At 39.7% G+C, this 72,089-nt stretch overlaps 1 long non-coding RNA gene across 3 annotated transcripts; it reads right to left on the reverse strand.

Moving 5' to 3' along the window:
• Positions 1–15,388: 15,388 nt before the first annotated feature.
• Positions 15,389–52,817, reverse strand: LOC120757157 (uncharacterized). Of its 3 annotated transcripts, XR_005702396.2 has the most exons (6): positions 52,684–52,810; positions 36,141–36,256; positions 29,627–29,753; positions 29,294–29,496; positions 28,198–28,390; positions 15,389–16,911 (listed from the first exon to the last, which is right to left on the reverse strand). It is a non-coding gene; the product is annotated as an uncharacterized LOC120757157 (long non-coding RNA). The 3 variants fall into 3 exon arrangements; XR_005702397.2 differs by lacking the exon at positions 29,294–29,496; XR_005702395.2 differs by lacking the exons at positions 15,389–16,911; positions 28,198–28,390; positions 29,294–29,496; positions 29,627–29,753 and adding an exon at positions 31,858–33,983 and having other exon boundaries at positions 52,684–52,817.
• Positions 52,818–72,089: the final 19,272 nt, after the last annotated feature.

The raw sequence follows: 72,089 nt of genomic DNA on the forward strand, positions 1-72,089 counted from the left end.
CTGATCTTTCATTCATCTGCATAAAATTAAGTTCGGGTGAGAGGCTGGGTTTATTTGTTTTCTTTTCTCCTAGGAAAGCTGACCTGGTTATTGAACATATCTCTGTGGTAAAAAACTAAACAAAAACATCCTTGATGCTGCTATTTTCCCACAGATTTCACAGTTCTGCCTTCCCCTACAAACCTTAAGTAGGAATGTAAAATTAAAGAAAAACCTTTGTCTCATTCCCTTATTATGAAGACTAATTTAATTATTGTTTAATAATTTAATAATTTAAATATTGTTTAATAACAAATAAGCAAATATTCATTGACTATCTAGTCATTAAATTGCCAAATAATTACGTATTGGGCTTAATTAATTTAGTTGTCTTCAATCTACCTGTCTTTATTTCTCTGCAAGAATATGTCATAGTCTTCATCCTTGATCTACTAAATATTAGACATTTTGATGCTTGTCACCCTATGTTCAGTGTGGAGTTTTCTTACAGAAGGGTAAAATGGGGCTGGCAAATATAAAATCTCCCATGTTGCCCTCAGGTGAGAAGAATACTTAAATACAAGAGTTGTTATAACGAATCTGATAATTATACCATACACAAAAGGCAACATGGAGGATGGTGCAGGAGTGCCATAAATCCAGAGCTGGATTTAGCTGCATTTTAACAGTGAGAGGTTAACTCTTGTCTTGCTGAATTCAGAGGCAGATTTGCCACAGTGAGCCGATGAACAGGCAGCTCCTCTCCTGACGTACTCACTCTTCTATAAACACCAACACTTGGACTAACTTCAAAGTTGGCTCTTTTAAGCCTTAAATATATGTTTATGCAAGCAGCCACCATCTCCTGCACTAGGTGGGAAATGCTGCAAATGTTAGTTGAAAAAACAGCAAAAGCTCTTGCAGTTGTGCCAGCATCAGACACTTTTCAGCAGGCATTTGATGGAGCTTTCAAGTCTCTTTGATGCTGTATTTCCAGGTTTTGAGGTTCCAGCAAAGTGATCAAAACATGTATATTACCTTACTTAAAAACAAAACAAAACAAAGAAAAAAAAGATTAAAAAGGAAACACTAAACACATTGAATAGTTTGCAGTTGCAGCAAATTACGATTCATGATATTCCTCCCTTTGTTCTGTTCATTTTCTGGCTTCTGTGAAGTAAGCATGCTGCTGCCTCGGTAATATTTACAGCACATGGTAAAACTGATTTCTCTGTGATCAAAATCCCTCATTTTTTACTTCCCTGCTTATTCTTAAACACAATATTGCTCTCAGTTAGGCTGCATAATAAAAGCATGTCTAATAACAGCAGCTTCTTGTTTGTGTTCCTCACATCACTGACATTTAGAGAATTATTTTACAATGACATAATGGGGTTCACAGAACAATTCCAATAACAGTAGATGGTCACAGTTTCACTCCTACCTAGTATTTCTACTGCATTATACATTAATTATACCTTAATTTGAAAATTATATCAACTGGAGTAACAGACTGTGTGCTGCCTTTGCCTGGGACAGAGCTAATTTTCCTCGTAGAGCTAACACGGGGCTCTGCGTTTTGGATTCCTGCTGGAAAGTGTTGATAGCACAGGGATGTTTTAGTTATGGTTGAGCAGCACTTACACTGTCAGGGCCTTTTCTGCTGCTCACCCTCTCCAGCAGCAAGGGGGCACAAGGATTTGGGAGAGAACACAGCTGGGACAGATGACCCCAGCTGACCTAAAGGTGTCCCATACCCGATGGTGACATGCTCAGCTGGGGGAGAAGCAGCAAGGGGCACATTCAGAGTGATGGTTTGTCTCCCCAAGCCACCCTCAGGGGTGATGGAGCCTGGCTTTCCTGGGCATGGCTGAACACCTGCCTGGACATGGGAAGTGGGGAATGAACTCCATGTTTTGCTTTGCACTGTGTGCTATTATTTTCCCTACTGAACTGTCTTTATCTCAACCCATGTTTTCTCCCTGTTAGTTTTCTGATTCTCTCCTCAGCCCGCTGGGGAGCAGTGAGCAGCAAGATCTCTGAAACTGAGCTGCTGGCTGGGCTTGAACCATGACACCATGAAAAAGTGATCCTTTCTGGAAACCCAGCATGAGTATTTCCATCTGTAAAAGGGGCAAGATCAATATTTAATTACCTCATGAGGAGCTGGGAGAGCTGCCTAAGGACACCGTGCAAAGGGCCACTGACCAGTTAAGGAGAGAGCAAACTCTGCTCTTATTTAAGATGTGTCAGTGCCTCAGGATGAGGGTGAGACTTGTGCAGCCAAGCCTGTGAGACACCTCCCCTGAGAGGAGAGACTAAGCAGTGACATTTTGGTGTGGCCTTGCACAGCTTGAGGAGAGGTTTTGTTGGAGTCCAGGGCATTCCTTTGTCTGCCCTGGAGGGTCAGAGACCTGGACAGGGGGGTCTGGGACCCCAGCCAAGAGCTCAGAGAGACACTGGCTTTGATCTCAGTCCATGGGAAACGCTTCCTACACTGTGAGAGGGTTTCCAGGCCACAAGAGTGTGAAAGATTGTAGTTTAGCTTATCACAGGGTGAAAAAACAGTAAATTTAGATTTATAGCATTGAAGTGAATGGGGGCAAGATGGAGGATTTGGGGCGTTGTCTCCTGCTTCTTCTTTCTTCTTCCCTCACTCCATTTCAGCAGTGACGGTGGCACAAAGTAGTTTAATGGGGATTGGGTCAAGGTAGAGATGACCTGTTTAGTATTAGTGATAGGCATTGGCAATTAATGGTAAATAAAGAATACGTAGCAATTAATATAAAAGATAACGACAGCCCTGGGCGGGGAGGAGTCGGGAGTCAGAGTCGGAGCCCGAGCAGCTGCAAACGTCTTTTGTGGGGCACTGTGAAAATTGTAAGATAAGAAACAATAAACAAAGCATGCAACCTTGAAAATTCAGAACCTGAAGACTCCTTCTCTTTCTTCCAGTTGGCACAGAGCTTTGCAGAGGGCAAAAAGACTCTAAAACCACCTGAATGTCAGGGAAAGCCCACGACAAGGTGTGAGCGAACATGAGGCACAGGCGTGGTGTTAAACCACACTCCTCCTGCACGGCAGCAGATAGAGGTGCCACGAGTTACCCGAGGCTTCTCTTGTAACTTCATTCTGCTGGCAGGACTTACCTTGAAATGAATTTCTGGAATAATTCCAGATATGTCACAGGGAAGTGCACAGGAGAACTGGAAACAAAGCATTTATTGAGCTGCATGGTTTATACGCTGCTTCTTGTCCATAAACTAAGTGAATTATTTCTTATGTGCTAAAAACATTCAGTGTGTCTTAGATGCCATATGCACAGCAGAGTAAGACATTATTTGAAACAAAATAAAAAATATTTATACATATCACATTTATATACATTTTGAATTTCTTCTCTTCCCTCTCTGAAATTGTGGTTTATACTTGCAGTTGAAACTTTATGCTAAATTCTCCTTGGCACACAAACTTGTATCCTTTTACAAGTCAGTCGACTGCCTTCTAGCGCATCACTATATTGGAAAATCACAGCTGGTGAGAACTGGCACTTCACAGAAAAATACAGAGCATTTTACAGATATTTTAAATTCTGATGTGGGCAGTTGGGGAAAGACAGTGGAGAACCCTTGTCATGCAAAAACTGCATACCCAAAAACTCCTCTGTGCCAAGGAACTCTAGTAACTCAAGAATGCTGCCTGCAGACAGCGTACTTTAAACCCCCACGGATAAATCAGTGTGAAATCCAGTCAGATCTGAAGGAAAGCCTCACCTTGGCATGCAGTGATCATCCTCCTGCCCCACATTCATATACTGTGAAAACTTCAAGGCACTTCATGTGTGGCACACTCCAGGAACACTTCTTGTCTCAGTGCACCTCATAACAGATGGAATTCGCAGCATTTAACATCTAACAGGAGACACGATGGAGTTATCTATGCATGAAAAACCTGAAATGAGTGACAAAGCAAAATATCAGCCAAAGTCTGGTCAGAAGCATAAAAACTGAAACAAAGAAGGAAAGCATCTGGTCTGCATTGTAAGAAATCAATATTCTCTAGTGCTGTTTCTTAGTGACAATTAGCAGTTGAGCTATGCTTGGAAGAGAGGTCAGAAAATCAAAGGCCTGGCAGGAAAAGGGAGAAGAGCTGGCTGTCAAGACTTCTATTCCTGTCCTTCCTCCAGCCAGCTGTGGCACTACCAACACCAGAAGGTAAAAGTCTTGACTCTGGTGATGCAGTCTAGACAGACTGGGCTGGTTGCATCTATATAAAAACTATTACAAGGCCAAAGGCTCAATAAATTGATCATTTCAGGAGAAGCCATCATTCACACGACACCCGATGGTCACTCTGCAGATCCACGCCTGGAATTCAGCCTCCTCCCCCAGCAAAATTTAGCTGTGAAACCACCAAGTTTTATCACGATGCCTCAATGAATTTTTGGCAGAGTTTATTTTTAAAAAGAGGTCCCTGACATTGCTAAACAGAAAAGCAAAACTTCATGAATGTTAAAGGTAAACTGCTGTGTGTCCAGGTGGCCAAGAACATCCCAGGTCATAAGTCAACCACCTTTGGGCCAAGTAATGACCTCCAAAGAAACAAAATCATTAACTGCCTTTGACAGAGCTCATGGCAGCTTTTCACAGCCACCAGGATGAGGACACCGGCGTCTGTAAGCTGTTTAGGTACAGTCATGTTCTGTCCTGTTGGACAGAGCATTTTAATATGGAAAGCCTTTCCTTTAATAGAAAAGGTCCTGAAAATAGAAACATGCACGTGGACCATTCATTTTTAGAAGAGTTAATCATAACTGATCCTTACACAATGAATAGTAAATAAGAGTTATTATTAATAATGAATAATAAGACTGAATTATAATGGTGTGTTTATTAGGCTATCAATAATTAACAGGGATTTGCTATTTATTGTAAATACTGTTGCTCTTTCTGTTGTAGCTTTGGATAGCACAATTTATATGGTAATTTTATATGAAACAGCACCAATTACAGCAGGCTATTACAACAGAGTAGAAACAAATGATTACTTTATCAGTTTTGTTAACTTTTTCATTTCATTCACTTTCAGCACAGCCTGCAATGTAAATATGATCTAGAGAAGGGAATAAAGAAGTTTTGTGCAAGTGTAATAACTATGGTTGGTAATTTAACTTCCCCCAGGCAATCACATGGCAGAAATAAATAGAATGGGACACAAATGAAGGTAGGCATGGCATGGGAAAAAGGGTATTAGGGTTTGTTAACTAAAAATGCAGCCAGTTAAAGTAAAAGTTTGGTTTTTTAATCATTGTATTGAAAAGAATTGCCACTAAGCTGTCCACAGCATTTAATAGAGTCTTGAAAATATCAGGAAACACTGCCCACCTTTAAAGATATTTAAAAACAATTCTACAATCCTGTCAGAATCTGCAGCTTTGATATTAATAATCAGTGTTTTCAGAGCTGCCTTAGATGAACCTGGGTGGCACACAGATGGCGAGTCATTTACATGGTAAAAAGGAGAACTGGCCCATCTCTGGATCCCCAGGGGGTGCCGTGACCCATTAGCAGAGGAAAGACGACCTTTACTGAATAATAATTGAGAACTATTACTAAGATAATTACAAAACCAATTGACTGCCAGAAGGCCTAGACCTTGGCTCTCCAATTTATATAGCAACTGCTGGTTATCTGTACAGAAAAAAAAGACAGGCTTAGGGTTCACAAACACCATAACCTCAACATCTGCCTGCCATCTAAAGATAATGATTGGGTATTAATTAATTTGAACAGTGCAGTCATTGCAGAGGTAAACTGCATCACAAATCAGACACTTAACATAACCTGAAGTTATCATGTTTCCATCCAGCCTGTATTGACAGGAAGAATGCTCTCAGGTAAATTAAACTGTTGCAGGTCACAACATGAAAATGAATTAAGTTAATTCTCTGTAACAGGGAACATGATTGTGACTCTGTGTTGGATGCTGTACCAGTTAACATGATAAAAGCTTTTTAAAAAATGTTTAGCAAAATGCTCCTCTCATATCGTTTGGTAGTGCACACGCCTGCTACAGCTTTTTCAGTTTCCCTCCTCTGCAGGAAGGAGGAGACAGAAGTTATTGGCCTTTGTTAATTTTCAAAAGAGGGATATCAGGAAACAAAACTATCAGAGGGTGTCTGTGGTGAGACACCACCAATTCTCTGTGGGGGAAATCCTGGGCAGCACTAAAAATCCATGTAAGATTCTCCTGGGCTTCTCCCATGTCTTCTACAGGCATAGGAGATATAAAAAATACAGTCAACACACCATATGTGTTGTTGCTTGGATTTCCAAAATTATCCTTCCTTACCTGTGAAGGGTATTTTGAAGAAGCTTTCAAAAGCAGAGGGATTTAACAACTTAGTGCTGAGTTTCACCCCTGGGAACTGATATTTAGGAATGTAGAACATCAGAAATACCTGGAACACACACAAAAAAATCATAGCTAGCCTACTTCCTTATGATGGAAACAGCTGAAATTACTGTGACAAATGCTTTGGTCAAAATGTTCTTTCACCTAAAACCTGCTTCTTGATTTTTAACTCCGCTACTGAGTCCCATAATTGGGATTCTTTGAGGACTCTCCACTAAAAGGAGTGTTACAGGTAGTCATTCTTCAAGGGAGATAATTTAAATCACAGCATGAAATTTATATAAAATTCAATTCACATTTGAGACCTGTAGTAAAAAAGAGCTGCCAACACTGACAGAATGCTTGTTCTGCATGCTAATGGAGACGATTTCATACCCAAGAAGTACCTATATAATAGCATGTGGTGGAGAAAGGAGATAATGCACTCAATTTACAACAAGATGCATGAGTTAGGATTCAAATTAATGAAGAGTTTAAAAAAAATTAGCTGCACTCTCAGGTGAACCATCTATCACCAAATTCAAACATGTAAGATAGCTGGGGCCCGAGGACACTGGCTCTGAACTTCAGGAGTCCCACCAGCTGGCACGTCACACCCACAGGATGGACTGGTTTGGGATTGAAGGTTTAGATTAGTAAGGATTGATTGATTGACTATTTTATTACTTTTTTTTTTTTTTTTTTTTTTAATATCTCTACTTTCCAAGGGGAAGAGTTTTGGAGGAAGTAAAGCACCGCTGGCATTTATGTGGGAGTTCCCTCTTCTTCACTCTGTTAGGAGCAACATGGAGTGCATGAAGTTAGGGCTGACAGCAACACTGACCATGAAAACTTCCCAAAACACAGTCATGATTTGGGAAAAGCCAACTGGCAATGATCTATCCACGTTCAAGTTTGGAGTAACCAAATCACGGCATCCTCAGGACCTGACATCAGAACTTAGACAGGAAAGCCTTATTCTGTTATAATGTCTTTGTTTACAAAGGCCCTGGCTTAGAATACAGCATAATTTTATTAAAAGTCTTTGACAATTTATTCCGTTGAGCACTCCACAGTCACAGTAATTTATTATTTCTCTACCAACCTGATATAAATAAAATCTGAAAAAAATAGTGAATATATGAATAGATTAATATATCCTCTACAAGCAAAGACATCAGTGGCAATCAGAAATAGGAAGAAGATAAGTGATAAATGAAGATAATAGAAGATAAATGTCCTGATGAGATAAAGTGAATCAACCCCAAAAGTGTCTGAAAGAGTGAAATCACATTCTGGTAGGAAGAGCAGATGAAGGAAAATGCAGCCGGAAGAATGGGGATTAGGGCAGAGTACGTGCACACATTTTTGTATTAAATCAGCACTGCAACAGAAGCTGGCACTCCTCAGAAAATAATCCTCTGGGTTCCTCGATAGGGCATTTTGGCCACAGACAGTGTACGGCTTTAACCACACCCCACCAATTTGTCTGAACACTCTCACTGTCACACATCCAGCCCCGTGCAATCTCTGCCTTGCCCAGGGAGAACAGGGAAAATTTAAATCAATATATGCACTGTGTCCTTGGAATCAAGAAAGCATCTTGTTCTGGGACTGGAACTATTGCAAATGTCTGGTGGCACTTTCTACCCAGCCACTTGTGGGGAATCTGTCCACAGAGACTGGCACTGAAGTCAGTCCATTCTCTGACTGTGGGATGCATATTTGTGCTGTAACTCATCCTAGAAAGGTTTGGGTTTTTTAAAATTTCCTGTCAATCACCCTATCCCCGTCAATAACCTCTCTGATATAACATGTTTTTGAGCAGTTTTTCCTCAAAAGACTTAGCTGTAGGATGGCCCTTGTGCAGGTTTTGACTGTTGTAATTGTAGTGGAGATCAACAGAATTGGATGCTGTTCTGTCATCCTTGACTGGGCTCCTGGTGCTAATCAGGAGTTGGAAATTGCACATTCAGATGGATTTACAGACATATAGTATGTGACAATTCAGCAAGCAGTAAAGAGCATTGTTTTGAATTCTTAAAGGTTAGTGATGCAAGCTGCAGCGACTAAAGATTTTTGAGCCTTGAAAGAAAACCAATTAGGTGTAGGAAACAAACACATTGCAGTAATGTAATCTATATTTTCATATATTTAAGGCCAGGAGAGGAGATTAGTTCATCTACACTGAGTTTTTGTTTCAGTTACTTATATTCCACCCAATTACCTCTGATATTGAGACCCCATTACTTGTGCAGGGAAAAAAATGACTTTCAGAAAGTATACAGACTGTATTTGAAAGTCTCCAGAGATGGGGTCTACCATTTTCCACTGCAACTTAGCCTGCCCCAAAGTTTAATTACCACCTCTGTGAAACAGAGAGAAAAAAGCAGCAGCAAGTGCTTTATTTCTAATTTGAAATTGCCTTGCTTTAGCTCCCAGCTACTGGTTCTTGCTATATGTTCCTTCGGTAGATTAAAGAATCCTCTAGTATTTCATGTTTTCTTCACAGAAAGGTGTTTATACAGGCTTAACTTTCTTTTTTTATAAGCTCAACAGAAATCTCCCACTGGAATGCATTTTCTCTGCCCTCCAAAACCTTCTTGTACCTCTACTTTGTACATACCTTTTTTTTTTTTTTCCTTCAGCACAGATAGCAGGAACATTCCCCATATTCTGCTGTTCATCTGTAACGGTTAGAGACTTTAATATCACCATACTACTTTAAATTCTGTTTTTATCCATAACCTTAAAGGAATTTTTACCATAATGAAAACTGAGCAAATTTTGCCATTGAAATCATGAGGGAAAAGAGATGAGGCATTAAATGCAAGCCAATGTACTGAAGGAAGCAAAAATAATAAGTCAGATTTAGAGCCCAATGGGCCAACCTGCAGAGCGAGCTGCATAAGCATCCCACACATTACAATTTTTTTTTTTTTTTTTTCCATAGTACTGGAAAAAAGCATTGCCTCCTTTCAAGAAAAGCATGCATACATTTTCAGCAAATCCTATCTTGGAAAAATCTAGAAAGGGAGGAGGAGAAAGATAACTCAGTTTAACATATTATGGCTATGATAAAGCCTTGTTTTCGCATTTGATATTATGGTAATAATGGTATCTTTCTAATAACCCAAGAGCTGAAGGGATGACCAAATAAATCCCCTGTTCCCCAACAGCCTAATGCACACTTTGAAGGTGGTCACAGTACTGACAATCAATTATCATTTCCTAAGACTCTTTAGAAACTTGAACACTTTGGCTTTTCCTGCCGTAAATGGTTAAAATACAAAATCACTGGGAGGGAAGGTGGGGAACTCATAGAAGCAGAACAAATTCTGAAGCTTATGAAATCACAGTTTAATTTTAATGGAATACAGTCAATTAAATAAACATCATGGAAACATAACAAACAATGCAGGTTACAAATCTTGTTAGCTATGACTATGTTACACATTTGTTAAAATGACCTTGGTTTGTGTGACACAAACTGGGCACCAGATGGACAGCTGCCTGAGGGAATTATTTTTTCTGCCAAAGTACCAATATTCAAGTCATTTTTTATACTTTCTTTTGTTCTCTTTCTTATGGATTTGGACTAGCATAAGTTCTTTGTTATTTTTCATCATCACTTTTCTCCTTGGGCATCCACATGCTTATTGGCTTGTTATATCGGTCTCTATCTGTGCAATGATCTGTGTTTCTATGATTTCCATGGATTTATTATTCTTACAAGAATCAGCTTTAGTTCTGCAACTGTTATGCTTCATTTCTGTTAGAAATCCTAAATATCTATATATATTTCTTACATATGAGTCACACTCCACAGTTATAATTCTGATCTTATAAAAAAAATGAAGCGATGTGTGACATACAAACACGACACATAAAACATTTTTAAAAGATCCTTAGTCTACCTTTATACCCTAAAACTGCACTTCTAGCTAAGCACAGCTGCCAGTCAAAAGACATAAATGCTTGGTTTTATCCCTTGCATGGCCAACAACACAATTAAGCGGAGGCAAATGGGTATCTCCCCAAATCTGATTCAGATTAAACAAAAAAACCAAAAAAAAACAAAACAAAACAAAATTAGGGATCACTCCAGGTATATTCAGAACACAATCAAAGTTCAAACAAAGACAGTCTGCTGTGAGGTGCTTCATTTGGGAAAAATAATTTTCTGCACATCCAAGTGCATGGGGTCTACATGAGTGCAGCCCAATTATCTTTTATAAACTGTGTAAAGCTGAGGGTAAGGAAATTAAAGTTTTAGGAATAGTTCAGATATGGTACAAAATATGCTTTCCATTTAGGGTAATAAAATCATGTTCACAGAAATCCACTGAAAAAGATGGCTGAAAGGCAACAGAAGGTGTGGCCATGCCAAGAAACGTGCAAATTTAGTTTGTTCATTTGTTCAGGTGTGCAGTAAGAGGAAAGCTCATCACTATGCCAACCCTGGGGCACCGCCTTATTCTTCTCATGGTAATTTGGAATCCTGTTTCTATGAAGAAACTGTGACTCACTGTTTCATTGGAATTTGTATGCTTTTGCTGTATAAAAATACTGATTTCAGTGATTGTTCATAGAACAGTCTGAGCTTTTTGAAATCAATCTTTTCTTATAATATCCAATAACAGCTTTTCCCAGCAGGCATATTTAATTTTACCAAATCCCACATCAGCTGAAGCTCATTTCTTTCCACATACAAAGCCCAACAAAGACAAATTTCTTACTTTTTGTTCTGATTTGTGTATTGAGACCATAACTAATTTTTGACCAAAGAAGCAAAGCCAGCAGTCCCTTTTATTTTTTCATTAAATTGACCCCAAAACTTCCGAAGCTGTAACAGCCAGTCAATAAAACCTGAACTAAATTGTTAATTTGTATTAAGATCTGAGAAAAAAAGTATGTATATCACCAATATAAAGCATGTGCAAGCTCCTATGATTTTGCTGCTTGCACATTTGCAGAGCATCTGGGTGCTGAGATGAAATTCTGCACCTGTTCAGGGACAACTCTCCCACATGCACTCGTTTTTCTGGGGAGCAAAATACAAATTCACATAGTGCTGGACCTAACGAGGCCGAGTAACCTGCACACAGCAGCTGGAGAGCCTTGAGTGAACCATAAAACTGCATAAGTCACTGAAAATTAATGTTTGTCTCGAGGCAATAGCTGAGGCAAATATAACCCCGTGTCATTGTGCATCCCAGGTACTGCAGGAACAAAAGGAATCACCCAGCACCATCTCACAGCGCAATGGTTTCCCATCTCCTTCTGCTCTCCCTGCCCTCTGCCCCACTGCACAGCCCCAGGGGAAGGCTGATCAAGCAGGAGCTGGCTTTTCCTCAGGAGAATCCCAGTCTAAAACCTGTGCAGATAGTCTTTGCTCAGTTCATGGCAAAAAACCACAAGTCTACAGGGTGCAACACATTCGACAACTATAAGAGACAAAAATTAGATTTTTTTTTTTTTCCTTCCAAATTGTCTGTGTTGGATCAGACTGCAGTGTTGGTTACCATTTGGTTTTGGTAGGAAAGCAGCTGGAAGGTAGTTAATATTGACTGATTTTTTTTTTGCAGTAACTTCTCATTTCACAGTTTCTGAGCACAAAATCAAGCCATTCCACAAAATAAAAGATCTGATGATAAAACCCATTTAAAACAACCTTCTGTCTGTTGAAGCAATTGTTGAAGTGAATTAAAATAAAGCACCCAACCTTTGACAGAACAAGCTGGTGGCCTCTCAGATTTTGGTTCTAGCATGCACAAGGAGCAGATCCCAGAGCCTGACTCTGCTGCATGGAAGCAGCAGTCTCTCACACCAACATGAGGGATAAAGCACCAGGCTCGATGCTCTTATAATTGGATTTAACGTGAAAGAAAAGCTCTCAGGTACCTCCGGTTGCTATGAAACCATTGACATTTTCTGTTGGAAAGTAATTTGTCCTTTAGTATAGTGCTAAATTAGAAAGCAAGTAAATGGTATGTGCGCAATATTGAGGACTCTAACTGCTTTTGAATGGAAAGTAACACCACCTGAGCAGACCAAAAAGCTTAATGTTGCATCTCCCAACAGCAGCAGTGACTCTGAGACGGCCGCTCTGGGCCAGGAGATCCCTGTGCAGTAGAGCTGCCTACCTGACATCCACATTCTTTTCCATCAGAGAATCTGGTCCGAAATTATTAAGCGCATTCATGCGAATTATGCAAAGATTTCAATAAATTCCCAAGCACCCAGCTAGGTGAGATAGCGAGGCTGCTCAGAAATATGATTAAGGAAGGCTGGAAAAAGAAAGGCTAAGTCTGGAAAAGGCCTTTAAGAGCACTGAGTCCAATCAGTCCCAGCTCTGCTGGGCTCACCACTAAAGCAAGTCCCAGCAGGAAAGGAGCAGGCTGAGAGGTGAATAAGAGCAAGAAGCTGAGCAGGCTCCTTGGCTCAGGCAGGCCTGCTTCTAAGGAAACCTCATTCCAAGATCACCCCAAAGTTAACACCATCAGCAATAAAACGGCCTTCAAAAAGAATCTGGAGAGTCCAGCACGAGGGCAATCACTCTCCTAACGAAAACATTTCATTTTCACATTCCTCTGTAACAGGCTAATAGCTTCCATCACAGTCAGCAGCTCAGGCCACAGATCTGAGTGTAAGAATGATCCTTTCCCCAAATTAGTTATTGGCTGCCTGGGTGTCAGAGCATGATCAGGTAGCAAAGGTAATCAGGATAAACAAATAGATACCAAGATTTCCTCTGAGCAACAGGGCAGAAAGATGTGTTTGGACATTAAGAACTACACAGCTGAAGAATATTATTGGGTCATAAATATAACAGGACAGCATTATTTTGAAAGTTTTCTTGGGTTTATATGAATAATAATATAGAATGTTCTTTTGTATTTCTTTCCTTTGTGCATTGAATTTGGTGTGTATTACCTCCACATGAATAATGCAATCTAGCAAAATTGATGGCACAGTTCTTTTGTTAAAGCAGTTATGAAATGAGAAAACAAAATCTACAAGGAAAAGTTATGAAAAAAACAACATTTCTCCAAGAATAAAAAGATGAAGTTGCCTGACCGTTTACATTTGTCTCCTGTGTCATGAATATTAGATCGGATTCCTTTTATTAATCCATTGATAGTTCTGTGAGGCAGCTCATTTTTGATAAACTCTGGTAGGGCTGCTGTAAATACAAAAAAGATTTATGAATTAATTTTCATACGTAAATGACAAAATCTTTTGATACACTTGAAATATGTGCCTCGCAGTTAAAATAGATATATGTGCATGCATACATATGTATTAATTTAACATTCAGATCAGCTTGTCCTTTTAGAACACAGCTTAATGTCAACTCTTGCTTTTCTGGGGGAGAAAACAGTAAGCTAAAAAGGTAATTGACATTGAGGGCATACTAAAAATGAAAGATATGGACAATCTGTGACCTGGGAATTGTGCTGGACTAAAGGTGTAGTGGGTTTTGTTCCAAAAGCATTTTAGTTTTCAAGTACCAATGGGCTGTGCAGCCAGTATGCTGTAAAAACACAGAAGTGTACAGCTCATTACTATTATTACTTGAATTGTCTTTATAGACACAAGGCCCAATCATGAACCTATTAGGCTAAAAATAACACAAAAAGCATAAGCTGTAAATCAATCTGCAACTGCAGTGTACATGTAATTCACCACTGCCCTGAATATCTGCATAAAGACAGAAGTACCTCTGAGCTCCACATTTCCGCCAGCAGTAAATCAGAGTGGCTCAGCCCCTCCATTTCCTTCCTTTTCCAGTGAGACAGGGATTGTGATGGCCCTGCCAGGACTGTCACTGCCAGCATATGCTGAAAAGCACAGAGCTGAAATCAAATATTTCTTCATTTCCCGTGTACCAGAGCAGTGACTTGTGTACCAGGATGTCCATGCTGACACTCCAGAAGTGTGGCATCCTCCTCCTCCTCTGCATCTTTCAGGCATTTTACAAAGGAAACTCAGAATCATTCTTTTGATTCTACAGACGGGAAGACCAAGGTACAAAAGCATGGAGTGACTTGCTCCAGAAGGATGGATGTCTTGTCTTTTTCATGGATCATTAGTTAATATAATATGACACAAGCTTGCATAGCCCTTGACGTGAACATTTTAAGGTTCAACAAGTGAAAGACAGAATTAACCAGATCATTGTTAGACAGAAAATAAGGTAGGGATGATACCTGTGAGGCTCAGTTCTGGATCACCTTTTTGTAATCACTGTACCTGTCTGGCACTTTGTTGTGTGCTGTTTATGGTGTGCTATTTGTGTAAACTCTCTGGAGAAGAGGCTTTTAATTGCAGTACCCCCCACAGGAACTACTGATTAATTCATAAGGATCACAGAGTAAAAAAAATATGCAATATCCTGTGGGAAGAAATAAAACAGATTGAACTTCTTAATCTGCTGTGTGCTTCACCCTCATTGTCTGGGACCAGAATAACTTCCAAAATCTCAGAGAGTGATATATTCACCCTTCCTGATCTGTAGTGTGTCCTCACATTCTCTACACCAGGATACACTGTGCTGTGAATTATTCTGCTCTGAAATTGTTTTTACTTAGTTTTAACATACCTGTAACCTGTGGTTTGGTGTAGGGGGGTCAGGCCAGAGGTCAGCAGCATAATGGGATTTGTAATTCTAAAGGCTCTTGTTCCATCATAGGAAATTGCTTCACAATGCTCCTGCTTAGCAGCCTGCAGCCATGTACTAGAAAGCCAAGTGATGCCTGAGAGTGATGTAAACCAGCTTGGTCCGCACTAAATCTGGGGCTGCACTTGATGTAGTAACTCTGCATTGTTTTAAAAAACAGCATAACACCCCTGTTACACCCCACAGAAGATCAGAAAAACTCCTGTACATGAAGAGAAAGTAATAAACACATTTAATGGAAACACTTAAATAGGAAAATCAACACAAAAACTAGCAGAGGAGGTAAACATTTTTGCATTCAAGAAGTTTAGATACACTAATTAAAACATTCTTTTCTACACATATGGTATATTTTACATCAGCTGTGTCCTGAAGCCAGACTACAAGTCCATCAATAAAGGCATTTGTCATGTGTTTGCAAAATACACCCCCCAAGCTTATTTGGATTACATGAATCCTTTTAAGGTTATACAGAAATGTGGCGTGTGTAAGCAGACATATTGACAATCCATGTCCAGGAGCATTAAAAATAAATAAGCAAGGGAAAAGATAAGTACAGAGAAGGATTTTGTACGTCCAAGTTAATGCAGCATGTCAGGGAGCTGATCTGCCCTCCACTCTCCCACAGATTGAACCATATATTATTTCTTAGTACTAACCCAGACAAGTATTTCATTATGACTCTTCATTATAGTCTCAGAGAGACTTTGCCAACTGTGCATCACATTCTTCTGCTCTGAAATATATTGGCTTAAATTCCTTTAGTTGTAAAGCATGCTTATTGACACTATATTTCTTCTGTTTATTTACCTCATTACTCACTTACGTTGCTCCTCTCATGTTAGTCTGACTTATATTGATAATTTTACTGTAAAATTGTACAAGCCATTCATGTCAAGACCCATTCTTGTAGGTGGTTGCAAAAACTGAGTAAGAAACTCTTAATTCAAATCAAAATACATAAAAAGCTCACAAAGTATCTGTTAGCTTAATTGCTAGCCAAGATGGTGGGGCTTGCAAAGTCCTAACCTCTTTAAACAGACATTAATAAGGAAAAGAAATAAATACATACAATAAGTAATGAAATACACATTGATAAATGTTATTTTATGTCATCAGAAGAAACTTTCCAGTTTTATGAGGGGGGAAAAAAGGGAATAAATATGAAAGCTACAAGAAATTAAAAATTATTTGAATAAATCTTACTTCCTTATTTTCATAAAAGTCAAATATTTCCGTTGGCAGCTGAGCAAGAAACCAGGCACATATTTTTTTGATGTCAATAAAACTACTTGGGCTAAATTCTGCTTTAGTCCACGTCAGAATGTGGCCCACCATCAACTTCAGCAGGGCTCCAACAATCTATTTCCCAGGTGACTAAATTCAACATGTGCAATAATACCCTTAGGGCATTGTTATTACTTGCAAGCAGCGTCTGAGACATGGAAGGGGTAAAAGCAAAGCTCTAATGAGGTTTGAGCAGGGTGGGCTTTCACTTCAGGGTGTAGTTTAATTCTGTGTTTCACCACAGCGTTAAGGAACACACAAAAACCACATTGGTGAATTACAAAATGCATCTCTCCCCAGAATGTTCACAATGTTATTTTGCTGCTCCAGGAGCTCTAAAAGGAGCACAGAGACAGAAGGGGGTGGGAGAGCTGGAACACTTCTATTAACCTATTAACTCACAGCCCCCAGGGCTTGTTCATCATGGTGCCTATCAAAGTGTCAGTCTTTTCTATTACCTTCTCCTTCAGAAGATGTCTGTCTATCATTGTCATGCTCTTCCAGCAGGATTATCCATCATTTTGGGTGAAGCCAGATCATTCATTTTCATGGCTGTCGCTGTTAGCGAGCTGGGATGGGAAAAAAAAAAAAAAGAAAAAAGGAAAAAAAAAAGTTTTATTCAACAAAAGATAAATGATGGAATTTCGCTCTTAATCATTTTCTTTTATTACTTAATCCAAAAGGCTGGGAGGAGGCTCTGCAGTTTATTATACCAACAGTCACAAACACCATTATATTTCAGGGGGTAGCAATACATCCTGCTTTCCAGCAGCTTATAAAACCAGCCATAAACATTAACTCCAGGCAAGAGTTTGTCACACTGCTCTTGATTCAGAGCAGTGGTTGACTCCTGTGGTTAGCACTGGGATATCCCTTCCACGTTTTTTTTTGAGTTAGGCTGAGATAACTGGAAACCACCTTGGGTTGGTGTGATGAGCTGCAGCCTTGTGCTGCTGGACCAAGAGTGCCCTGGAAGGGATTTCAGCAGCACCAGTTCTGCCTAAATGTCAGGCTCAGAGCACCTTGATCGAGGTTATTATGATTTCAGTTATAATTGAAATAGGGCACACCCTTCTTATCAACAAAATTTTCAAAGTTTAAGGCTTAAAGCATAATAATCATGCTGTTTAGCCCCATCAGCCTCAGCCATTAGACAAGATGGATAAAATAATACAAGGTGAACCTTCTAGAAGTTTGGACATAATTGTTTTTCACTGTTCACTGCCCTAACACACTTTTCCTTATCCACATAGGTACTAAAGTTATCAGAAGAATTTATACTGAAATATGTAGGTACTTCAGAAAATGTATTAAATAAGGCAAACAGCCCAAGTTGCACCCTCTTCCATATTAATGTCCTGCAAAAGTCATTCTCAAATCTTGATAATGTAAAAATTAAGGTATTTGTGTAAAGCAAAATTATGAGTCTCTGCTTTTGGCTTCTTCCATGTTGAATAAACCCTCATCCGTTCTCCATTTTTTTATGTGAATCTTTACATTGACTCTCCAACCACAGGAAAATAAGATCCCATTGCCTCTATTCCTTCACAAATAACCACTAAGTTTAGACATTCTGTTCCCTACCTCTGCCTTGGCTGCCTATTATTATTATTAAGTTTTAGAAACACAGTGGCTCTGAGACAACTTCTGCCATTTTAGATTTGGTAAAAAACTGGCTGCACACTCAGAATTTATTAGCCATTGGTATGCAAGCAGCTTCAAACAGATTAGAACCAGTCATGAGCAAATACTTGAAGTAGAGTGCTAATCATAGTTGCTGTAATTATGGGGAAAATAAAGTATTATATCAAGGAAGAAAATATCAGAGAGCTGTGACACAGTAAGGACAAGCAGCCTAAGCTCAGCCATGTGAATGCCTGGCAGCAGGATACCCTAGTCCTGGTGAATTCTTTCTCCTAACATGCTCTAATTTAAAGACTAATGAAGTAAAGGGGAATCACCTATTCACTCCACTAGGATTTGGATTAGGCTATGGGGAAGAGATACTGGATAAATCCACATGGTGTCTACTGTAAACACCTCATGTTCCCAGCCAGCTGGGCACAAGACAGCTCCAGAGCTGAGCAGGGCTCTGTGCTCCTGTCAGCAGGGCACAGAGCCTGAGCTCACAAAGCCTCAGGAAAGCCAGAGTGAATTATCTTGAACTCAAAACAGCTCCTCTGCAGGCACAAGGCTCCTGGCCAGCTTGGCACTTCACCCAAACAAACAAACATCTGCCTGGTGAAGTGCTGCAACATCTGCCTGAAAACTCCCATGTCAATAAACCCATCCCTGTGCAGTTACAGCCATGGAACATCCCTCACAATCTCAAATGTGACTGCACTGCAAAAGCCCCTAAATATTTGTACAGAGCTACAGCTCAAGAAATAATTACTTGGCTAAATCTTGATAGCGTGGAGATGATGTCTCATTACTCTGCAAAGTCAATTGCTCAAGTGCTACTAAAGACAACACTTGAGAAACATTGAGTGTCTTCTCATAATCACACTCCCAAGAGCTGCATTTGTCAGTGCTGTCCATAAGTGGTTCCAGGATAATTGTGCTAACCTAATAAAACCATGTGTCAAATCCCACAGAACACTTGAAAATCAACTGGCGCTCTTAAAATGCAAATTTTGGATTTTTTTAAAATTAAGACTTGTACTTTTTACCGTCTCAGACTCCCTTCTCTCCCCAGGAATGTGTATATTCAATATGGTAGATGTTCATTCTATAGCACCATCAAAGGATCTGTAAAGGTTCTTATTTTGAAGGTGCTGATTATACAGCCGGTTATCTCAGCATCCTTTCACCTTCCTCTCAGTGGAGGGCAAGGAGGTTTTTTTCCCCTACAGATATCAACAGGTACCTGGAGGGATTCATCTTATGCTTTTGACCCCCATGACCACCATAAATCTCCTGCAGAGCCATGTATTTTCTGGGAGGAAGACAACTGCATCCTCCCTTTCCTAATTACATTTTTAAAATAGATTCTGAGAACATTTGGAATGCTTCCTTTGATTCTTTCAAAATTCCTTATGCTTTCCTTACTTTTATTTCAGCAGTACACTTTTATTTCAGCAGTACTTTTATTTCACTCAGTACAGAGATCCCAGTAATATCTACATAGTAAAAAAAGTGCAGCAAAATTACTATCCAGTTTTAATACTATCAAGGACAATAAATCAAAACTCTGCAGGAGTTAGGGTGGATACACCTCCATCAACTCATCAGGTGAACCATACCCCTGACAAGCAGCACAAAGTGAAGATTCACCTAAATTCTCCCAAGTCATTGCCTAAAAAGGCGTAATTCCCATCTCCAGCTTCGGGTTGACAATCCCAGACACAGAATTCTACCACAAGGCACTAGGGTCTGGTCTGCTCTTGGTTAATATAGTAACAACATTCATAAGGGTAGTAATTTGCACCCGCTGAGATGCAAGAGGAGTGGAAACAGTGTGGGATAAGTGCTGGGTGGAGTGTTGGTATCCATACCCACGCTGGCCCATGTGCAGTCAGTCCCAGAGCCTGTGCATGGGATTTTCCCACAGTTCTGGTTCCAGCACACCCCGAGGCAGCTCAGATCCACCCACCCTGCACACATACCACGTGCAGAAAAAGCCTTTTCACTCTCGGCCTTTAGCCTCACATAAAAAAAAGAGGCACAGCAGGTTTTCTAGGAATCTAATTTTTCTTGCCAGTGAAGTAACAGATATTGGACTGTAACTGGGATAAATGCCAGGAAATTTCCACCAAAACTTTTCATAAGATCTGTTCAGTTTAAAATGTAGGGGGGGAAAAAATCTCAAGGAAAGCTGCCTTGAGTCAGGTGAATGTATTTGGAGAACACCAAGGACTCACATTTGGAGGACACCAAGTCCACCTTGCAGTGCTGTGATCCTACAGCACCTTGAGAAAATCAACTGCTCATCAAAAAGGAATTCCCATCTGCAGCCACAGCAAAACTGGGAAGTGTTGCACTCCCATTCACCAGACACGTCCCACATATATGAAGATCACAGATGGTAAAGTTTCAATCAAATATAGGTGTTCTGGGTATTTGCTGCTACAGAGTAAATAAAAAAAATCATATTAAAGCAGGCAAAAGAAGCTGACAAGGAAAGTATTAAACTTAAGCAAACCTAGCAAGGATGATAGAAACGGATGTAGATTCTGAATTTCTGGAATAATTCAGTGGTTCCTATAACCCAGAGAGAAAAAAAGGCAGCTCATGAATAGCTTCAAAAGACCATTTCCATAAAGAAAACTCATGGATTTTTAACTGCAGTTCATAAAAACAAGGACTATAGTCATTCACTCGTCTTTTGAAACTGCTGGTTAGAATGAGAGCAGGGATGGATATGGCCAGAAGGGTCTAATTTAAATAATATTTAAAAGAAATCAAGATTTATTTCCCGTAAGTAGAAGAAATGCCTTTTCCTTGTGATGTCTCTAATTCTAAATGCCGATTCAGTCAAGTTCATGAAAAACAGCCAGCTGAACTAGCAAACTTTTTCTTTAATTATGAGCACAAAGTCAGTTGTTCACTGTCAGAAATTTAATTATAATTAGAGACACTGAACATCAGTGGAACATAATTTCTGTTTGCTCTTCTAAACAGATACAATAAAGGAAGCAGAATCTTCCTTTTTCAAATATGCCTGAAACCGAGTTTGTCCCTGATCAAAAAACAGGGAGACTTGATCCCCTCTCTTACCACCTCCCTCAAGAGGGTTAGAGTAAAAAAAATGAAAATCAGATGAAACACTGCTCTGTGCTGTAAGCCTCATTCCCATAACCTGTACGGTGACACAGGGCCACACATACGCCCCTTTTTTGGGCCTGATAAAACACACCAGCCTCTGTAGGAACTGATGTCCCCAAGGATGGGCCTCTGAGAGGGAGAAGGGAATCTTTTCTCCTGCTTTTTCATTTTTCAGCCGAGAAGCAGCAATCAGGACACAGCACCAGCACAAACTTCTGGGGCTTGTGTAAAAGAGAGCAGCGGCTCTTGAAGAGGCTGCCAGGGGTTTCCAGGAGCACAATGAGAACAATCAGGTGCCTGAGGCGGCACGCAGGATGGGTTATCTGTGCACACACACGCACACACTGAGCAGCCGCGCTCCCTCTCTGGCAAATCCCCCACCACCGAGCAGGGCCAGCGCCCGACCCACTCGAGCTGATAACGGGGGCTGGGGAAATGTGCCCCAGGGAGTCACCTTGGGAGCGGGCTGTGAAAAATCTCTACAAAAATTAAGGGAATGGGAGGGATCTCTGCATGAATTTTGCTCCTTCAGCTTCTCCAATGCAAATTAGAGCTCTTGGTCCCTGCCTTCAAGGGAGTTTTGCTCTTCTGTTCCAAAGTTCCTTTGAGTTAGTCTCAATAGTGGAGTTCTTTGACGAAGGCTCTAAAACACTGACCTTTATAACTGAAAATATAAAGCTGTATATTAAATTATTTTCAACAAAAAAACTCAGCTTAGCATGGTCCTTTCCTTCTCACCACAGTATTCTACTTTCTCGTCAGGAGTATCTGGTTTCATTTCTTTTATTCTGCTCTAAACTTTTTTATTTCTGTGGTGTTTCTGGGTAGTAGCCCTAGTTATATTTTACTGTCATACATTTTTTACTGCATTGCATAACACTCTACAACATCATTTTATGCAACACTTGGGTGTATCTACATGCAATACTTAGATTAGGTTTTCTCTCTCATTGTGTATTCTGCCTCCAGCACTGTGCAATGCACAGGAATTGTCAAGATTTCCACCGACTTAACTGAGAGCTGGAGAATGCCTGTAACTGCTGAATTTGAACTTTGTTTCGGTATTTTGCCCAAGCCAAAGAATTTAATTTAAGAAATCTCAAAAAAACCCTACCCAAAAAAACATGAAAAAACCCCAAAACAAAAAAAACCTCAAAACAAACTAACCAAAAAAAAAAAAAAAAAAAAAACCACAAAAACCACCAAACCAGACAAAACAAACAAACAAACAAACAACCAAACCAAACAAACAAAAAAACCAAACCAAACCAGCAAAAAATTCCCTCTACTCTTCAGGTAAGATGCATTGTTGTTTTTTTTTTTTTTAATAGAGATTTAATTTCTCCATTATTAATGTACTGATGGCAATGGAGGATTAAAAAATAACCTCCTTTCCTCCCACCACCATCCCACTCATTTCATAAACAGTAAATTTTTGTCATTTTTTGAATAACAAAGGATAACATCCTAGAGAATAAAATTCTGGGAACCATTTAGTTTGTTCCAGCTGTGACAGCTCTTGTTTTTAATTTTGGGGTTGAATAAACCTTGACAAACAAGACCTGGTCTTTTTGATCTCTCGAAGATGCATAGCTATAGATAGATCTGTGTGTAAGTACCTGCACTGATGCACTTATATGCACATCCATTTATATATTTTTATCCTGACCTCACACAAATTTAAACTGTTTCCATTGTGATATGATTTTTTTTCTTTTTTTTTTTTTTTTTTTAAAGCAGTAAAAAAATAGTTGCTAAAACAGTTTACAATAAGAGAGAGAAAAGCAAAAACTACAGCAATCACCTAAGTTGGGACCAGCTTTTCAACAAATAAAAAAGTGGACTTTTTTGGACTTCTCCACTACTGTAACTATGACTTACAGCTAAGAATATTTTCTAGCTGTCAGATTCCAACCTGTTATTTGTTGCTGTGGAGAATTTTTCTGTCAGCCTCCCTGTCTGCTTTTCAGGGGGTTACTAAAGAAAGGTGGAATCGGAGCTAAGACAGATCCTTACTTTCGTAAAGTAAGTTATTTTTCATAATTCTAAAAATAAAAATTCACCCTAGGACAGACACTTAATTTCTCCATCTCAGCTGCAGTTGAAAGCTATGCAGTTCTGCACCAACACTGTAAATTCACCATAAAAACCAAATTCATGGGCTTGAGATGCACAGCCCCACACAGATCCTAATGTGTGCACTTTTTTTGGTAGCGACAAGGCAGCTGTGAATGCAGTGACAAAAGCAGATGTAGAAGGTGGGGGATAAGGGCAGATCCGATTCCTGTGTGCAGAAGGGTCAGGTCACTATCAGAGACACAAGGCAGGAGAAGGAACCAGCTGCAATCCAAGATCAGAGCATCATGTCATACAGTACAGAGTATTTGTACAGAAGAATTGTGTGTGAGCCAGGGGTGGTCTGGGAAGAAACACACAAACACCAGACTTGACAACCTGCAAGGGCATGGCAGGAGGGAGAGGATCAGTGACAGATGGTGGGAGCAGCATCCTCCACATGTGGAGGTGTGTTAGAGCCGAAATGGAGCTACTGTGCACTGGTAGACAGGAGGGAAAATGTGTGTCTAATGGCCTTTGCCTTTTCTGTATCTTCCAGTCAGCCCCTGCACTGCACTCAGGCTGTTCACAGCAGCACATCCTTCTGATGGAGCTCAACAACCCAACACTAACAGAAATAACCCTGGTATGACAAGACCCCTGTGCCACAAACACAGCGATGCACAGCCAGGGCACAGGACCCACTTACCCTGGGAGGGACAAGAGGCATCTCCACTAAGAGAGCAGGGCCCTGGGCGTGCTCAGCTTCTAGAAACAGGGACCTCTAAAGCCACAGAAGACATCATTCATGCCTTGCAACCGTGCAGAGCCAGATGAGGATAACTCACTCATAACTTCAAGGACTACTGGAGAAACCAAGGACACCATGCTGAAGGCAAGATGCTGGAGTGGGTCCAGTGAATCCACTGTGATTTACCCTATGAACCAAATAAAAACACTGCTAAGGGGGGAAAAATAAAGAATTAAAAATTAAAACCTTAGGCCTTGAGTAAACCTTACAGATAGAAAGCAGAAAACTTGATTCTGGATGATAACACATCCTCCATCCCCTCCCTCCTTCATTAACCTTTACTCTTTTTTCATTAGCAGTCCTGGCACCGTGGTTCTGAACTGAGCCCAGCAGGCTGCCCAGGCAATGACATTTCAGAGACTGGCAGAGCAGCACAGCCCATATGAATTTAAAATTATCTTGAGTTGTTTAACTGCACAGCAGGAGGAAAACTGGCCTGTTCCTTCGGTACCTTCGAGAGAGAGATGAACAAAATGGTAGTGGGGGGTGGGAGCATGACAGGGAGACAGGAAACTTAATTAGAAAGAGAAAACACACTAGAAAAATATACCACTGACATTTTGATAATCCGGAAAGCAGACATCACATCTCAGGCAAAACATTAGATTATACATTCTTTTCTCTCTAAACTCTGTCCCAGTGAAGACTACAGGAAACTAAGCTGCAGGTTTCTGGCTGCTACATCTTCCTCTTTCATTGAACATTAGCAAAGTCTGCGATAGGTTACTTTAGACACAGATAAGCATAGGACAGGGAAGGACCAAAAGAAATCTTTGAATTCATCTCTTCACCCCAAGACGAAAATGATCATTAGTCTAGTCTGTCAATATATTGGTTGGTTCATACTGATGAACCAACCATGAAAAATACTCAACTTCCCTTAAAATGCATCTGTCAAACAACCAGACTCTCTGTATTCAGCTGAAGACAAAAGCTTTGTCAAAAGACTGTATGGAAATTAAGAATTTAAGATCTTATTTGGGGTTTTGAGTGCTCTGATAAAAATAATGAGCAGCAACTATTACAATTGTGGAATATTTATATCACCGAAAGACTTATCTCAGGTGTGCAAACTTAACAAATGCCCATGAACAAGCAAGAAATCTGTGGCAAAGTTCAATTTCGATCTCACCAAATTTCAGGAGAGATTTTTTTCCTCAATACTAATGTATAAACGAATAATAACAAATCCTGAGTAGGGATGTTTCATTTAAAGACTAAATCAGAGCTATTATGGCTGGAAATACAATTATCAGGACAAGCTGTAGGACCTGTTGTCTGAAACATGAAAAAAACTAACTATGTTTTAAGATATTAAGTTAATTTGAGTTTTCCTTATGTCTTATAAAGTCACAACAGTAAAAGAAAAAAAAAAAAGAGAGGAGAGGAAGAAAAAAAGGACAATATTTATCCAGCCAAATGCAGTGATAACTGTAGAAGACCTATTCTCCCTCAAGCTTCTGTTTAAAGTTCACCAGATTCTTCTTATGGAGCATGAAGAGCATATGATGGTGAAACAAAGATGGAAAACCCTACCAACAGCAATAACAAAATGGAAAAGGGTGGTGAAAATGTGATACCAATGTTCTATAAGCATTTAAATAAAAAAATATTTTAATACCAACAGACATGACCTTGAAAGGTTGAATCTTAAAAGCCATTCACATAATACAGTGTTCAAAGACTGAGTATTAGGCATGTCATTTTCCTAACACATTTGCACTACAAATGAAAAATTCTTGCTTTTAAAAGAGTTAATTGCATTGTATGTTTTCATTTTAATTGATAGTCCAGTAGTATGTCTGGTTTTCTCTTTTCCTCCAAAACAGAATTGCTTAAGCAGACACAAGTTAAACTCAGCTCTTTTGATTAGCAAGAGCTGTTGCCTCCAGTGCTCACTAATTGCTTTCTTGTAATGCAGAGAAGGAAGCATATTTTTTGCATGTGAGTTCTGGCTCAATTAATTCTTTTAAGCGAATTTTCAGTATATTTTTCAGAAAATACTACGGAAATAAGGAATAATTCTGTCTACAGAATTAACACATATTTGATATATTATAAATGGTTTAAGCCTAAGTAGGGTTTCTGAAGCACTGTTGACCCAGAACTGAGGGAGATCTTGAAAAGATCTTCCGTATGATGTCACACTCCAGAAAGTCTCTCCAAGAAATGAGGCAAAATAAAACCCCAAATTCTGAAAGCAGAGTCTTAGTAAATATTTACATTTATGTGCCTGAATTTCCAGGTAGTCCATAGGTAGTATTTTTTAGCTGTTGAGTGCTAACTGTGACAGGCCCATCAGTGAGGCAGATCCATCCTTGACTGCCAGTGCCATTACCTGCCTCGGGAAAGGGAAAATGAGCTGCTGCTTTGATAACACTAAGCCTGGGTTGATGCAGCAGGGGGAGACTGAATTATCCTAATTTCTTGTTTATTTCCCAGGACATTTCAACAGGAATATTCTGCTGCATGAGAAGGAATACCCTCTAAGGTTAGGGGCAAGCTGCTGGCCCTGGGAGCAAGCGCCTCTGTCTGAAGAGTCAGCATGCACCACAGCTGCCACGATCAGTGCAAGATCCCGCACTGCATAAACCCCTACTGGGCCTTGTTTCTGGGGGACAGGCTCTGGAGGTGAACCAGAAAGGTGTTGAAAGGAGCAGGTCTCAATTCTAAACAATCCCAGAACAAGGACTGTAAATTGTGCTCCACCCATTTGACAGAGGCAACACGACAGAATGTCTGGATTTACCCTGACCAGTGGGTATGGAATAAGCTATTGAGTCCTCTGAATCCCAGCTGGGATTTATTAAGTCAGAGGGCAGACCTGGCCATAAGAATTTTTCACTGTTTGTTTTTTGTTTCCCTGCAGAGGAAAGAAAAAATGAATACAACACCTCATTGGTTAAACAGCTCATTTGCTAGTAGAAGACTGAAATGTTCCTTCAGTGATTTTAATCTGCTTGAAAAGTATATGTTCATACCAGAACCCTTGAGCTCTCTATTTCCTCTTACCCTTCACTGGTTATTTCTTGTTAAGGTTTATTTGCTGTTCACCAATAATTTTTCCTTGCATCAGAAAGAATGGCTGCACTTTACCAAACGGGAAACATTCTTCTCAGAGGGATAACAGCTTTCATCCCCATCTCCTCTTTCAAAATCCAGATATGGAAATGCAGAATTGCTTTTCCTGGGGGTTGTCTAACAGTGCAGCAAGGATGTTTCTTAATTGTCCTGAACACCCTGAACACGCCAGCTGCAGCTTCACTTTCTACTCTGATATCCAAATTACAGCCTTGTAGAAGCCATGTTGTTTTAACACCTCCTCCTCTCCTGTGGGCTCAGCAACACACACCATATTCCAGCAAACTGCTGGACCAGGGCTCCAGAGATAAACAAAAAGGCCAACAAAGGACACTCCATCCTATCAGGCTATGCTGATACTGCCAGCTATCAAGTTTGCCATAATTACTGCACTGCTTCTTTATACAACCCTAATTTGTCTTTTTTATTGTATTTTCCCTGCTTGTACCAGATCACAGCTCCTCCAGGATGAATGCCACCTGCTCCCTCCTGTCTCAGCAGGACAGAAAGCTGGTCCCCAGTGAGGACTTGGACTATGAAGCTTAAAGAAGCAGAATATTTTTAGAGAAAAGTGCTTTAGAAAAGACAATGGTCTCAGTATAAATTAGGAACTAACAGCTTTTACAGGGAAAAAGACTGTAAAAAACAGAAAACACTTGAGGGGAACTCAGCTGAAGAACCAGAATCAGCACACAGACCCCGACCCAAACTCTTGTGGCATTGTACTGATAGCTGCTGTCATCACCAGGTTATGAACAATGAGTGCACAAGGCACAGCTGGATTCAGTGAGGCTCTAAAGCCTCTCTGAAACACTTCTTATGGCACGAAAGAAACAGAAAAATCAACATCATTAACAACTGATTATAGGTTGTAGTTTTATACAGAAAGCCTGCATACATGAACACATCTCTCATTTCATGTCTTTGATGCTTTGACACTTAACATTGGCTTTCATCCATTAATACATCAATAAATCCCCCCTGTATACACACAAAAATCACTGAAATCATTACGAGAATCTTCAAATACACTGAAACCTCTGCTGGGCTATTAAGGTGGAAATAACAATGCGAGCTCTTACTTCTGCAAGACAAAGCAAACCACCTGATTGTAAAAAAAAAAAAAAAAAGGCATCTTCACCTCATATGAAGAGAGGACAATGAGAGAAAGGAGCAAATGCAACTCGTGTGAGAGCCCAGGACACGTGCACAGAAAGTGGTGAGCTCCATGTGAAGAGAGGACAGTGCCCAACCCTGCACTGCTTGGGGGCTTCTCTCAGTTTAAATTTACAGCACAAACAGGCTGAATTGTCCACGGGGACAACACACTTGATCTGCAATATAGAAAAAAGAAACATTAAACAAACATCCCAGTTTCCAACTGTAGAAGCAAAAGGCGGTTTAAAGAGATCCATTTTTCTTAATTACTCTTGAAGTGCTGTAGGGCAGAGATGCCTAACCTGTTCCTTACTGCATCCATTCCCTCAAACTTCTTATCCTTGGGGAAAGGAAAGGTTTTATACTCAAATGCCAAACCCAGGATGTCAGTTGCACTCCCTTCTCTTGGTTTCTAGACATGCCTGCTTCTGTAAATATTTCATGCTTATGTTTGAACAAGCCTGTCCTAGCTGTAGACCAGTTCATGAGCCGGAGTTCTGTAAATCTTCCCCAACACATTTTCTTTCTTGAGGAAAATAGCAATGCCAAAGGCTTTCATGACACCATTTCTATGAGAAAGGTGGAGCAAGGCACCAAACGTGTTCACCTAACTGAAAGGTAAAGATCATTGTTTTCAAATAACATCTATTTGTTCTTCCCTGCTGCTGCTGGAGCTTTGTCCAGGCACACAGCCCCAGCTCCTGCAGCCAACTTCTGTCACTGCCCCTGCTTTTCATTGAGCTATTGAGCCACATAAGTGTTGTTTTGCCATTTGTAAAACCTCTTGAAAGAGTTCAGTCTGCTGGAGGAGCAAGGTGTTTACCTGCCTTGATCTTGTGTGGGAGAGCCTCCAAGCTGACAGACAGTGCTGTCTCATCCATCTGCTCTCCTGACACTTTCTGGGAGGGCAGAGCGTGGATGGAGCAAAGAGCTGCACCAATTTATTTACTGCTTTAAGCATATAAACCCCACAGAGAGACACTCAGGGTTTCTCTAAATGCTCCCCCATGAGAATAAAGGAAGAGTACAGTCAATGGGAGCCCTTGGGCGTGCTCTTCACATGCTGCTGTGTGATTCACCTGTTTATCCACAAACAGTCTGTGTGTTTCTGCAGCAAGCACAACATCAATCTCTTCGTGGGGTGTAAAAGCAGAGAGTCCTCTGGAGCATCTAGAGACTTGGCTACAGTCCACCTCTCTCTTTTTCCAGAGATGCATGAGGAGTAAATGATGGATTCAGCACAAGGAGTAGCAGTTGACAAAGAACTCTCTCTCCAGAACTCCTGCAGACAAAACCTTGCTTATGAAAACCCAGTACAAAAAACACACTCTGGAAACTTTTGTAGTGCACGCTCAAGGATGCAGAGTACGTCACCATGTGGAAACAATCCCTTAGTTTGTGTATATATTTACCTGTATCAGGGTGTGATACCCCAAAGCCCTTGAGTCTGGAATTCCTGTTCTACTAAACAGAACAAATCCAGTGTTCCTTTGTGAATCTGTGGCCTCCAACTCCCTTATACAGATGGCCTTGAAAATTCTAGTGTAAAAACATGACATAATACAGCTGTAAGAAATTTCAAGGTTTTCAAAAGCCAATACTTTCCACAATTAATACACAAATAATAATAATACAAATATTAATTAATACAAGACCAAAATTAATAGTTACGGAAATCCAGCCGCAAGCGCTCTGTTGAAGAAGAAAAGAAATATACTGCTTTGGATTCTGAAAGAACAATAGTTATTTATGTAAATTTGCCCTGCAGTAATTATTTTTAAATATTATCATACACTTGTTTCATATTTTCTGCTACATACTCCCTTTAGAGATTCCAGTAATTGAGTTGTTATTATCGTAAAATAGACCTCTAACTTTTTTGGCTAATTCTAAAATAAGTGTCTGAATGGCAGAAGAATATGATTATGTTGGTAGAATACGGTTTGTTCTGCTTCCCAAAAGCAAAGATTTTTACTGCTAGCAGAGAGTGAATAAATGAAATTGAAGGATGGAGAGTGATTATACCTGTTGTAACTAATTTACAAGTAAGTTTCCTGTCAGAATCTGGGTTTCCAGGGAAATGAGCAACCTACCACACAACACCAGGCGATTTTTCTTGTTTCAGACGGAATGTTTGCAACACAGTTATAAATACAAATTAAGTTACAAAATAAATATAAATACATCTGGGCAGGTTATTTTAGGAGCCAGTGAAATTCAATAGCTCAGATTCTATTCAACACAGAAAATATTTCAGTGAAGGAAGTAAAACCTAAAGCTTCCTGTGCACAAAATTGCTCCCATCTAAAACCAGCCCATTCTATATAGAGAATATAGAATAAGTTACATCTCGAGAGATACCGCTGAGTATGTGGCAAATGCTCCTGCAAAAAGCCTTATTTTAAAACAGAAGCAGCAATAATCCTGTGAATATCTTACAGGTATGCACAGACTTGCAGGTGCCTTCCAGACCCAGTTCCCTTACTGTCACCAAGGTCCATCTGTCTACAGATTCCCCTAAATAGGAGTGGAAACACTGGCTCAGCCCATCATTTACTAAACCATTCCAGAAGAACAAGAGAGCAGCAACTCATAGGAGGAGGCAAATGCAGCTGTTCAGGAAAGGAAATAAACACAGAGATTGTACCTCTGGTAAGAAAATCCCTTGCAGGAGCCTACAAAATAGTAAATAATACAACAAACACAATGTGTGAACGGGATGGGGAGGCCCTATTTGCAATTTCTGAGAAGTATTTAGATTGCCTGAACAAAGTTAGTTGTTCAAGATCTCTGCACTGCCTTTCGCAAGAAGCGAAAACTTCCAGGAGTGGAGAGGTAAGCTTGGGGGGGAAAAGCCAAGTCTTTAAAGCCAAATGAGGCTTATCTTCTCCTAGGAGACATCAGACATAATGGCCAGAAAGTCAAAACTACGGGGTGAGGTCCTGTGACCTCCACAGGCAGGAGATGGGAGTAACCTCTCCTATCAGCCTCCCCTGGCCCCAACAGCTGCCTGTGCCTGAATTTACCGAGTCAGCAGCAACAGCAACTCTCCTTTGAAAAGTCTCTGTGGAACATTTTAATTAGTTTGGTCTTTTGGCTCGTCTAAAACACTTCTGATAGCACAGTGTACACTAAAGCGGCGTTATGAATGTCTAAAAATATAAAATCTAATTATGGCAGCTCTGCAACCAGAGTAATGAGAAGCCAGTGTGACTGATAAGAAGTGAGACATGCTAACGAGCTGAACCACTGTAGTTCAAAGGAAAACAGAGGTCTAAAGGAAGCACCTGCGGTATTGCTTGGGGGGAGATATGTGGACTAGGAAATAGGAACATACTGCATTTAAAAAGATATGGTACTAAATGGATACATGACATTGTTAATTATTAGAGCAGATACTTAGCATATGGGCAAAATAAATTGTTAACAAGGATGTGTAAGACTGAAGATGATTGCTAAGAAAAATACAGTTGGTGTAGTGAATAAGAAATTGCCTGCTGTAAGTAAGAGAAAGCTGTGACTCCAAGTGCTTGGATGCATTCTGCTGGACAGGCAGAGCTCACTGAAGGCTGCATGGCCACCATACACTGAGTTATTTCTGAGCAGTTATTCTCACACGGAGCAGCCAGCAAGGCAGAGCTGCCAGGATCAGAGACAGGGAAGGAGAAGTCAAAGCAGACATGAATGAGAAACAGGAACAGTGGGACACAACTGATGATTTTGCCTTTCTTTATGTAAAGAACATACTCTATCACATCGTGCATCCATAGCTGCAACACATTTCCTGCTGGACTGTCAGCATCTGACCTGACCCTTTGCAGAAATGCTTGCCACCAAACAAGAGAGTTGCCCAGTGAAATACCAATGAATTTTCTGTATTCATCTAGACTTCCCCAAGCTCATCAATTACTGATCAGTTTATACTCTGTGAGAAACACTGAAAGCAAAGCATTTAGTAACAACTTGATTGTTCTACTGCTAGCACCAACTTCATTGTTCTGCTGCACACCAAAATTGCTGTGAAAGAAAGCAGCAGTCTGCTATACAGAAGATGGCAAAGGCACAGGTATGTTCCTGCCGTTCTGCTACCGCCAGCACCTCACAGCAAGTTTTGTGTTGACATGTCTGGGCCTAAGGAAGACAATTCCAGTTTACCCTCCCACAGAAGTACAGAATCATAGAATTATTTGTGTTGGAAGGAACCTTAAAGATATCTTGTTCCAAGCCCCTGCCATGGGCAGTACACCTTCCACTACCCCAGGGTGCTCCAAGCCCCATCCAACCTGGCCTTGGACACTCCCAGGGATGGGGCAGGCACAAATTCTCTGGTCAACCTGTTCCTTCTACCCTTGGATTGTTTCTGTGTGGTTAAAATACATAAAAAAAGGGATTCTTTTCTATGTGCATACAGCACTGGGGGGATGGAATGAAATATGGATGATTCTTGATGAGATTTCCTTTGCTTAGTTTATCCAATCTGCACGAAAAATAATGTTTTTTCCTTTTCTAACTGGTCTTCTGAAATATTTGTCACAAATTATGTAATCAAGCATTAAACAGTGCACATATATTTGTTTTAGTCCTCAGGTTGTGATGATGAAGATCTTAACCTTACCAATTATCAAAGCTGTAGACACAGTCCTATTTAGCAGTATTCAGTAACTTACTCTCCTACCCTGCTTCCTCCACACTGGTATTTTTAGCTCCATGCTGATTTTCCAATCTGTCTAGGCTGTCATTCAAGACATGGGGAATACCAGAAATGGTGCATTTGATTTTGACAGTAACCCAGACTGTTTTTTTTTAAAAATAACCAAGGAAAAGACTTTACAGCATTGTTTGAAAATATTAAATTTCCATAGGGGTCAATAGAGCTGCTTCCTGTATGCAATTTATGAAACCAACAAGTTTCATGGGTTTTATGAGACTATTCACCTTCCTGGTTAATAGAAAATCTGTACTTGCCATGGCAACCCCCATATCAGATGGCTCTACAGTAATACCCTGGAAATATACCATGGATTTTTTTCAGTCTTCATAATCGATCCGGTCATAAATGTCAGAGTAACTTGTCATTAAACCCTCCCCTCCAGCATCTCTGATAGCTGTTTGATCCTTCCTGCCTCTCTGTCACGCTGTTCCCTGTGCTCAGCCACATTGTTCTGCATGCAGCCTCTGCCCCAAGCTGTCACCTGCCAGCGGTGTCAATCCTCAGCGACCCACGGTCGGGAGCTGAGGACAGGAGGGAGATTCACACACACACCTACTGCTTACAGCAGTGATCACTTCCAGACAACTCTGACAACCAAGTACAAGCCAAGAAGGAGGGGAAAAAAAGAAACCAAACCCAAAAAAAAGGGGTGGAAATATTGCAGTTTGAATAAATTCTTTGTGTGTGTTCCTCCCGTGACTCCTTGGGTTTCACGTCAGGTTCACAGGTGGCGCTGGGAGATGCTGCTGGGAACAGGACAGACCTGCCGCGCACCAACGGCGTCTGAGAGGAACGTCCTGTGCAAAGGGAACCGAGGAGAGGGGGTGGAATCCAAATTGCATCCGCTCCTGACTGTCACGAGACTCCCAGAGTATCGCAGGCCTAATTCTTGCTGCCTTGCACTTTGCGTTGCCATCGGAAATGTGAGTGCAAAATGCTACCGCATCAAAATTAGTAATGCATCGACAGCGACTGCGGAGAGGGAAGAAGACCAGCAGAAGGGGAAATACTGGCACCTCGGAACTAAGCATGTACTTTGAACAATTTTTTTTTGTAATCTGCAAATACAATGAGAGAGAAGTGACATTTTGTTAAGGGAGAAAGTTAAATTCAGTATATAAAAGGGGGAAAATATTAAAAATTTTCTCAATGAACTAAGAGCTAAATGAAAAAGTTTATGCAATTAATTTTAAAAAAAATAAGATAATGGTTCTGCAGAAAACGGCACAAAAATGGAATATATTCTTTATAAGAGCACACACTGCAAAACACTGCACAGGAAAATGAAGTTATGGTGGGTCGCACCCTAAAAGCTTCTGAAATGTATGCAGTACACTGCAACCATCCAGAAGCTGTGTAGCAGAAACAAAACAGATTTCATCTGCATATCTGGGGGTACTGACTAAAGTCCAGACTGCTAGAAGTATGTGAGCACTAGCAAACTATCCAAAATGTTAGATTCATCTCATCATATTCTTTTTCACATTATTTAAATATACACAGCAGCGCTGTGTTACCGATTGCAGCACAGATGTTCTGGAGCCAAGCCAGAGTAATTCAGGAGGGAATCAGATCCATTGTGTGCCCAGTGCCCTCTCTATGGACAACTCATTATACTTACATTAATTAAGAGAAAGATTATTAAACATGTAAAATTTCAAATTTCCTTTACTATATTTAGACCAGGAGTAGTGAAACTGCCCAAGGTTCACAGTATTTAAAAGAAAGACACTTTCCAATGACAGAAAATAGAAAAAATTCCCAGCTGGAGAGCCTTGACTTTGTTTGGATCTTATAATTTGAGGAATCCTTTTCTAAATTTACTTCTCTTACAGTAAAATGACAATGATTGGGCTTGCTATGTTACAGTCTCCCGCTGTGCAAAACATTCACTCAGTGGGCTCAGGAAACAAAAGTAGCTGCTTTACAAATAATAACACAGCTTAACTATCATTTAATAGCTTCACAAAATATACTATTTACAAACCCTTTGGAATGAGGACAACTAATTTCAGCATCTCAGTTGTTGTCATGTTTAATCACTTTCTAATGCTGGTGGCTGTTTTGGTTTGTTTCTTTGTTTCTAATTGCTGGAAATTTTTAATTCCTGGTTCAAACAACTTAATTTCACAGTTTTTAGATTAATCAGTGATCACTTGAGGGTGAAAAAATTATTGAAGTTCATCAGCATGTAGGAAAGAGAATCAATGTAATTTTGCAGAAAAGCACTTTGATTCTACCTTCCTGAGCTACGTGGCTTCAAACTCTAACACTTGAATGCAATATTGGGAGGATTGTCTGGGTACGTGACTTTCAGGGATTCTTTGCTTAATTTACAGGGCTGATCTTTCCTGCCAGAACTAAGGTTGTGTCAGCTCCAGGGCTGGTGTGCTTAAAGGCTGGGAAAATAACTCTCTCACTAGAACAAAAGTCATCTCCTGACCCCGAGTTTTCATTTACGCTCCAGGGAAATCTGCCTGCCCATCTCCTCTGACTGCCTCGTGCACTAATGTCTCCTTTTGGAAATATTAAAGAACATACACATCATTTTGGTGAAGAAATTCTGAGAGAACTGTTAGCAGCAATTCAAATGCAACACGAGAGTGGGAGCTACTTCTGAGGAAAAAAAAAATAAATCTGCGAAGAGATCCTGTCCTCTGTCCAGAATTTCTACTTGTTCAACATCTTGATGGTCTCTCTGAGACCATGGATGTGGTCAGAGGTGCTGCCAGAGGGGTGTGTGGTGCCCAGCTTGGCAGGGTGCAGGAGGGCACCAGAACTGCCCCCACCAACACACCCTGGCTGCTCAGATTGATGGGAGCAGTGCTGAGAGCTTTAGAAACTTTCATAAATAAAAAACTTCAGACTTCAATAAGTCAAGTAGACAAAGCAATGGGGTTTCTTTCACCCCTATTTGAATGCAAATCAAGTGTTTGACCCAATAAATAATTGTGATTTCCCATTTCCTACACGCTGAGGGATCCAGTGCTTCCTACCCCATTAGAGGAGATTGTGTTTAGGGAACCTCTATCCAACAGCTAGGAGAGGGGATTTATCAGGGTCATTCAGTCATCTCAGCATTTTTTCATCCATGGCATTTTACCACTGCCTTTCTGTTTTACAGTCTCCCTAAGTAAAGGAGAAAATAAGAGATATTTTCTTGTGGTTTTAGAATGGCACATTTTTCTTTTATTTATATATAAATACAATCTTACCTGGGCTTATTTGCAGGACCAGCTCTGAATTCAAGGTCTACCCAGACATTATTTGGACACCCAGCAATAAATCCCTGAGTCTAAGCCTCTGTGTATGTGCAGGGCCTTTACATTATCTGTAATCCAACCAGCAATAAAAATAATCATAAATCACTTCCGTGAACACAAAACTACTGAGAACATTTGTAAAGGTCCAGAAAGTCTCAGATCCAATTCTCTTAACTTAGGACTTCCATCACAGGTGCAGCATCCCTACTCCTATAATTAAAAGTGCCCACATGTCTCCTCACACCATCAGCCTCCCTCAGTCTGTCCACCAGCTGCAGTCCTTCCTCAGTGTTTTAACACTGTTAAACAAGATTATCTATATCGAGGCAGTCTTTGTTCACACCTCACCAAATACAGCAGCGGGTTCAGCAAGGCAGCGACGCGTGTGAGACACCGACTCACTTTAAAGCATTCTTCGTTAGATAAGTATCCTCAGTGGACCCTTTTCCAAACAAATTTCTGCACTGACAAATACCTGGGGATGCTCAAACTCATAATTGGAGCATTCCATGTAAGAGAGAGGAGAATAAAGGTATTAATGTTTTATTAAGTCTGAAATGAGCTTCTTTAGTTGCAGCTACAGGGACACCAACATCTTTGATTCTTATCTCTCTTTCAATGGCTATAAATTGGTTCATTTCTACTGCTCTATTCTTGATTTGATATTTATCTGATCTAGGTCAGAATCTGGCCTAGTGGGACCTTAGGAAACGTAAAGCAGCCCAAAGTTTAGTCCTGACTGGTCTATCTCTCATGCCATTGAAAATATGCTTATCTTTAGTCAATGTGTTTCACATTTCTGTAACTTTATTTCATTATTTTAGAGCTTGTAGTTGTCATCCCTAGCAGCTTGTCCCCCAAAACGCTTTAGCTATTTTGACAGTATTATACTGTTAATACCTTGATGAACTCTTACATCTTGTAGTACTGGCTTTATAAAACATGAGGCAAAGGGTTGTGACTTGATGCTGAGAAAAGCCTAAAAGCACGAAACACGTGCAAGGAACTAGCTCTGTCATGGGAAATAAAAGCTGCCACCCAGTACTCCAGAATTACCTGTATCCCTAAGCGAGAAAAATCCAGCACATCCATCCCAGTGGGGAAAAAAACCAGAGCATCTAAAGAACAAAATAGAATCCTGAATCTCTAGTTAGCTCCCTGTTCATTTTGAGTTTATATATCCTCAAGGGACTATTTCAGTGTTAAAACATAACTCACAGAAGACACAGGAGATAAAAGAAGTTGAAACATTTTGATGGAATATTTCTCAAAGGGAAAATTTGTTTTTGAAAGTCTCTTTTTAAGCCTTCTTTAAACCTCCAGGTCCTGTGCATTGTGCTTTTCTGTAATTTTTTCCCAATTTTGATTTTCACATTTTTCTTTTTACAGGCTGTGAATTCTCTTGAGGATTTCAGATCTGCCTTCTTCATATTTTCTAACCCAAGGGCTTTAAAACTCTGGAAAGTTAAAAAAAAAGAATAAAAAAATAAGCCTGGAGATAGAGGAACAAAAAAGCCCACAGGGTGTCTTGAAGAAGGTGGCAAAATAGATTATTATAGAAGAAGGAGAAAGGTGGTAGTTCCAAGAGAAGAGTGCAGTTACCCACCATTTTCATCATCCAGAAGCAAAATATTTAAGGCCAAAATTCTGATAAAATCATGAACCTGAAGTTGCTTGGATAAGTGAATAAATTTTTATAGACCCATGAAGAATTTCTGCTATTCCATCTTTTGCACCTCTAAACCACAAATATCCACACAACTCCCAAACAAAAAAATTATAATCCTTCTTCATCATTCCCATTTTATTTATGTGAATTTATTCATTGAATCATGGAAGAACAGCCATAACCACCTGCCTGGTTGGGAGAACTGAGTCCCACATCCCTGTTTTGTTGCATGCTCCCTGGGACTCCGAGTCTGGGTTCCCTGGCTCATGCTGCTCTGCTTCAGCTGGAAATCCAGAAGCCCTGCCTTTACTCAGATGTTGAATTTTGGCTCTCAGCTCCGTGGTGGAAAGCTGCAGACTCAGATTTTGTTATAAAAAGCAGCACTCTGGGATTGCTGCCTCCGTGCTGGGCAGCCAAGAGCAGGCCTTGAGGGTCTGCAGCTCCTTGCCGGTCAAAGATGCTGGATTTGAAGGTTACACTTTCCTGCAAGGCTCAAGAAATCCTATTTCACACTGGAACAAACAAGGGAAAGGAACAGGGAAATTGTGGTGTTTGGGTGTTTTTGACATTGTTTTCTCAGGTAGTCTTTTCAAAATACTATATCTTCTAATAGAAGAGTTTTTAGGAACTTTAGATAAAATTGACTAAAATTCAAAAGGCCTAAGGTTCAAAACTCATTTGTTACCCAGCCATCAACTCCTCCTGCTCTTCAGCAATCAGTTTCACTGCAGGTTACTGATACATTGCCTTGATTAAGCTAATGATGAAATGGAGATAGTTTCTTTTTTTGCCTGTACACTCAACTGCAGAAGGAACATGTGATGGCTGTAAATTATTTATTATTTGGAGGTGAGGGGATGGCAATCAGTAACGGCACAATTCATACAGATTATTCTCTTCTGCTTTGCTAAGGTCTAATGTGAGTAATATTTGATTATTTGGCAGATCACTTCAAATATGACTGCGTAAAAACTATGCAAGCCTCGATATGCTTCAAACAAGCTCTACCAAATTAGCTTTAGGACCACAGCATGAGAAAACTAACATAGGTCTTTCAGTATAAGAGTAAAGCAGGCTTTAAAAATAGGAATATCAGTAGTAATAACCAACAGTTTAAGAAATATTCTCTTCTCGCAAACAGACAAATGTCAAAAAGGCATACAGGAGAATAGAACAGGAATATTATATAATATATATTATATATATAATATATAATATAATTATATAATTATATAATAGAACAGGCAGAAACTGTAGAAAGCTGATCTCTTTTATAAATCTTGAGCCATCAGCAAATGCCAGAAAAGCAGGAGCTTTTGCACATCCCACACCCTGATGCACCAATGTCAGTGCTCCCTCTGCTTTACCTCACTGGGTGTTTGTGCAGCCGCCCATCCCTGGCAGTGGGACCACCTTTCCTCCCAGAAAATCCAGAAATGCAACATGGAACACGTTCCCCAGCTCAGGAAGACAAAGAAAGCAGCAGCACCCTGTCTGACACGCCCATGGAACAGCTTTTAAAAGTGAAAAAAGTATTCCTCTTAAGGGGAGTTTACTTCCCAGAAATCAGACATAATCAATTTTAATTCCCAAGTTTTCCAGTGAAGAACAGATAGTGGAAAATTCTGGACTAATTCTGCTAAGAGGTTGTGTAACTCAGTGGCACACTTCAGTATATTCATAAATAATGACTGACAGCATCTAACAAACACAAGTGGAAAAAGGACAAATAAGTCTCAAGAAAATCCAAGTAAATTTTCAAATTCCACCAAAAATGCCTATAATGGAACCTCCTTTTAACCCAGTTACTTGACCATTGTAAATGATATAATTATATTTGATCATTATTTTTGTTCTGCACAGTACCTGTAAAAGAAAACCTGGTTTGCTGATTTGGAAGAACAGTTTAAAAAGTTTATTTGCCTCCAGTTAGATCTGGAGGTCATTCAGGCAACATATTATTTGGATTCCCAGAAAACTGAGATTTTTGACAAGTAATGAAAATCTGAATGAATTTATATGTTATGAAGAAAAACATTTCCAGTCATTGTCCCAAATATATTATGAGCACATTAGGGTTAGAATTCCAGAATGTATGCTCACAAGAATCCATAAACAAATAAATAAACCTGGTAAAAAAATTCTGATTAATTCATTTCCAGTGGAAAAAAAAAATGTTCTAGCACACATTCACAATTTACTCACCAAGAACACTGATTTTTAAAGAACATCAGGAGAATGAAGAAATACACATATTTCCATTATTACAATTTCTAAATGGAATATCCTTGGGTTCAAGGCTGATTTATTTTTTAAAATGTTAATAAATTTATCCCTAAAAAAATTTTTCAATATTGCCTAGCGCAACAGTTTGCAAAAAGTGGAAATTCCCATGAGAATTTCAGACTGAAATGGCTGAATATCACAAACACACAGAATTGTAATTTTTTTGCAACAAATCACTTCAAGACAAATTAAAAATAGACTTCAGTCTGAAAACATAGAGAATATTAAATGAGCAGGTGAAGGGCAACAAGTACCATTGAGTTGCCTCCTCCTTGATTCACAGGGCAGGGGCATGAGACAGGTCATGAGATTTTCAGGAGTTTCTCTTCCTGTATCTGCTGAAAGTGATGCCCCACAGAAGAAAAGAAAAATTCACATGTTCTGTGTCTTCCTGACCCACCTTTTTTTTTTTTTTTTTTTTTTTTTTTTTAAGATAATACCAATTTTTCAGTGTAAAATAATGGGGGATGACAGAAAGGGAAAGAAAACAAGCCCTTCTACTTCAATGCAAGGCTTTCAGAGAGATGTAGCATGAATATTTCATGCTCACAGTCTCATCTATATGCTCAGTTTCCCAGCTGACACTATAGTTTCCATGATGTCCTTATAAAAATGGAAATGAGCACAAATATAAAACCTCGTGAACTTACTTGGTGCAAGTGCTGCAAAAGGAAACCTACTCGGGAATTAAGTTTACAAAAAGAAATGAAGAATTTCAGCAACGTTTCAAATTAAAAGAAAGGCCAATCCAGCAGCATATTTAGTTTGGGATGAAAACCGGGAGTTTTAGAGATTTGACTTAAAAAAAAACCCAAACAAACCAGCGTAGAATAAAATAAATCATAGAATAAAATCATGAAAAATTGCAGAAAAACAACCAACAAGACCTTCAATTTAACATTCTTAAAGAAGAGCCTGTCTTTATTGCCACTACGAGTTTTTCCTGTTCTGTGTAAAGAAGAGTTTGATCTTGGATAACCTGGACAGAAAAGAATTTTGACCTGATTGAATCAAGCCTTTCTAGTATGTACAAAAATCAAGATGTACTATTTAGTTCATAGGAAAATACAACAAGGATAAAAATACAGAAAAGCCAAAACTAACCAGCAAACATATCTATGCATGTACTGCAGAGCTCTGGCCAAAAATATTAACTCAGATTTAATTAACACATACTAATGCCTGTATCTGTCTCTGATTTTTCACAGGAAGCATTGCAGAATATAATTAATGTTCCAAAAATAGATGCAAGTTCAGAACACAATTATCTTGGAGAATTTAATTGGTGTTACTATTCTATGAAATACAGCAAAATGCCTTTTTTTTTTTTTTTTTTTTCCCAATAAGTTTAAGAATGAAAGACTCTCTTTCCAAATCTAATTATAGATATTTTAAAGGTGAGGCAAAACGAAGCAGAGATAATACCTGTATTGGAATAAAATATCCCTATTGGTGTATTCAGCTCTCAGTAATTATCAAAAGAGATGAACTCTCAATAAATGGTTAACAGAGTGAAAAAAAAAAAAAGCAAACTGAATATTCTTATGGTAGATGCTGTGTCGTAGCAATTTCACACATCCATCTCAATCTTGAGCCTGAAATTAGCGGGACAGATCCTTACAGCAGAGCTTGTTGCCACCAAGGTGAGTAGTGCAAACAGAACCAGAGGATGTCCCAGAGCCCTGCCTGCTTCTGCCCCAGTTGTGTCAGGGTGGGAGATTTGTGGGTACTCCACTCTGCCACCTTCTCCTGAGAAAATCATTGCACCCACGACTGTCAAGCCCTGGTCTTGCCAAGCCATACCCAACACTGGTGATAATTTATCCACAGCACTGTTCTCCATCCAACCAGTGAAATAACACACTGTTCTTTTCAGATCTCTCTAAAATGGTGTTTTGGCTTTAGTAATGAAGGAACAATGACTGCATTGGAATTTTCCTCCAGAAATTTCATAACCGTTCTTTTCTTCAAAATACTTCAAGTTACTGGAGTGCCTGTAAAATGGATTGTGCTTCAGAGATGAAAATGGAAATACAAGTATGGTGTAGGAATAGGAACACAAAGAAACATTCTATACTTCAATATCCAGATATTATTCCTGTAGTACCGTACCTGGTCTGTACAAATTTTTCTGAAATATTGGTATATTAAGAAAATTTCTTCTGCAGTTTCATATATAAAATAAAAGTGAGAAGTGGGTGGGTTCCTGATCATAAAGAGTTCTTTAGGCAAAGGCAAACAACACTCAGATTTTGAAAACATCCATCTTTTATGTTTAGATGTAAAGAATACATATTTTGTGTGGATGATTGACTATTAAATTGGGCATACAAGGATGCTTCATCATTTGATGCCTTGAAAAATCCTCTTTTCTAGCTCAATTAAAAATTATGTTGGTTGATAAAAGGACAATTTATCAAATTGTAGTGGCTCCTGCTGAACAGGTTGTCACACCAGATTATTTTAGAAAGGCCTCTGTCATTTGAGTCTATCAAAACCTCTGTGTCCACAACACACAGACAGAACATCTCAGTGAAATATGCTCATAATGCCATATGGATTCCAGAAATCAGCCTTTGCAATGCTGTGTGTAACGTTTGACACCAAAAATTCACATTCAGTTGACCTTGGGGTTGTATTTTGACTAGAACAGAGTTTGGCACACTGACATGAAAAGAGACAAGTCACCATCCTGAAAAGAAAATCAGGAAAAGCAGAAAAAGCAGTAAAGGTGTCCTCTTCATGTCCCTATTTCTGCTGAATGGAATTACCTTGAGACTTTCCAGATAATTTCAGCAGAGAGTAAAAACAACAAGCCGTCTTAAAAAAAAAAAAAAATAAAATTTATATATATATATATATATATATATATATATATATATATATATATATATATGAGAATCCCTGGGGGGGTTTTGGCTTATAAGCTCTTTGATTTATTAAAAGTTATACACATTTACTTGCAAAAAGTTCATATTACGGCTCCAGGTAAGCTGAGGTCAGGTTGCTCAGGAAGAAATTTGCACTTAAATGAACCTTTCAGCCTGATAAAGATGAAGCCATTCAGCATTGGCATTTCCCTAGTGGGTCTGGGATCAGCAGTGAGGGGAGAGGCAGTGCCACTTCCAGGTGCCAGGATTGCTCACTAAAGTGAAGGCAACTTTCCAAGCAGATACTTTCAGCAGAGGAAGAGAAAATACAACCTAATGACAAAATCCTGAGCAGACAAAATAACATCCCGCAGGCTGTAGCAAGACCTAAGTATCCAAACCTCACCTAAATAAAGGCACAAAAGAGCAGAGAGGAAAACCCCAAATTCTTCACGTAGGGACTGAATAACTAGCACCATGAATTCACAAAGGACAGCTTGTGCTATGATAACAGCTTCAAAAATAACTTTGCTTTCAGGAGAGGCATGAAGAAGATTGAGAGGAAAGGGAGAGTGGGCACAGAAGGACAAAAGTATATAATGTACTAAGCCAGAAATCTCAAAACTAACCTCTGACCAATATATTGTCTTCAGAAAATTCTAAGAATCTCTTTAAATGCCTATTTGTTTCCTTTTTTGGTTGCTTAGTTCAATAGACAGAGTATTGTGTGCCAGATAAAACTGTCTCCCACATATCCCTCCTGTCAGATAAGAAGAGAAAAGGAAACACATGAAAAAGGAACTGCAGCATAAAGTATGGTTTAAAAAACTAGGAAAACAGGCTTTATAACACCAATGAAGCTGAGATTAAGGAAAAATTCAATATTGCCTGAAAGATCAGATCTTTATTGACCATTTGACAAGCTGTGATACCAAGAGAGGTCCCAAAACACTTCTCTGGGATGGTGGCTGCTCTTCTCTTTGTTGGGCAGGGGGTGATCCTGGATCACAGTGAGCTGAAGCATTTTGTGTGTGCTCGCAGTGCAGGCCCAGGGCAGGGTGAGGGACACACCCTGGACTCCCACCCCACAGCACTTTTCAGGGACATTCTGCACACTTTTTACTAAAGCCGATGACAATTAGGAGTTCCCAGTGAACCACAATTGTTTATGCAATCATAGCACACCTATGAATGGTATCTCAGATACCATGTTTTTCCTCAAAAACCTGAAGTCTCATTCCATCATTTGCACCTCAAAAAAAGGCACAGAGTACCCAGCTCGTTTTCACAGTAGCTCAGTGGAATCACCCAAATTGTACCAGTATTTTTGTCCAATAATTTACCAGCTCCACATTCAGACCTAAGCTCCCCAGTAATATTGTAACATGATATAAACCAATGCTGTATCCCATATCACAACTGAGCACAAACAAAGCTTAAAAATACTGTATTACTCTGAATACAGTCTCTCATGACACTGTTGGAAGGAAAACATAGGTGAAAGGGCAGCACTCTTTGTTGTAAATTATCTGATCACAGGTGCCCTATGAATGGGGGAGCTGTAGGTATTTGTTACACCTGAGAACAGTGAGAAAAAAGCTGTACAGTGCCTCACATCCTCTCTTACCACCAGTCACTAACAACAGATGCCACTCTGACAATGGGCTGGCTGAAGCTGGGACACTGAACCTCATTATCACACAGAAGTCTCCTGAATTACCTTCAAGATGTGCACGAGGAGTCACAGAGCACACTGGTAATTATTTGTGCCCCAGCAGCAAGGTGTGTTTTACAAGGGACACTCAAGAGCTCAAGTGGAATACCTGAAAGGACTTGTTTTGATGTGTTGCCAGTTTAGTTGAATTTAAGAACACATACAGGTAAAGAAAAAAAGGTTCAGTTATCCTATGGGGATTTTATTCTACGCTGTGAGAAGATGTGTAATTGGATTCTTGCAACGCCCGACTACACTTCTGGATTTTCTAATTTAGGTTTGATTACCTGATGATTAATAAAATTTCAAATTTTAGTTCTGATCTCCCTCCATAGTTTGCAAGTAGGAACAATTTCCATGACTGCAGAAGAACCTCAGCTCCTCCTGAGGAGGGGCAATCACTCTGCAGTAGGGAAGAAACGCTGCTCACACCCTGCAGTGAAAGCAGCTGTGTCAGGCTCACAATCCTCACTGTTCATAACCTCCCTCTAGTCTGTCAAAGGGATAGACTGCTCACAGCTCTAAAAAATGCCTCTAGTTTCATTCATGCTCCTCCCTGCACCCTGGAGATGCTCAGGAGATACAAACCTTTCCCTGACAATGGTTCCTATCACAATTGTCCCACCCTGTCACCTAAATGAGGACCTAGAGGGAAGCACCTGCAGCCCTGCACCAGAGGAGCCACAGCCTTCAGAGAAGGAAATCCCTGCTCTAAGGAGCAGCCTTTGGGGCACCCTCACCCACCACCACGCCAGGAAAATGAAAAACTAGTCCAACAGCAGACAGCTGAGAAACCAGGCTAAGATAACTTACGACACCAACCACCACACAACACTCATTAAATTCACACAGCTAAGGCTGGCTTGGGAGCACCAAAGGATTTAATGTGCAGCAAAGGACATATTCCAACCATAAATACATAAGACAGATGAAAAGAGGACAATCCAGTTAAGGTAGGATGTACAGAGTGCTGGAGAAAAGTTGGTAAGAAAAAAACTGAATGAGCTTCCAGCAAAATTTGAAAGGGGAAGCAGTAGACAGGGACTAGGCAAGAGAAACACTGTGAAATAATGATTAATATCAAGGCCTCAAATCAGTAAGAATGGTTCAAGGAAGCATAAAATTCAAACAGATAAATTCATCTGATTTTTGGTCCTCAGTCTGCACGAATCATGGAAAACAACATAAATCTGACATGGAGGGAAGCAGTTGTACTCCATTACTTTAGAAGGAAGACTGGAGGCAAGTCACTGCCCTTTCTATCATCTATCCAGTAGTTCCCCATTGTTAACAATGTAAAAAAGGCAGCACTTTACTGGACTAGATGACAAAAAAGAATGTAAATTTTCAGCAGGATAAGAAAGCACTGGAAAGGCTGGATGAAATACAGGGAGTCAATATGGTTCAGCTTTGTTAAAGAATGTACTGGACAGAGCTGAAAATATCCTTACAATCAAATGTTGCTCTAGTGAACTATGCTGTTTTCACAATTGCAAATAATTTAGGCACTGGAATGTGAAGTGTGAAATGCCTGCTCATCACCATCTATCAAAGCCTCTTCCCTTGTCCCCCAGAGCCTGGCTGCAAGGCTCAGTGCAAACTTTACCTCCAAGCCAAAGTCAAGGGAAAAGCAAGTTCCAGCTGTAATGTAAAGAAGAGCAGGAGATAATTTCTTCTTTAAAATAAGCACTGCTTCATGCTGGCTGCTGTGGCTTTGTTTTAAAAGCAACAAGCTTTTGGACATTACCAAAGGTAATTTTCTAGTTTATTTGTGTTATTTTTTCCCTCATAATATTTACAAAGCTCTTGCAGTGGGTTGCCAGAGTTCTACCTGTGCCACTGAGGTACCAAGAGAGATTTGAAACATGAAGGATGGGAATGGAGCATGACTGAGATCTTACTTTATGCCAGGGGTAGCTGCTGTGGAAGAAGCATGTTGCAAAGAATGATCTCCTCAATTTACCAACTGTCAAAGTATCTGCAAAGGAACACAGAGATGAACATCCAGCAACATCCCTGAAATTTGCGATGTTTGGAATCGCAATCAAAATTAGCGAAAAACAATAAAGCAGAAGCATGAAAGGCAAATCCTCACTAGCATGTTGCCTCTTTCAGAAGACTGGTTCTCATTATGTTGAGCCTTCTGTTCTCAAATTCAGAACCTGAAAAAGCTATTTCGTGTACAAAGAAAGAAAAGGGGACTGTGTTTTCCGGCTTAAAGATGATGAATGCATCATTTGCTGTTAGGGGTAATGAGGATTTCAGTTGATTTTGGCCCCTGTAGGATTTTCTGAGCTTTGCCAAAACGAACAAACAGCAATCTATATTAATGAACAGCTCCAAAGGCTTGGATAAGATGCATAACTCACATCCATGTGGAATGGTACCACCATAAATCGTACGTGTTGTGTGTAACAGATTTAGGCAGCAAACAGATGTGCCCTAATGCAATTTCAGCTCTGTCTGTACCATAATTCTGCAGGAAAAATCCGGATGCCTTTGGCTGAAGGACAGATTGCTGCACCTCCACCTCCTAAAGTCACTGTAGCACACACCCTCCCCATCCCCAGTGTGGCGGCAGCTTTCCTGAGCAAGGGGAGAGATGCAGGGAGAGCACAGACTGCCTTTGGCTTTGGAAAGCTCAGCATGGGCAGTGCCCTGCACAGGGTCTTTGAAGGCACCCAGGCCATCCCATGGAAGGTTTTTCCCAGTGGAAAGCAGACCATCCCTTCTGCTGTAGCATTTCTGTCACAGCTGGAGAGTTTCAGGTGATGCAGCCAGAGCTCTGTGGCAGAAAGCACATGTGAAACACCTTGCAAAGGACAAAACCCACTCTGCAAGACAAGCCCATGGCTAGACGTGCCTTAAAGTGCCTTTCATGGGAGCTGGTGAATGTAAAAGGCATTGATATTACCTGTGCACACACAAAAGAATACCCTCATGAAACAGCAGCACCGCCCAGACAAACCAGGAGCCAACAGGGGCTGTGGCTGTTTTCAACAGAGCAGAGAGAGCCTGCTTGGAAAGGATGGAGCCAAGGACCCGAGGAGAGGAGACAGCCAAGGACACTGGAAAATGCAGCAGCTGGAATGTGGCCCAAAGCAAACTTCCATGAGATGATGATTTCCAGCATAATCACCAGCTGAAGGATGAACGATGAGCAGAGCCCCACCTCCTCCCGCGCTCAGAGGAGCACTTTGCAGGAGCGTTACCCCCAGTGGTTAGCAGCTGGGGTAACACCCGAGCACCAAGGCTCAGCACTAACCTTTACAACTAAAACAGTCCTGTAGGCACTGCCTTTTATGCTGATAGCAGGGTTTAAGAGCGGGTATGAAATACAAATGTACAAAATGTCCTTGCAAGACACTGCAACTTCCCAAATCCCATCCTCCTGCATGCTAGAGAGCAGCTCCTTCAGCCTGCAAACACCTCATGCACCTTTCATCTGATCCTCCCCTGGGTATTCCATGTTCAGAACTGAATCCTACCAAGTGGGATGAGATCAGTCACCTGAGGAAGGGCAGCTGTATGCCTAGAAGAGCAAAAGGAGACTTAAAACTATTTCAAATTGCCTTTTAAAGCAGATTTTAAATTGATTTAAAACAGATTTTTAAAAGGGCAAATAAAACTATTATCCAAACAAACAGCATCTTCCCCAATGAGAGGGAGGCAGAATCCTGACGTAGTGATAGCTCTGCATGCACATTGCTCTTGAACTGAGTCCTTGCATGACAGGCAACCAAATAACTGGAAGCAAATCAAGTCCAGAATATTCCTCTTTATTTTTCTTTAAAGACACTAATTTTGCATAGTACCATGAGAAAAAATTATGCCCCACTGCTGTCACCTTATTTTCACGTGATCAACTGGAGTTGTTTTTATTCTGGGGAGGGGAACAGAAGGAGAAGGAGGTGGCTGATGGGTTAGTAATTTACAGACCCATAATTCTTTTATACTGCAAGTATGTTCCATTTGTTCTGAAAATATGTAATGATCTAAAATGGGGACAATTTTAATGAATTGGATTCATAATATTTCATATCTTGCTGCCAGACTCTTAGTCAATCAAACTAATGTTATAAAGGAACAGCCAACAGCCAATTTTGACATCCTTTAAGCAGGTCAGTTATAAGCCAATTAGCTCTACCTACTTAGTCTCTAAGGTCTGAATAAAATATAGCCCATTTTGATTAGAAGCGCTACTTCCACCAGCGTGCACATGCCTTAAAATAGACTGCAAAAATACTGAGAGCCCCGTGGAATTGTTAGAGGAAGTCTCGATCCTACTGAAGTCAATTACTGCAATACAATTTCTCCTGACTTCTCACAGATTATGGGAGCTCCCAGATTCACACAGTGTCAGTCCAGTTTTATTGGACAGCAGAAAAACTAAAGGCTGCATTCACCAGAGCCCTTCCATCTGCTGAATACAACTTTTCTGCAACATAAGACAAATTGAAAGCATCGGTCCTGAACTACAACAAAATTCCTGGTGAACTAACTTCAGCAAAAGGAAGTCAATCAGAATTGCATATATATGCACTTCACATTAGTTATTCCTGTTTATTTTAACAAAACTTTGACGTTTTTAATAACTGTCAGATCCTCCTCAACGGGTTTGACAAGAAATGCAGTTACTAAAACTGGGTTAAATAAGACTCATCAAATTATTTCAAGAATGAACTTTACATTAACACAAACTTTTACATTTTATTTTATTAACTAACAATTTTTTTTTCTTATTAATCATGTAGTGCTTAATAGCTGAGAAACATGTGGTTATTTCTTTCCTGAAGAATATCCTGATTTACATTGCTTAAAAAAATGTGTGGATTTTGTCACTATTTGTCCCGCTCTCCAATAAAATATAACAACTTTCTTTGGAACAATACTGATGGCATGCTAGAAGATTCTTGTTTTACGTGTAATCACAAAATGCCTTGCAAAAATATCCCTGTCATTCACTGCATTATGTACTTCATGTAGTAATTCTCATTAAAAAATAAAAACAACACCCCCACAACCAGAAAAAACAAACAACAAAAAACACCACAAAAACCAACAACAAAAAAACCCCAAACAAACAAGAAACCCACCCCATCAATACCTAAAATCTCCAGCAGCATAGAGAGTTTGGCCTAATTTGTTGGAAAACCTATTAACTGGGCAGGATCCTTTAGAGACCAAATTGCATCTGAAATCTTACTTACACCTTGCTATTATTTGAATACACCAAAAAAGACTTTACATGTAATGTACAAGAAGTAAGTCAGGTTTTTGTTTGTTTTCTTTGCTCCTGCAAGAGCCAAATCCACAAATAACAGAACTTTTTGAAACCACACCAGCAGCAAATCCATCCTACTGTGTTTCACCATGTTGTTACTGTAATCATATAGTCAGTGAAAAATTTAGGAGGAAAGGGGTAAACAAAAAAAAGGGGGGAAAAAGGAAATAAAGAGAAAGATGTATGGGTAATAATCCAAGGGCACAAGAAGCAGTAAGCCCAGGATTCATCTAGAACTGCCAAAAAAGCACATTATGAGAAGCTAGAGGGGCCTGACACCCAGCTATTGGGAATGGCACAAGCCATATGAAGCCAGATGGATTCCAGCCAGGTTGGCCTGGCCAAATGCACAAAGACATAACGTGAGTTTGCATCCAACCTAAGAGGATTTCGTTGACAGGAGCTGGAATTAAGATCACACAAAACAGCAGAAATGCAATACAGAGGGTTGTAAAATTTACTCTTACTTAGGAATGTAAAATTTACTCATACTTAGGAATGTAAATAAGCCCTACTAGAGTAATTTAAAATAAAGATGCAACTCTTTCTTACATTAAAGAAATACTAAAACTCCTTACCAAGGAACAAAAATACAACTTTCTTCATTTAATGGTTAATTATACTGCACCTAATTATTAAAATTCTTGATGACTGATGCAGTAGAAACAATTGTATCTTCCTTCTGGAAATAAAAATCTGTCATAAACACTTTCTGTAAAACACTACTTTTTAAATTTCAGATGATTTCCTGTCCTAAGTCCATTACACTTCTGAATTTCCAATGAGCTATAATTAGAATTGAAGTAGGTCTTGATTTTCTTATTAAACATCATAAGCAATTTAAAAGAAAGGGTCATAAATTTAAATATGCAGGAACCAGGAAACTGCATTTAACCTATTTCACAAAACATAGTATTAAATCAAGTAATGTAATTTTAAGAAAAAAAAATTCTAATCATTTTACGGTATAAATCAATTTTTTTACTGAAGCTGGGAAAAGTCTGAGCTATTCTTGAAAATGAACCAAGGGAGCAAAGGGAATGTCAGCTACAGGAGGGCATATATGTAATTTGTAGTCCAAGGTGCTTGTACTCTAATGGGTACATAATAGGTGGAATGGCTGGAAGTTGTTCACACAGGAATGATCATTATTTCCATCCCAGAAGGACTTGCTTCAGAAACTTATCCCACCTGTCTACACCAGCACCTTTGGTCTACAGCACTTATTTACCCCCAAGATAAAACTAAAGTCACTTGCAAGCCATCTATATGGATATGAATGTATAAATATTCAAATTCTTCTTCCCTGCTATGGAAATTTCAGAAATGTATGCACTGGGTTTTTTTCTTAGCAAGAGAATATTTGACGTATCATAAATTGCTTTTTATTAGTGTCTGAGCAAAGGATCTGTGGAGAGGGATACTTAATACAGGTGTCCTTTTTTTCCAAGAGGTTATTCATTAAAGAGAAGTAAGTGAAACCTAAATGTTTGTGCATTTTTCATTGAAGAATCTTTCATAAGCCGTTGTTTCCTTTTTCTTATGAACAGCTGTCACAGCATCACTTCATTAAATAATCAGCTTTTCTCTACTCACATACAATCAACAGACGTTGTAATTGCTGGTTATTGGGCTCATATGGAAAAAATAATTGTGGAATCAGAGACATGGCTTAAAAGGAAGTATTTCACATGAAAGCAAAGTGACATAACATTCAAAATTTGATGCTTCAAATTAGATATCCAGTCCCCTTACCTATGAGTTTTTTATGTAAATGTTTAAGTGAACAGCACTAATCAGTATAAAATTAAACATCCTTAGTATTTGCAGAACTGGGGTTGTGTTCTATTGCTACATAACTCCATAAATTACTTGCTTTTTGACAGTCCTTAAGTCACTTATTTTAGTATCTGAATGTAGCTACAGGCTCATAAATTTGAAAGTGTGATAATAGATGACCTAAGGCCAGACAGTGAATCAATGTCTAAGTCAGAAGAGGAAACCAGGAATCCCAAGACAAGGTGACACTGCTCAGTGTAGAGAAAAAATTATTTCATTTGCAGCCCATGCAAATATAAAGCAATTATGCTCCCCAAACTGGAATTCTCTCCCTGAGATAATCTTAAACACATTGTGTATTCCTTTACCATCATTCTTAGAGAGGGAGGTGTGGAAGGATTAAAAGCACAAAAAGCCAAACCTGAAACTCAAAGCATTCTTCACTAGGATTGAATCACTGATTACCTGCACTGCTCTTGCCTTGGTCCTAATTACATTGTAAATAAAGCCATATACAGGATCAGATGAATTACTTAAACAGTTTAATCACCCTGAAAAATGCATATAAGTAAAAAGGCTATAGGAAGTCAACAAAGTGGCTTTGTAATTAATGCAGAAAGTTAAAGCTATACCAAAATAACCTCCCACATGGAAAATTTCTCATTTAGAATAAATGTGATGCAAAATTTTGGGGGTGTCAAGGTGAAGGCAGGTTATGAAATATTCTTTACTTTTATGAACAGCAGAGAAGATTTTTTAAAGAGTTCAGTCCCTCTTTCCCCACCAATGCTACAATTACTCCCCCAGAAAGCATAAATAGGACTAGGAAACCAGAGAACTGGGAAGTACATGGAAGGAAATGTAATAATAACTCCAAGGACACTTAAACCTACCCACATGAGAAATTTGTCGAAGGTTCAGTGGGTTTCCACATGCTTCAGTTTCAATGAACATTCTCTTTGAATAGAGGAAAAAGCCTTCAGAAAATTTGCAGCCAGATTAACAGGAGCTGCTTCTTGCTTTTCAGACAGAATAGCAAGTCACTCCAAGAACATTAAAGCTGCTGTGGCTCATTGCCATCAGCTGGAGCAATGTGAGCTGTGAAGTGATAAAACCTGGCCACTGCCTGAGCCTGAGATATGAACTTCCATGAGAATTTGGCCACCGTTTCTGTGGTGAGATGTGGAAAAAAAAAAATCTGCTTCTGAATATTCCAAATGTTTCTAGCCTCCTTTGGGTCTGAAATTGCTCATTCACATGTTAGACCTGTGACCCTACAGCTGGCACCTGTGATTCCTGACAGCATCTGGTGCACCCACTACCAGGAAACATTTCTGGATGTGGAAATGAATGAGACTTAAGATGCCAAAAGACCCTTTCTGGCATTCAAAGAACATCTCAAATAAGTGGAACAGCAGCGATTTTTACGTAATGCTGAAACATCATTTCTTTTTTGCGTGCTACATTATGCATTTCCTTTGGTATCTGGTAATAGCTAGAGACTGGTAAGCAAACTAAATACCAAGTATTTACAGAATTCAGTAGACTTCTGATAAATCCCGGGAGAGACGTGGAAAATAATGCTTCACCTTCTAGAAAACTTAATGCAGCCTGCAAGGGAAGACAGAGGAGGTACGATCCCTGCATTACAAAGCAGAACATTTGCACACGAGGCACCGCCACTGATACAGCACGAGCAGCCTCAAGGTTAAACAAGCCCAACGCTGAGAGTTGAGGAAACTGCTCTGAATTACAGCTGGAGCCAAGCTGCACTTCCCTAGAAGTGATCTGCTGACCCCCACAAACACAGAGCACTGAAACAAACCAATTATGGGATAAGAATAATGTTTGTGATATTTCTATACTTCTCCAAATTCATAATGGATAGATTTTCATCTCATGGAATCAGTGAGAAAGGATTCTCCTTGTTTTCTTGGAAATTATGTCTCTCTGACCAACTTTGGAAAGCCTAGTCAGACTGAAAAAAAAAAACAGTGCACAGTGTTAATCAGCGCCTAACCAGGAGCAATGGCAGCATTATCCTTCTCAGGTGAGAATAAAAACCTTAAAAACATTCTACAATGGCAAAATGTAAATGAGCACAGAAGCATCAGCTGCTCTGAGGGCTGAGACCCCTCTGCTGTGGAGACAAACTGGAAGAGTTGGGGTTGAGAAAGCTCTGGGAGAAGCTTATAGCACCTTCCAATACCCAAAGGGGGATACAAGACAGCCAGAGAGAAATTTTTGACAAGGACAGGTAGGAGAAGGAGAAAGGGAAATGGCTTCAAACTGGTTTAGATTAGGTATTTTGTAGAAGTTCTTCCCTGTGAGGGTGGTGAGGCCTGAGATTTCCAGGTGCATGCTAAATTTAGCCATTTTAAGTGTGCTAATTTTCAGTTTAGAACAGCAAACAAATTGGATGGCTCATATTTGAACACCTCCCCCTAAGATATTTGTCAGGTTTGGACTGAGTCCTCAGGATACACTGGGACTCCCACCAATGTAAGCTGCATGTGCAAACTGTAGGCAGCTCATGGTCCTGTGAGATAAACTACATGTCTTTTTATATCCTGCAGCACATAATCTGAAAATAAATAAATAAAAATAATTGCAATAATCTGCTTTGCTTATTGCAATTCAAAACTGCAATGTTCATAACATTTGAATCACATCTTGTTGCTAATCCTTCTTATAATTCCATGCTATCAGAAGTCCTATTTTAATGATTCTGCTTTGATAACACTGAAACTTATTGACCTCAGACATCAGACAGGGAAGTATCTCAAATAAATCTGAATGCTCCAAGGCACCAGGTATTTCAGAAAGCCCCAGGGAAAGTGATACTTGGGTGATGACAGTGGCTGGCATGGGAGTCCACCACTCCCCAGAAGAACACAAAAATGCTGGCAGAGCTGGATCTTAAGGCAAACCAAGGAATTTGCAGTCCCTGTAAGTTCTTTGTCCTCAAAAAGCAAGAAAAAACAAACAAAAAACCACAAACAAACAAAGCAAACCAAAAATAGCTCCTCATTGCCAATGAGGCAATGGTGTACTTGACAACAGAGGCTTGTGCTAGATTCAGCCACCAAGCAAATGCACTGAATTGTTTGAAAGCAATCACCTGCCCCCCTCAGCAGGAGCACACCCACAAGCCTAACAGTAGAAAATATAGAAAACAGCAAAGAAAAAGAGGTATGAATAAATCTTTCATCCTGGTAATTCCGGTAGATATCCAGTAGATATGTGGAAATCCAAGACTAAATTTGGTAATAATATAAAAACGCCTTCTATATGCTAGACAGAAATCTAAAGTCTAACACATACACTTCTATTTTTTGAAAGCAGCTTTGTGATGTCTCAGGAGATTACAGCATTTAAACGTGGAGTGTTTAGCTTTACAACTAAAAGTCAGAACAGGTCATGTCCATAGAGCCCACTTTTCAGAAAAACAGGTATTCAGCACTTCCAGTAAATGAGGTACAGTTCAAAGTATCAGAGCCCAGCCATCAGTAGTCATGTCAGGAAATCCTGGCCTAAATATTAATCAAGGTAACTATGGGTCTGCTCCATTATGATTCAGTATCTGGTGCCTTTTCCACCCATTGGAAGGAACGTTCAAAATGTCACCCAATTCAAATAAGTTTCAAACCATTTCGAAACTGGGGAGTACAGCTTGAGTGACTTGGAGGAGAGGGATTCTGTTTTTAAATGTGATTACTCCAGTTGCCATTTGTCCTCTAGATCTTCCATTCAAATCCAAAGGCAGTCACACCATGGGCTTCTGTGGGGTGGGCTCTGACCTACACATATCTCAAGTACCAGACATCTTAAATGGCAACACGATTTCACGAACAGCAAGGATCCAGATAAATTTACATTAACTTCAGATAAAATCCTCTTATAAACCGAACACCAGCTCTTATGGGATCTGTTCATCGCCATTGCCAGAATGTCCTGTAACATGCACCCTGACTCTGGCTGTGCAAGCTAAATTTGCTGTGATCAGTAGGGCTGAAAGAAAAACGACTGCACTAATATTCAAGCTGTTTGAAGAGAGGTTTACTGCCCCCAAAAGAATCATTTAATTATAACACACCATTTTCTTTAGATCTACATATAAAAGAGTTAATTTGCCTAAGCATGCACCAATGGGGCTAATGGATAAAGGTTTTTATTAGGGATGTGCCAAATGGTTCAATAGTTATTTGAATACTGTAGAGACCTCTCAAACATGTAGCTTTGGTGTGCAGTAATTCTGTTCAATTAATGGGTTTATTTCCTTCACAGATATTCTTTCAGAAGTGCTCCATCATCCATGCAGTGCTGTTCAGAGACAAGTTGTAAACATTTTCTCTTTACTGGTAAGTTCTAAGGACATGATACAGTTCTTTCACACTTCTGTACTTTATATGAGAAGAAACCTGCAGAGGAATACATTAAAAAAGCTGTACAAATTCTCTTTGGACCCAAGTTAATTGGTGATAATAATATTGTTGTAACCAATGAAATTGCATCAGCTTTTAAATGGTCTCTAGCACTCTCTTCTCCACTTCAGCTCTACGTGGCAGAAGGTGGCACACTCAGCATCCCTTCCAGCATTTGATCCCAGAGACAGACATTAATATGACTCTAAATCTCCTAAAGCAAACACAGCTCTGGTATCTGTGCATTGCTGCTGTAACTGCACACCTGCACATAATTCTGAAGTTTTAAGAGCTGTCAGTAATAAATTAGCAACAACAAATTGTGTGGGTGTGTTTCTGTGCCACACCCACACAATTAAATGGAAGCACAGCACAGTCCAATGCACACATTGGCAGACATCACTGAAGTAAAACTCTTCCCTGAGTGGTCTCTCCTGTGCTGCTTTTTGTTTCGGCTGATTGTTTGTGAACCCTCTTCCTTTAGTTCCTCTTCCCCTGCAATCTGAACTCCAAACAATTCCCCTGATAGGGCTGGGGAAAAAATGATAGCCCCGATATGGCCATCACTATCCAGCTGTTACCTGTCCTTGAACGGTGTCTCTCTGCCCTTAACCTTTATCCAGATGGTTTATTTGAATGCTAGAGAGCAGCATTTGTACTAATAGACCTTCTTAGGTGGTCTTAAGGTCCACAACTTCAAATGCATTTCAGCACCTATCTATCATTGGAGAAAAAGGGCGTGGTAAATATTTATGCAAAGCTGTCTCTAGGAATTATTTATTACATTTCTTTGCCCGTGTTACATTACAAAGACGTATTAAATCTTTCTGTAAAAAAGCTTTTTCCTATGAAACAAAAGGAGCTTTGTTAAACTTATAATACTTATGAATTATCTGCTCTGAGTTCAACATTAATTTCCCTTTGCCATGATTTTTCTTGGCCTTTAACAAATAGAGTTGCAAGTAAACAACGTGAAATGCTGCATGAGTAGCCCAACATGTATTGACAGAAAATATGAACATATGAATAAGAGAAAAAAATTGATATTCCCTCCAGGATAATTCTTCTATCTCATAAATCATAGGCATTGTGGCTCCAATGCTACCTTAATTAAAAATATAAAAATAAGTCATTAACTTGGGAATAAATATTTCTTGGGATTCCCATATCGATACTCCTGTGCCTTCCTCTCCCTCTCTGGCTTTTGGCTGTATCATCACCTAGCCAGCAAGTATCTCATTTTCCTTACTGTACTACAGTTCCTGCCATTGATAGAGATGCTGAGAGCCATTAGCCTCCTGCCTACAGGGAAGGGACTCTGCATTTGCACAAGGCCCCATGCTAGCATTTCTTCTCTCTAAAAGGCCCTGGCAGCATTTTTGATGTCATATTGTGAAGGAAAGTTTTAATATTCTTCAACACTTAGCAACATAAGGGGGCTGTTGCAGACACCTTTAGCTAGCTAAAGTCAATACCACCACTATGGTGTTTTGGTTTCTTTGTTTTTCCCTCCTTTTATTCCTTAATTCTCCATTTCTGAGCACTGGGGTCTTTTTCTACTGCTGCAAGCACAATAACAAAAGGAGGGCAGAAGTCATGACTACAAAAGACAATAAACATTACAACATTTACATGGTGATATTTTTACAGGGGCCAAATGATTGCCTAATGACATCTCCAGAGCTTCCAGAGGTTCCACCAGACAGGGTCACGAGACAGTTTTTGCTTTCTTCAGCTACCCAGGGTAGAAAAGGTCCACAAAGGAGGCACCTTGCTCTTTATCTGGTAATGAACTTTGCAACTTGAGATGGAGGAAAAGTACCCAGGTTCTGGAGACTGAAACTAACCATCAAAATAATACTACTGAAATTTTTTCCCTAAATTATGCCATAAGAAGACACAGATAGGGCTTTGTCCTATTTACCCTTCGTAGTAAGGATCTTTTATTTCCTAAACAACAAGGGCATCATATTTAAACACAGCCACTCTTTCAGAAGTTGGAACTGAATACCATTGAATACATTGACCTTTACAAAGATTTAAAAATAACCTTGAATGTTGTCTTGCATTAGCTTTCATTATTATTCGATTGCATCTGATGAGCTGGCAGTAATTTCCACTTCTGGTTGCTATTGTTTCTTGTGGAACAAACACCTTCTCATATCTACAGGGCAAACTATATACGGAAAAGTGCACAAAATTTTATCCCTGATAAAATTCAGAAAAACATGTGCAGTGGATGTCTGGGGCACTGGTGAAAGCAGCACCTCGCTCCCCCATCTTCAATAAAATTTAAACAAATTTCTGCTGATTTCTCCTATTTTTTTTTTTCCTCACACCACCCAATATTTTTAAGAGCATTTACCGAATCAGAGATGTATTTTCTACAGACATAGAATTCAGCTATGAGCTTCTGGGAAAAAAAGACAGCTGAAACTAACAATAACTCAAATTCTTTCAGGATTTTATCTTTTTAGAAAGACATAAAAGACAGGTTTGCTCTTTGTCCACATTTGTATGGGTAACACCTGTTTTCTCACCTTCATTCTACTTCTAATTGCACCTCACCATGTCAAAGTAAATTTACAAGTGAGTGAAATACATTGCTCTGCCCTACTTATTTTTCACTTATAAATACATTCAAGGATCACAGGCTGAACAGACTATTAAAAAAACCCCAAAAACCTACAAGTTTAAAAAAACAAATTAAAAAAAAAAAAGAAAACAAAACAACACTAAGTTTACAAGTGAGTGAAATATATTGCTCTGCCCTACTTGTTAGTCACTCAAATACCTTCAAGTATCACGGGCTGAACAGATTATTTAAAAAAAATCCAAACAACACAGGGTAGGAGTGTCCATTGTTTTCATTCCACCAAGTCTCAGTGATTTAGAGAATTTAATGTTCGTCTCAAGCAAATGGTAACTCCTCTCCAATGGTAATTCCCACCCAGAGATCCCACCTTCCTTGAGCAGATGTTCAAATATCTTCCAGGAAGGTGAGAAGTCCTGCTCAGTTGAAATGTGATTAGCAATAGGGAATCTCAAACAGTCTTCCTTGAGAACCTCCAAGGTATTTTGCTCCTTACAAGACTTGCAGTATGATACAAGAAAAGTCATAGGCTTTTAATTATATTTTCAGTGTTATGCTGCTACAACTGTTAAGAGGCACTGTCATTCTTTTGAGTCAAGTGGACTCTCTGTGGAGAAATATCTGGTAGCAAAACGCAGCTTCATTGACATGGATCCATTCACAGCCCCTTTTTAAATCCTTGATGAAAGGTGTGATAAATAAATAATTTTTAAAAAATGCAAGAAAAACCCCAACCTGGCTTCTTCCGTCCCTTATTCTTTGTAACTTTTAAGTAACACAGAAAGGTGGAAAGCATTAGTTTTTCTTTACCTGAAAATATATATTGCAAGGATGCAAACAATGGTTCTAAAGTTAAATTTACCTCCCTGGTGTAAACAAAGTAATAGCAATAAAATAGACTTTCCTCTGCCAACACAGTCTAAGTTCTGAGTTCAGTAAGACTCATGCAAACAATCCTAGTGGTCTGCACTAAGACCTTAGCAGATCCCTCAGGTTTAGTCTTCAATCAACACAGACATCTTCTTATTTACCCACATTCTTGAAGAGGAGAACTTCAAATATAAGTAAACATTAATTTTTATAAATTGCTTGTATTAATAATTCATTACACTGCCATCAGTGACTTAATAATTCTTTTTAAACTCTTATTGTGATGATGTGAAGCTAGTAATAAAAGCTTTCTTCCTGCCAACAGTGCTCAGAAAAATAATTACTCCTCTCTTATATCTCCTTTCTGGGTCACACACAGGCTTCAATATTCCATGTGGGGAGGAATTTTTCCTTTTACCTGGACTGCAAGAGGACATGCAACAGCCAGGTAAAAGAAGGCCTTTCTGCAAAAGCCCCTCTCCTATATTCAATTTCCATTGAATAATGATCCCACTGGAGTGCAAAACGTTCTGTTCTTTGCAGCTGCGAAATGAATTGGGAAACAAATGCTCCATTAGGGGAGGAACCCTTTCAATGGATGCCAGTTGCCCTGAAGAGCCATCTTTGCCCCACTGGTGTTAGTGTTACGCCAGAAATTCACAGAGATACACATTTCTCCTCTGCTCCTCAAAATGCACAATCAAGGCGAGCTGTAACTTTCAACAAAGCACAGGGGCCATATGTCATTATTTACTTGCTTTGCCAGGTACAGCTCAGGCTGAAGCTCTCCAAAGAAGAATTGTTGTCGTTTTGCCTGGTAACCCCATTCCTAGATTCCGTCAGTAATGCAAGGCCTAATTCCAAAATGTGCTATTTGTTTTTATTCTGCAAACACAACATTACTCATAAACAGGTCTTTAGGTTTCACCTATGTTTAACCAGCAGGGGTTTATCCAGCATTTTCCAGGCCATACCTAGGTTACTGGCATACAGAATAATGTCCTAGCTGAACATACAGAAGTCATGTGACTGAGGACACTTAAAATTCTACCAAAGTTTTCCAAATTATTTTGCACTTAACCATTTCTATGATAAGAATAGTTAAATGCTGTTCCAGGGGACAACAAGAGGAACTCAGGCTTACAGATTTGTCTTACTGGGAAAGCATTTTGTATGATGCAGGGCTGCATGCACATGTGCCAGGTGTTTTGATAAGGCACAGGGAGCATGGAAACAGGTGAATGCTGTCCCTTGTGTCTGCTGCTGCTTTCCTTGCTGCCTATGCAACATCTCCAAAAATGTGTGTGTGTGTAAGGCTGTATTCATTAAGCTGTATTTTGACAGAGATAATGTACAAAGCAGCATAGTGCTAGAAAACTCATCTAGGTTGTGCTTCATCTGAGACTCCAGCTCGTCTAAATGCTAATTCGGACAGGACACAAGCTGGATTCTTCCAAAGACCGTGCCCCTAATATCCTTTTTAACACATAATTTAATATTATGTTTTGGGGACAGGCAGTGGAAGTTAGTGCGCTGCGTTGCTCTGTAAATCCACTGATTGTTTCTTTCAGGGGTATTGCACCAAGCCTTGACTTTTCAGCTGAAAGGACAACGAGGTCTGTCAGCCTGAGCTGGCTCATTGTGCTACTGAGCCACACGCACAACACTGAAGAGCATTAAACAGCACTTCACAGATGCTAATAAAGAATAATAAATGGCGTGGCACAAAGGTATGAAGAAGTGTCTATTTTTACACTGGCAATTGAACCATTTAACGCTGAAAAGGCCATTATTTGCATGTGAAACTTACTCTCTAACACTTGTTATAACTACGGAATTCTAGACACCCATAGCATAGGAAAAAAATGAAAAGGAGAAAAAAATAGCACAAATTTGTGAACTGAACTCTAAAGAGTCCGAGAACAGGAACTATTCAGCTCTGCATTTGAGAAGAAGATGACAGAGTTCACAAAAGCAGATGCACTACATCTTCACAGGAACCTTGCAGAGTGGGCCACATGAAGCTGGTAGACACATTAAAATGAAGAATAGGTCTGAGCTTCAAAGGGAAGAGAATCGCTCTCAGATTTACAATAATACTGTCATAGAACATCATATTTAAAGAAGACAACATAAAAGGAATAAAAATACATTTCTTGAAGTATAATATGCTTTATTCTTCTAGCTTGGATGTGGAAAAAGATGGAAATAGAAGAGGCAAATGACACGAAACTTTCACTGGCTTGGGGAAGGTGGTCTACCAGTTTTGAAAACTTTTCTCTGGCTGAGAAAAATTTAAGATATGCATTTATCAAAGTAACTCTGAACACAGCTTAGAGTCCATGGAGTTTGCTTCAAACACAAGAGACACTTTTAAGCTGCCGGTGCACCGTGTTGCTTATCTACACGAACAGTTACTACAAAGCCCAAGAGAGAGCTGCTGCTACCTCCTACCTGAGTGCAGCTGATTAAACATGTTCTTGACAGAAGTTGTCCAAGTGACTTTTAGCTTTCAGGAACTTAACCAAACTAAGAAGCCATCCAACAGGCAACAGGGCAGGACAAAGAAATGATAGTTCTTTCAATTTTCTTCAAATCTAACTCTTCAAGAGTTTTGGTAACCTCAGGGACCAAAAACACAAAGTCAAATGATTGTACGTTGCAGTACCCCTCGTCTACACTGCCCTTCTCATCTTCTTTCTTCTGGAGTCACAGGATGAGCTATAGCCATACCAGAAAGATGGGAAGCACCCACTGGTGTGCCTGGTTTCTCTTTTTCTTTCCTCCTCTCTAGCAAGTGCACTGCAAGGTAGACTGTCACACACTTCAGGAGAAACAGAGGATCAAGGACTCTTGCATTAAGATGTGAAGTGACTGCAGACATAAAAAATCCTCTGTGAACAATGTCATGAGTTCTGCCCATGCCTAAAAAGCTCAGATAAAGCTATTTTCAGAGGTGTGCACTATTATTGTAGTTTTTCCCAGGTCACACTGGGAAGATGCCTATTTAGGAAACTGATACTTAATTCGACCTGGTTTAAAGTGGTTATTTTGAATGATTTCCCCCCCCCCCCAGTTATTTTTATTGATAAGCCATGCACAATCCTAAGGGCTGTGCAGAAAAATTGGTTCTGCCAATTACCTTGGTGTGATTAGCTACTTTGAACATCCCAAGAGAGTGGACCAGTCAAAAGATGTATTTTGACCACTACCCTGCATATGACCTGCATAGGCAGAAGAGTCTTTCAATTAGTACAGCTTAATAGCCAGCACACAGGAGAAAAACATCAAAACTGGACAAATTAGCAAGATACATGTGAAACCACTAAAGAAAGCTTTTTAATTAAAAAGCTGACTTGTTGATTGACTTAATCTGGTCTTGATTTTTCAGTTTAACAGTTCATTCAATAGGGATATTTTTAGATGCTCTTACATCTCTATTTAGGTTAGAAACCTCTTTTCTTACTCCATTGAGGTGTCTGATATATCATATTTAATATAGGCCAAACTTTGTTGCAAACCCATGTCAGAATGCACAAGCTTATCTGGGTACTGACATTTTGCCAGCTGTTTTTTCAATCCTCTGTGTGCAAACTGCAGTCACCAAATTTCAGCCATCTCAGTGGTGACTGCATTTTCTGCACTGGTGTCATTTTCACAGTTCTACGTAAGTCCTGCAGTTTTTTATTACACCTAATGTGTGTTCCTTTCTATCCCAAGTGTTTTTTAGTTTAATGGAACAATTCTAAAAATAATTTTTAAGCTTGTCTGTCCATTTTAAAAGTTAACTTTTTTTTTTTTTTTAATCAAACAAAAAATGGAGGACATGGACAAACTTGATGCAGATTCTTTGCAGATAATGGAGGTTTCACATAAAAATCTCACTAAAAAGTTTTAATTACTGTTGTGGGATTTTTTTTTTTTTCCTTCTTTTAGTTTGCCCACATTAATTTCTTTAAACTTAACCTTGAGGAATCATTTGTTAGGGAGTGAATAAACTCTTCTTAGCTATGAGAGGACCAATGTTTTCACTGATATTTTCCAGTTAAAGTACTGCAGAACAATCTACACCAAAGCAGTAAAATCATGATAGTGTAGTAGAAATGGGCAGAACGCCAGGTGAAGCCGCATTTGAATCCAGGCAGAAAGTCTTGAAAAATAAAGTCTTTGTCCCTTTTTAGCCCTGGTGTAACAGGAATCAGGTTGAATTGAATTCTGAACCTAAAAACCCTAACACACATACCATTTTAATCATAAACAAATCATGCAATGGGAAGGAATTGTAATCTGATAAGGTTATGGGCTCTTTCTGCACTGAGAAAAAAAACCCCAAAAACAATAAAAGAAGCATTTTTTTGTCTTTGAGGTAATTTGTCAAACTCATTAAATTAGACCTATGGGAGTTTTTATTATCTCTTGGTTTTGGTGTACCAGAGTTTTATTATATTCAAATCTTCTGAGTCATAAAGATTAGAGATAAATACACACAACGGAATAGTGTTAACATATTATCTCAAGAAAAAATATGCTTTTCTTTTCATTTTCCTGTTCATTCCACCATTTTTATTCTTTAATCCGGTAAAGAAACTGAAGAAAGATGTCTGCTTCTGTAAATATCTCATTTCTCTATCCCCAATAGATTTTGTGTAATCCTGAAACAACAGCTACTCCTGGTAAGAAGCAGAATGACTAACAAATTATAAACATAATAAAACTATGCAGTACCAGAAAAAAAAAAAACTGATTTGTTCCCCGGGTCCCCAGGGCAGTTCTGTTAAAAAGAAAAGGAAAAGAAAGGCAAAAGACAAAATAAATAAACAAAAAAACCTTTTTGTTTTGCAACCAAATAAAGGAAAAAATACTGAGCTACATGTTCATTTTCTTAAATTTACAAAGTGCACTTACCAGCTGATCTAAACAATCCTTAAAAAACCTCTAAAGCCGAATGGCTGGGTAACAAATCCATATATTCATATATCCATCACAATAGGCAAGACAAGGAGCATCCTCTGGTTAATTCTGAAAAATACCAAAGATTTTTTGCTATTACTGGAAGATGCTAATGGCCACTATCAAGGAAATCTGTGATCAATAAATATTAGAGACCAGTTCAACTCAATTGGGTGTGCTGAGAACTCCCTTCAGGTCCAGGGGAACAAGGAATTCGTACAGCACAGAGAGACTAAACCACCTCTGCAGGTTAATATTTTTCCTCTCTTTGGTACTCTGTACCCAGGTTATGACATCTATGGTGTGCCTTCAGATTCCATCACTTTTCTCCTGACAATCACACTTCCCCCATGCAAAAATCCTCCTGCTCAATTCAGGATCTGGTTCTGTTTCATGGAAGTGCTTCAGCTGCTTTAATCTTCCTATGCCACCATTTTGCAGAGTGGTTACATCAGGATCAAGGCCTGAGTGACAGGAGACACACAGGAACCCTTTGTTCCCTTCTCGCCCTTTTTCATCTCTTTCTGAGGATTATATCAACTACTGCTGTCTCCTGAAACCTGCACTGCAAGTTGTTAGGGAAACTCGCACACATTCTTAATCCAGTGGAAAACCACCACTGACACAAGGGCAATTAGGGGTGGATTTACACCGAACGAAATAGAATTCATAAGGAAAGGTGTTCAAGCACAGGTGAAGCTTACAGACCCCACAGAGTGCAAAAATCACCTGCCTAGATATATCAGAAAATGAAGAGAGTGGAGAAAAAGCTATCAAAGATAGCTCAAAGGAAGATAAATAGAGAAATTAACAGAGAAGCAGACCCGAGGCTGGACACCTTCCCCAGGCACTTCCCTGCTCATGAAGGGAACAAGAAACAAACTCTGCAGAACTTTGTACTTTCAACCTCCAGTCACCACAGCATCTCCAAATAACTCACAAATTCAGAGCCATTGCTCCCACTCCTTTGAAACAGCCCAATTTCTATTTTCACACCCATTTTAGAGATAAGGGAAACAATGCACGGACAGACTGAAGCCAACTCGAGGAACCTGCAGACACGCCTTCTGTTACCCAGGTGTTCAACCTCTTTGATGATAAGAAGTCTTAGGCAAGAAGAGTCTAGTTCCATTTTTCAATCACGTCACGTGCTTGATATGAACAAAGTTATAAAGCCCTGCTCCACTGATTCGTATCACAGAGGTAATTCTTAGCCAAGGGAATAGTTTCTCTTGATGCAAATGGCACTCCTTGCACAAAACTAAAAAACAGGGCTCGTCCTGGCAAGGCAGCCTAAACTATTTTAGTAAAGCAGCAAACCAATTTCCTGAAGAAAGTTGTTTTCTGATATACAAGACCAATCTTTAAATTATATCTAAGTTTGCTGATGGAAAATGTATACAAATATACTCTTATAATCTTGGGGTGTTTTCTTGGTCAAGGCCAGAATTTTCAAAAATCTCCAGGATTAACAAAATCATACATCAATTTACTGAGATGAAAGACCATGTGCAGTCATTTATACGTGAATTTCTGCATTTGTTTAAGTAGCATGGAGCTGTTGCACTACTGTGCTCCAGAAAGCAGTTATGTTTCCATGGAAAATTTAGTGTTTATTCAATGCAGTTGACTGCTGGAACTAAATTTATAGAAGTGGGATGCTTGTCACCACAGTGCACAACAAACAATGCAGTTTCCTACCTTCCCAGTGCTTGATGTTCAATACCTAATTTAAGCCTTGATATTCAGTCTGTAGTCAGATTGTCTAGTAGAGCAATTGTGCAGAAAATCATTTAGAAAAATGGTTTCCTCTTCCACATACAGTCTTTTCCACCAGAGGTCAACAATTAGTATACAGATCTATTATTAATTTTAATTAATTTCTAGAAATAATATTTGTGAATATGATTATTCAAAATTTATGAGCTGATATTTAAAATCTGTGAAGTAGCCCATTTGACATACCTCATAAATTACACAGTACATTATTAGCTCATGAGAGGAGGGCATATGACTTAGAATAGATAGTGTGAGATGAAATACATATGAATTTGAAATTCATCCTCTATTAATATTCTCTAATTAGTTAAAACTTGCTGCTTATGAATTTCCCTGCCAGCAAAATCATGGAACATATGCAAAGTAGCAAAAACAAAGAGGGTGATAGCAGTCTCAAGGCAAAACTTTTTGAAATTCAAATCATTGTTTGTGGAGAGAGGAAAAAAAAAAACAAAAATCACAGTATTCAATTACCCTGTAGATGGAGAGATGGAAAAAGGCAGGGAGGATGGTGACTTGCACTGTCTGAGGGACACGCAATGGCTTCAGAGTTGACACATATTGAGTCACAATTAGAAGTAAGTTTGTCATTCCCAGTCTCTGTCCTACCACAAAATTGCTGTTTCTTCTTACTACATGCACGAAGAACAGAGATATCCAATTATTGCTAATTGGTTTCAGTTTTTCATGCATAGGTAATGCAACCTTATTTATACAGGGCAGCTAACTCCCTTCAGGTATGCCTAATTTCCTGTAGCGTTCATATAAGACATCATTACTTTTAAATCTATAAAATGCATTGCATCCTCAGATGATATAAGTCATCCTACCAGACAAAATGAACCCCTCCCCAAACATTATGATTCAGTAAACATTTAAATATACATTTTCTCTTTTCCACCAAAATAACTTCATTACAGATGCTTAGGATTGTGTGGACGGAGGCACCAGACAAAAACCATCAGAAACACACCAGGCAGCAACTAATGAGCAGAGATCACAGAATCAGTGAGGCTGGAAAAGACCTCTGAGATCTTTGTGTCCAACTATGACCAAACACCACCTTGTCAACCACACCACAGTACCAAGTGTCACATCCAATCTTTCCTTAAACATCTCCAGCTGCCATGCCATGGCCCAGGACATGCCACAGAAATAAACTAGGACACACAGAAATCTGTCTTGTACTCCCTTGGATGTTTAGCATGAACACACATCCAAGTCTTTGCACCCTAAGTGCTGTTTTGTTAATTGCAGGTGTTTGAATGCACTTTTGTGAGCTCCTCATTGTAGAAAACCTACTGAACCCTTCTGTTCTGTGGAGGCAGAATCTCTCTGCACTGTTCTCCTGTAGCATTTCAGAACAAACTGGAAAACAGGACGGCTGAACAAAACTTTGGGATGCAATGCCTGCATTTAAAAGCTAAATGTTTCCTCTGATCACTATTTATTCTTTTAATACATACTCATTGACACGTCCTCTAGAAATAGTTCATTTCCTTACTCCAGAAATCTAAATCCACTGATAGCTGCACTCATCTGACAGCCCAGATGAACTCAGAGTCTGGAGAGTTTCTGAGAGCAGCATTTACCCCAGTGGCCATCAGCTCACTGCTGGACAAGATTAGACCGTGCCAGTTTGATTCTGCCAGTATCAAAATACTGATGTGTGTAGGGAAGCACTGGGAGTTGATGTGACAGTCAGCCTTCCACCACAGATGGTGAAATTATAACTTGAAGCACAGAGGTGTTGGTGTTAAGCCACTGAGCACTCCCCAGAACACCTGACAGACCTTCCCCGCAGGTAGTGTTGCCTGACTCCCCAAACAAGCAGCTGAAGCTACACCTTTCTCTCCCAAGAGGACAGCTCTCCATACAGGAGATTCAGACTCCTGACGAGTCAAATTATGGTAGAACAAACCCCCTGCTCTCTTTGCCACACAGCACTGACTCCTCTTGCACTTGACGTGGTGCTGGATTCACACACTAGCGCCCTACAACGCGTCAGGGCTGGATGTTCTCAGGAGCGACTGGGAAACAGCAGGGCTTGAACTCTACAGCACAAGATGTGCTGAGGCACAGGCAGAAGCAAAGACGAGGAAGAGGTCTCTCATGTGGTTTCCAAGGAGGTTTTTTCCCAAGGATGGACCAGGGACAAAAGACTCTGAACCCTCATGTGCAGGGACATGTATACAGGGGAGGGTATGAATTATTATCCAATAGGGAAAGGGCTGGGGAGGAGCACAAGGCAGAGTTTACAACGCTTAAACAAATGAGGAGGCACAGGGGGAGGGAAACGGTTCGGACAAACCAATGGGATTTTGAATTCTAGAGGTTTTCACAAAGCAAGAGGCTGGTACAAGGTGGGATTGACAGCTCATCAGGAGAAGGGACAGGGAATATTCTGTGTCAAGGGGCAGGTCTGGGGCAAGATGGGCAATGAGGCCTGAGGATTCAGCTTGGGCTGAACGGAACAAACCATTAAGGACAAAACCACACCGCAACATGCGCTCAGTCTCGCTTGAAGTGAAGTCTCACTTTCCCGGGAAGCTCTAGTCCCTGGTGGATTCTGCTGTCCCCCTCGTGCCCTGCCTGAGCTGCTGTGTGCTGGACTTCTCAGGGCATGGCAAGTTGCTCTCGGGAAAAGCTCCTTCCCAGTCCCCTGCGGAAAGAGCAGCTGAGACGAGAGATGCAAGGCAGCTTTCTTTGTTCCACCTGGCCTTATTTACTCTTTCAAACGTGCCAGATGATAGTCACATTGAACTGCAGAAAAAACATTTAGGCTCTCTGTCACACGGCATAAATTAGAAGTCATATTATATAAAGAAATGCTAGGAAATCAGCGGAGAGGGCAAAGGCAGAAGCAAACTCAAAGACAGCAGCTGCACTGGCCACCTGAAAACATGATTTAATTTTGTCTCTGCTCAGCTATAGACTTGGCGTCCTCTGAGAAATGTTGGCTCAGTATACAAATGTCAGTGCTCTCCTCTCCCCAGTTCCATTTGGTGTATGCTCTCCCATCTGAGCAGATACTTGTTCATTTAAATCATTAAATGCAAATTATCCTTGCAAGTACAGTGGCTTATTCAGAAAAAAAAAATAATTTGAAAATGTAGTCCTATGCAGCTTGCAGATGTAAGGCACAGTATATTTTTATGTTAATGCTCTTAAAGATAAGCATGAGGGCTCACAGAATTATTTCTTTTTCTAATTTCTAACCCACCGATACCGTGCTTAGAAAGTACTTCCACAACAAAAAGTCCCATACTCCTTTCACTCTGGGGAAATATAAAAGTTTGTCTGAAGAACAACAGTTTGTTAATTATTTCACCATTTATCATCTATGTAGCACACTCCCTTCCCTTGTGGTCAATAGCATGGTCAGGGAGACCCAGCTTAATTGAGTAGATATTGACAATCCCTTTATTCAAATTGAGGCATGTAGAAGTAATTTTCAAGCACCATTGATGGCATTTGGGTGATTAACATCTCCAGGTGTCTTTCAAAATCTCATCATTAGTTTCCCTAACAGACTTCACTGGGGTGAAACCAGGACAAATAGATCCTGCCTTCATTTCTACTGTTAGCATGTTCATGCACACTGATCCTTTAACTCTGCAGCGTGAGGACATTTGAAAACGAAATTAAAAAGTCAAAAAACATTGGCCTCTGGGAACCTTTATTACTAGAACTGATTGCTCATGATGATTGCACATCACTCCAAGATGGCATTGTTTCACCACCTTCATTGTAAAAAACTTCTCTCCTATTTTTAACCTAAGTGGACTCACCTTCAGTTTAAGCCATTACCCCTTGTCCTATCAAAGACAATTCTGTGTCAGCTCAATGCTGCCTTGTTGAAAATCAGCCACAGTGGAGTTATTCCAGGACTAAGCTGTCCTGAGAAAGTAATATGAGCAAATAATTAACCAGCTTTTATTAAGCCATGTGTTGCAGCATCATTTTCTACCCTTGTGGCCCCAGTCAAGAGCCAGAGCAGGGAATGTCAGTGAACTCCAGACCCAAGGGACCAGTTAGCATTTGAATGTGTGAACCGTCTCTGAATTTCCCAGTTTTATGTTCAGTGACTCTGAGTGGCTCAGGTCCAACTGATGTGCAATTCCACTGACTGCAACTGCTCCTGTGGGTTTATCCTGGGGAGGTATTCTGCACAAAAGGATTAACTCAGACCAGAACTTTCCCCTGAAATTAGTGGAATAAAACTAATAGCTACATGGAAATCCTATTAGTGGTTCCTGCCATTATTAAGAAGATAAAGCGAACCACTTTCTAATAATCTGTTTGCTAAAACCTAACGGTTGTTTCTCCCCTGGTTCACACGGGCACTGATCCATGCAGGGATCATGGAGCACATTAACCATATCTGGGAGCAAGGGCTGTTCCCAGGTGTTTTCTATTCTGCAGCTTCCAGGTGGGCAAGGTGAAACCCCCAGGTATTTCCAGGAGGAGGTGTCTAATTCGTGGCACTGAGTAGAAGTTAGGAGTGAGCTACTGGAGCAAGGAATCTGCTCCAGGAATCCAGAGCAATAACCCACCAACAGTCCTCCCTGTCTGCAGGACCAGCTGATACTGTGATGGCCAAGAAGTGAAACAGTTCAGTTTCCATTAACAGATACAGCATTTTTCTGAAGTGGCATTGAGAATTCAAAACATCAGTAAAATTTTGCACAGATAACTAAAACCTTTTATGAAACACAATGTTCTGCCTTTTCAAAATGTCACCCAGCAACCCTTTAAAAAATAAAATAATAAAGCATGTAATGACAATAAGCTTTCTTCTTTACGCTGAAAATCAACCTACAAATACTTAAAGCATCTGCTTTGGGCTGGTACATTTATTTTTTGAACAGTCTTAGGTGCCAGAAAGAGTTCTTAAAGATTTTCTGGGATAGAAACCAGTAAAAAAGGAAAACATAGTTATGTGCATTTAATTGTAAGTTATGCATTTTATGCACTTTAAAATATGCATTTTCAAATGCATATTTTCAAATGCAAGTGTTCTTGGAACACTTTCCATTGTTGATACTATACAAAAATGAATATAAATGAAAGTTACACTATAAATAAAGGATTTTTGCCAGCCATGATTAATATTTAAAAACCATGTGTGAAGTTTTATTAACTTGAATAAGGACTCCTTTTTTCCAACTTTATTTGTGTAAATTAAATATTCCCCTGCTATCACAGATATTTTTCCTTTTTCTGCTTTAGTTTTCTGATTATTTAAAAAACAAAAAAACAAAAAACAAAAAACAAAAACAAAAAAAAAAACCCCCCCCCCCCCCCCCCCAAAAAAAAAAAACCACCCAAAAAACGGTGAGGGGCTACAGGGCAGATAGATTTCCTGCAGACAAATTCTAATAGGCCTTCCAGATATATAGCATCTTGTTAAAAATTCATGCAGGCCAGAATACTAGAAGGTCAGAAAATGTCTTTGAAATTCTGCCAGAGCTCTTTTTGATAATTCATTCAGGTTTTAAAAGGGAAAATTCCTCATTAAAAAGAACCTAATGCTTATTAATTTATACTCCTAAGGCAGAGGCTGAATATTAAGCGGTGGACTCTGTTAATCCATTTATTAAATATCAAAGACCATATGTTTTCACCCCGTGTCCTTGCTTATTGATTAATTTCCTTAGACCTAGATGGGTAACATCAGAAT

Source organism: Hirundo rustica, chromosome 10 (assembly GCF_015227805.2).
Source record: "Hirundo rustica isolate bHirRus1 chromosome 10, bHirRus1.pri.v3, whole genome shotgun sequence".
NCBI classification, from domain to species: Eukaryota; Metazoa; Chordata; class Aves; order Passeriformes; family Hirundinidae; genus Hirundo; species Hirundo rustica.